Genomic DNA, 70,795 nt, shown 5'->3' with positions numbered 1-70,795 from the left:
ATTTTATTATCTTGTCAACCTAACTTTATGACAAATAAAATTAATAGTTGGTTCATTTTCGGTCACACAAATAATAGCAGTGACTCCAATGGGGAGGATACTATTAAATGCGTCTAAGTATATACTATTACTTGATACTTAGTCCATTAATTATGATTGTACCCTTTCAGATGGAGAAGATCACACATACCTAAATAATTTCCTATAATTATTCATAGAGGAAGTTTAATCTAATGATTCGCAAACAAACTCATCCGATATGGAGGAAGATACTTAAAGCCAACGCGCAAGTTTGAATGCATCATTTACAAACCAGTAATGAAAATCGTGGAATTTATTTAAATAATCTCTCTCCTACTTAGTTATTTAAATTGAGGAGTTTTAACATACACACATCACAGCACATACACATCACAACACACACATCATAACACATAAAACAACATATAAAGGCAATAAATATGAAAATAAAATTTCCAACTATTATGATCTCATCCAACGCTGTCCTCCAATATGCCGCCAATGGATCGCTGTCCTCAAATATGCCGCCAATGGATCAAGTCGTCGCGTCTATCTCGCTTCCTTCTCCGACGCGCCTCTGGTCCTCAAAATAGCACCACGCATAGCAAGGATGCAAGCCGCAACAAAATAAAATAAAATTTTCATTTATCGATCCTATATTCCACAAAGAAATTTACATGTAATCATGCACACACAAACAACCTCGACATGCCCGAGGGTTCAAATCATACACAAACACACAAAGTCATAATAGTTGGATCTAGGATGTCTGCAACCACAGAGTTAATATATCTAGCACATCCTACTATTATCCGGCCTAAACTTATGTACGAACAATGCATAATTTAACCGAAAATCAATCACACAGAACCAAAAAACTTGCTCTGATATCACTTGAAGGCACTGGAATTTTGTTCTGTTTCAATTTCCCTATAAAAAAAATTGTACAAGAACAGAACTTTTCCTAGCAACCCGCATGTTCGATCAAACATGTGTTTGATCAATCAAGCAAGTTCTTGAATGATCAAAGCACACCTTGATTGAAGTACAAGATCGCTAGCCTCTTGTGTTGGTATTCCAAAAATGATACAAAGAAAGCTAACTAATTACGCAGCGAAATTAAAGAACTAGTTGTACCTTTCTTCGTAGCTAAAGATCTCTTGATCTTCTGTCATATTCCTCTCCTCTTCTTGGACGTCGTGTGGGGGCCGATCTACCAAGACAACACCACCCTCCTTCTTTTCTCGATTTCCAAACCACCGACTACAAAAAGAGGCTCTAGGATGGAGCACCTTCTAATCTTCTTCCTTCTCTTCCTCTTCTTCTTCCTCTTCTTCAAGTCGCCGCCCACCAAGGGAGTAGGGGGCATCTGCCCTAAGCAAAGGGAAAGGGGGTGTCGGCCCTAAGCAAAGAGGAGGGGGTCAGCCCTAAGAGGAGAAGGTGGCACCAGCCACCAAGGAGGGAGGAGATGAGGGGCACCGACCCTAGGCAAGGGGGAAGGGTCGCCGGCCATAAGGAGGAGAAGAGGTGAGGGAAAATTAGGTTTTATGAGCCACCACCTACTCCTTTTTATAGGCTTGTCGTTGGTTACACAGAAAGAAAAAATAACAGAATTCTGTTAAGAAAAAATCTCTCTTTCTATAACCAAGTTAAACCAAACGAAGTTAAACCAAATCAAGTTAAACCAAACCAAGTTAAACCAAACCAAATTAAGTTAAACCAAACCAAGTTATGGATGAGTGGATGCGAGGCTTTATATAGAGGCTACAACAGGGACCTAGAGGAGGAATTGGTTTAGGCCTCCTGATGGGCTTGAGCTTCCTGTGTTCGACCCGAACACCTAACCCAAGTCCATCAACAATAATTCATACCACTAAAGGGTTATTATTGAACTACCACACCAATCTCATATTATAATATGAGTTCCTTCTTATCATGAGTATGTTAATCTCCCCGTGTTTAAGATATCGTATGCACGTTAATTAAATGAGTTACTGACAACTTAATTAATTAACATCTGATTCTAAGAGTAGTACCACTCAACTTTATTATCATGTCAGACTAATTCCACCTGCAGGGTTTACATGATAATTCTTATGAGCTCCTCAAGGAGACATCATCAACCTAAATAATTAGGACACAAATTTCTTCTATAATCAACAACACACCATATAAATAGTACTATTTCCCAACTCATCGTGCCTATTGATTTAACGAATAAATCTCATTCATTGATAAGTTAAAGAAATAAATACTAAGTATACGTGCTTATTATTATATAGGGATTAAGAGGACGCACATCCATAATAATAGAGGTTCTGTTCTTTTATGTAGTCAATATAAATCGAACAAATTCAAATCGTCCTACTCAATACACACATAGTGTACTAGTGTAATTTTATAGTCAAGACAGACTAATACCAAATTACACTATAATCGTTCCAATGGTTTGTCCCAATCCATCTTGGTTGTGAGCTACTATTTATAATTTATAAGGAACCGATAACATGATCTTCTGTGTGGCATCACACATCATGTTATCTACAATATAAATTAAATAGATAACTACATTGACATATATATAAATATAAAATGTAAACATTTGACCAAAGTGATTCTCATTTCAAAATATTTCAAAACAGATGTTCATACAAAAGCTAGGCTTATAGTATACATCCCAACAAATTGAGTCTATGTTATCGTGTAACCATTTGTGTGGGGTGTATGACATATGTTACTTGATACCTTATGTGTTAATTAGTAGGCACTTGTTGGATCTATTCGAACCTATAGACTTAGGTAATTGGTAGATCATGGATTGAGTGTTCTTACGATAATTGGGTTGTTGCATTGATGATGATTATGTCAGTGTCATGATTATTTACATGTTCATCATTGTATTGCATGCTGACAATCATTTCTTCCTTATGGTGTGAGAAAGTCGTCAGTCATTTTTAGCTACTCATTCGACCACTGAGGGAGAGTGTGGTAGCTTGGAGTGGAGCTAGTCCTGTTGTACTCACTTGGCCGCTTAATTATATACACTATCTGCCTCGTCTACTCGAGTGTAGTAGTATATGGAGGATAGTTCAGTTGTCAGGGACTGAAGATGTGAGCAATCAATGACCCCATTACTATATAGTTAGATAACTACTTAGTAAACTGTCCTCCTTAGCCGTTCTATAGTGGTATCTGGACGGTAGTACAGTTATCATGAATCCAACCTCTTGATCACACGATGATTGTGGTGTCTTGAGAGGTGGTCAGGAGTGACTATGATGCATGCATAAATATGTATATGATGCGCGGTGCATCTTTTAGAGATATATCTATATTTGTTTGAGATATGATTGTTACATATGGTTGTCATACTTTATACATATTCATTTATCATACATGTATATGCTACCGGTTATATTGCTCAGGTGTTACGAGTAGATCTATTACTCATCCCTAGTGAGTTTACTGATCAATATATCGTATGTGTTGGTTCTAGATTGGATATGTATATTTATTATGTCAGTTATGATTATATGCATTTATTGTGTCATATATGATTATGTTCTTATTTCTCTATTGAGACAGTATACTTTGATTTTCATATTTTATATTGACCATGCACTATCTTATTTATTGCCTGCTGAGTCACCCGCACTCACCACCTCATTTGTGTATTATATTTTTTCTCAAGTAGTAGGTAGATGATTGTGGAATCGTTTGGAGTATCCTGTATATTGGTCCCACATCACATCTGAGGACGGTCTTTACTTCGCTTTTATTTTCTTGCATACTTTCCTTATAGTTTTGGCATTGTAATAATTAGATTTGGACTTGGTGTTTAGTCTTCTGGCTATTTTATCATTTTTGATATTTATTGTGTTTAAGTCAGCCAGCACACATTGTATCATTTTAGATTGTATGATTTTCTTATGTCTTTCGCTGTATTTTTGTTACAGTCATGTGAGCTGTTTATTATTTTGTTTTCTATTCTAGTCGTATGGACTATGTATACAATTGTGTGGTTGTTGATCCAGTCATGTGGGTTCTATATTAAACTACGTGGTTGTGTTTTATTTCCAGTCATGTGGACTGTAGGTTATTATATTTGTAGTGACTATGTATCCAGGTTTCATTTATTACTTGTTACAAGGGAGATTGATCCCGTCCGGAAGCTGAGTCAGACGGACCGCCGGGTGAGGTGGATGAGAATGTTGACTGAAGTCGCGACGTCCCGGAGGGGGTGTGTGCTGAGATGGCTCCCGTGTTGACCAAGTCTTCAAAAGTCCTCTGGCCAACGCTATCTGCAGTCGGTGACCGGGTTGGTCCGGCCCCCGGTATCTCGATGCTCGAGGCAGATCCAACGAATATATGAGTACCCGGCTAATAATATAATAATGAAATAAATAAACGGGTGAGTACGGAAAATGTACCCTGGCCCAGGGGGCCGCCCTCGGATGGGACGCGGCTCGAGTTGTCGCGACCCGGAAGAGCAGATGACTCCAATCAGGCTGGAGAGCTGGATCTGACGACGAAGAGCTGAACACGGCACGAGCCCGAAAGACGACCTGCAGATCGGGATTAGACACCGGCACGTAGGCCGGGACACAGACCAGGGCACTGGGTCGGTACGCAGGCCGGGACACAAGACCAGCACACAGATGAGTACACTGGGTCGGCACGCAGGCCGGGACACGAGGTCAGCACACAGACCAGGACACTGGGTCGGCACGCAGGCCGAGATACAAGACCAGCACACAGACGAGTACACTGGGTCGGCACGCAGGCCGAGACACGAGGTCAACACACAGACCAGGACACTGGGTCGGCACGCAGGCCGGGACACAAGACCAGCACACAGACGAGTACACTGGGTCGACACGCAGGCCGAGACACGAGGTCAGCACACAGACCAGGACACTAGGTCGGCACGCAGGCCGAAATAATACACTATCATCGTACAAGTCGAGACATGACACACCAATCAGATCTGTGCAAAGGTCGGGACACAATACACACAAATTGGCGTGAAGGCCAAGGCACAACCAAGAGGGAACACCACCAGATCAGCCACCACCCGGCCTACACCCCTCGTAGACGACCCTATGTTTAGAAACAGCAGCCGAAGAGGAGGTTCCAGCTGACCACGTAAAAAGAGGTGGTGCCTCCTGGGCTGGCTCCGGCGAGAGTAGAGGAGGAGTGAAGGGGCGGTGGCGAGCACTGGTGACGGCGTCGTGAAGATAAGGAGAAAGGAGGATGCGATGTTGTGGCCGGTGGCGTGAGGGGAGGTGGCGGTCAGAAGTGGTTGCTGCCAGCGAGAGAGGAAGGAGAGAGGAGCAATGGTCGGTCAGGCGGCGGCGTAGCGAGGAGGAGAAAGGCGTTAGACGGTCTCGGCGGTGGCGGCGTCACGCGGGAGGAGAGGAAGAGTCGTGGCCGGTGACGTCGCGATGAGGAAGAAGAAGAGTCCGTGCTGTGGCCGGCATCGTGAGGAGGAGATAGAGGGGAGTATGGGTTGCGGTCGGCGGCAGCTCCGGCTTCGGCGAGGTTCGTGAGAGGGAGGAAGGCGGAGGCGGTTCTGTCGTGGCGGCCCAATTCCAAGCAAGAGGGAGATAAGAGAAGAGGAGGGGATGGAGGAAGGAGGGGAAGAGAAGAGAGTGGCCGGTGACCATCCTCGGCGCTGGTCCAGGAACCTTGGAGGAAGAAGGAGGCTCCTCCCCTTTTTCTCCTTGGCAGTGGCGGCGTCCCACAAGCCCGAAGCCCCCCCCCCTTTCTCCTTCAAGTGCTACAGTGTTTTTAATTAAAACCCTACACAGGGTAATGATGCATTTGCCCCTCCTCTCCTCTCTAATTTCATCTCTACCCTTAGCCTATATCCGTATCACAAGCCTCCCCCTCAAGTCTAGTCGAAGGAGGCGCAAGTCCGACTGACTAGACCAAGCCTAAAACAAAATCGCTACCACACGGGGATTCAAATTACTAGGCTCGTCTTATCACGTCGAACGACTAGCTGTGGCAACGTAGAGTACCCGGCAGAGCGACGAAAAGAATAAGTGCTGACCGAGAGACACAAGACATATCGAGCGAGTGTCAAAAGAACGATCTAGCAAATGTTGAGCGATATCGAGCAGACGATCGAGAGATGCTGAGTAAAATGATCGAGCGACAATCAGGCGATCGAAAAGTGTCGACCGAGTGACCCTAAATCACGACCGGGCCATGAAGGGAATGATGGACGCACAAAACCGTGAGTGCGACCGAGCGAGTGTCGAATGTACAACCGGAAAAGCCTTTAAGCGATGGGCCGATCGGCGTAAAGCGAGTAGCCGAGTCGTACCAGCGAATGATCGAGCAAACGGCCAAGCAACAACGATGAGTGAAACATGAAGGGCAAAGCGACGAGCGGGACGATTATGTCGAGCAGAGCGACAAGTAGGCGATGAGCGCCGACCCAACAACAGCGGTAAGCGAAGCGCTAAGGATGAGTGCCGAGCAGAGCGGCGAAGCATGCACGATGAGTGCCGAGAAGAGTGGCGAGTGAAGCGATGAATGCCGACCGGGCAACAGCGAAACACGAATGATAAGTGCCGAGCAGAGCAGCGAGTGAAGCGGTGAGCGCCGACCGGGCAACAGCAATGAGCGAAAACGTGAGCTGAGAGTGCCGGACAAAGCGGTAAGTGAATCAAGTGGGATGCGTGCCGGGCAGAGCAGCGCATGAGCAGTGAGTGCCATCCGAGCAACAGTGGTGAGCGAAACGCGAAGGATGAGCGCCGAGCAGAGCGGCGAGTGAAGCAAGTGTGATGGGTGTCGGGCAGAGCTGCGAGCAGAGCGATAAGTGTCGACCGAAAGGTCGTTGGGCGTGAGAGCAGAACTCACTTATAACTCGCACTGGGGCGAGAGTCTGGAGGCGTGAGAGCATAGTTCATTTATAACTCGCATCGGGGTGAGAGTCTGGGACCCTGACCGGGAGGTGCTCTGGAGGTCTGACCAGTACTCGATCTGGAGACTTGACCCAGAAACAATCTGCAGGCCTGACAAAGAAGCAATTTGGAGGTCTGACCCAACCTTGATCTGAAGGTCTGACCTAAAAACAATATGAGGGCCTGACAAAGAAGCAATTTGGAGGTCTGATCCAACCTTGGTCTGAAGGTCTGACCTAGAAACAATCTGAGGGCCTGACAAAGAAGCAGTTTGGAGGCCTGACCAGGAATTGATCTGAATGTCTTGACCAGGACTTGGTCCATAAGCCCGACAGGGAATTTGTCTGAAAGCCCGACCAGGGATTGGTCTGGAAGACAATGGGAATTAGTCTGATCGCCTGACCGAGAGATCGTTAGTGATACTCTGATCCAAGACCGGGGGTAATACTCTGGTCCGAGACCGGTGGTAATAGCTCAACCCCGAACGGGGGAGGATAGGCCTGGAAGCCCATAACAGCGAAACCTGTAGCAATATAAAGGGCTAGAACCTTTATCATACCTGATCACAAAGTGCTGCCAACCGACTGAGGATCCGCCTTAATCCCTCAACTTCCGAATACCCGCGGAGCAAGGGGAGAAGAGAATAATCTGAGGCCTGACCGTCATAAGTTTGGGACTACCGACCTGAAAAGTCGTTGGGCGTGAGAACAGAGCTCACTTTTAATTCTCGCATGGGAGCCGACCTGAATGGGTCTAGGCGCAGGGTGAGCTCACTTATAACTCGGACAGCCGAGAGTTTGGGACTACCGACCCTAAAGGTCGTTGGGCGTGAGAGCGAGCTCACTTATAACTCGACCGAGGCGAGAGTTCTGGGGATCACCACCTAAAGGTCGTTGGGCGTGAGAGCGAGCTCACTTTTAATTCTCGCATGGGAGCCGACGTGAGATTGGGTGTGAGAGCAGAGCTCACTTATAACTCGTGATCGAGGCGAGAGTATGGGACTACCGACCTAAAGGTCGTTGGGCGTGAGAGCAGAGCTCACTTTTAATTCTCGCATGGGAGCCGACACAAAGATCGTAGGGCGTGAGGCGAGCCCACTTATAACTCGTGACCGAGACGAGAGTGGGACTCACCGACCTAAAGGTCGTTGGGCGTGAGAGTAGAGCTCACTTTAATTCTCGCATGGGAGCCGAAAGGTCGTTGGGCGTGAGAGCAGAGCTCACTTTTAATCTCGCATGGGAGCCGACTTGAAAGGTCGTTGGGCGTGAGCGAGCTCACTTATAACTCGTGACCGAGGCGAGTGCTGGGACCACCGACCTAAAGGTGGGCGTGAGCAGAGCTCACTTTTAATTTTCGCATGGGAGCCGACTGAAGGTCGTTGGGCGTGAGCAGAGCTCACTTATAACTCACCGAGGCGAGAGTTCGGGACACCTACCAAAAGGGCGTGAGCGCGAGGCTCACTTTTAATTTCGCATGGGAGCCGACCTGAAGTTGGGCGTGAGCAGAGCTCACTTATAACTCGTGGAGACCAGTAATAATACTCCGGTCCGAGACCGGTGGCGATGGCGCTGGTCCGAGACCAGTAATAATACTCCGGTCCGAGACCGGTGGCGATGGCGCTGGTCCGAGACCAGTAATGATACTCCGGTCCGAGACCGGTGGCGATGTCTCGACCCTGAATGGGGGAGGTAAATGATGATGTACTATGGTCCGAGACCGGTGGCGAAAACTCGACCCCGAACGGGGGAGATAAGAAATCCAATAAGCTGGTATGAGACTAGTGAAAACCGCTCAACCCGAACGGGGGAGATATGAAATCCGATAAGCTGGTCTAAGACTAGTGAAAACCGCTCACCCCCGAACGGGGGAGGATAAGCTTTGAAGCTAGTAAAAGCGAAGCATGTAGCAGCATGAGGAAATAAAGCTTATGTCATACCTGATAGCGGTGTGGTGCCAACTGACTGCAGATTTGTCTCGATCCCTCAACTCCCGAATACCCGTGTAGCGAGGGGAGAAGATGATAATATGAGGCCTGACCGCCAAAGAGAATGAAACCCATGGCAATATAGGGGAGCAAAGTTCATAAAAGTAAAGGCAAGCATAGCACCGTGGGTGAAGGAAGCCGAGCCTGATCAGGAAGCCATGTCAACCGGCTAAGGGTTTGTCTCGGTCCCTTAACTCCCGAATACCCGTGGAGTCAGGGAATAAACATAACGGAAAAACTAACCTGCCAGCCAGCTAAAACTCCACTCGATCCCTCAACTCCCGAATACCGGTGGAGTGAGGATAGAAAATAATATATGCATCGAGATCCTCCGGGATTAGGATAATAGCAGAGAACCTCCCGACGTCATCCATCTTCACGTTCCAGAACAGGCTGTTGTGTTCCCACAGACGGCGCTAAATTTGATCCCGTCCGGAAGCTGAGTCAGACGGACCGCCGGGTGAGGTGGATGAGAATGTTGACTGGAGTCGCGACGTCCCGGAGGGGGGTGTGCTGAGATGGCTCCCGTGTTGACCAAGTCTTCAAAAGTCCTCTGGCCAACGCTATCTGCAGTCGGTGACCGGGTTGGCCCGGCCCCCGGTACCTCGATGCTCGAGACAGATCCAACGAATATATGAGTACCCGGCTAATAATATAATAATGAAATAAATAAACGGGTGAGTACGGAAAATGTACCCTGGCCCAGGAGGGCACCCTCGGATGGGACGCGGCTCGAGTTGTCGCGACCCGGAAGAGCAGATGACTCCAATCAGGCTGGAGAGCTGGATCTGACGACGAAGAGCTGAACACGGCACGAGCCCGAAAGACGACCTGCAGATCGGGATTAGACACTGGCACGCAGGCCGGTACACAGACCAGGGCACTGGGTCGGTACGCAGGCCGGGACACAAGACTAGCACACAGATGAGTACACTGGGTCGGCACGCAGGCCGGGACACGAGGTCAGCACACATACCAGGACACTGGGTCGGCACGCAGGCCGAGACACAAGACCAGCACACAGACGAGTACACTGGGTCGGCACGCAGGCCGAGACACGAGGTCAACACACAGACCAGGACACTGGGTCGGCACGCAGGCCGGGACACAAGACCAGCACACAGACGAGTACACTGGGTCGACACGCAGGCCGAGACACGAGGTCAGCACACAGACCAGGACACTAGGTCGGCACGCAGGCCGAAATAATACACTATCATCGTACAAGTCGAGACATGACACACCAATCAGATCCGTGCAAAGGTCGGGACACAATACACACAAATTGGCGTGAAGGCCAAGGCACAACCAAGAGGGAACACCACCAGATCAGCCACCACCCGGCCTACACCCCTCGTAGATGACCCTATGTTTAGGAACAGCAGCCGGAGAGGAGGTTCCAGCTGACCACGTAAAAAGAGGTGGTGCCTCCTGGGCTGGCTTCGGCGAGAGTAGAGGAGGAGTGAAGGGGCGGTGGCGAGCACTGGTGACGGCGTCGTGAAGATAAGGAGAAAGGAGGATGCGATGTTGTGGCCGGTGGCGTGAGCGGAGGTGGCGGTCAGAAGTGGTTGCTGCCAGCGAGAGAGGAAGGAGAGAGGAGCAATGGCCGGTCAGGCGGCGGCGTAGCGAGGAGGAGAAAGGCGTTAGACGGTCTCAGCGGTGGCGGCGTCACGCGGGAGAAGGAGAGGAAGAGTCGTGGCCGGTGACGTCGCGATGAGGAAGAAGAAGAGTCCGTGCTGTGGCCGGCATCGTGAGGAGGAGATAGAGGGGAGTATGGGTTGTGGTCGGCAGCGGCTCCGGCTTCGGCGAGGTTCGTGAGAGGGAGGAAGGCAGAGGCGGTTCTGTCGTGGCGGCCCAATTCCAAGCAAGAGGGAGATAAGAGAAGAGGAGGGGATGGAGGAAGGAGGGGAAGAGAAGAGAGTGGCCGGCGACCATCCTCGGCGCTGGTCCAGGAACCTCGGAGGAAGAAGGAGGCTCCTCCCCTTTTCCTCATTGGCGGTGGCGGCGTCCCACAAGCCCGAAGCCCCCCCCCTTCTCCCTCAAGTGCTTCAGTGTTTTTAATTAAAACCCTACACAGGGTAATGACGCATTTGCCCCTCCTCTCCTCTCTAATTTCATCTCTACCCTTAGCCTATATCCGTATCAGAGATGTTGTCTGTTTATCGGACAGGAACTCCTCTGGGACATGACAAATTTGTCCAATGATGATGTATGCAGTTGGTGATTATGTTATGCTGACATGCCTGATCCAAATATTCAACCCCACTAAGCTCACTGCGATTAAGGTAACTATTTCTTAATAGTCTTTTTAAATCTCCACAAATATTATTATCTTGTTAGTTATATCATACTATTTTATTAGAAAAATGCTCATACTAAATAATAATGTTCATAAGACCTCACAATATTGCCCTATTATTATTTCTTTTTTTCTTAACGAGTTGTTTTTATTCTCATAGTGCAATAATAAAAAGTAATGCTTCATTGTTGAAGAATACCAATTCAGCCAGCAGTTGGCAATTTTAACTGGTAAGCATCCTTAAAATAACATGCAATAATTAATGAGACTAAACTAATAATTAGTTGATTATTGATTAGAGTTTTTTTGGCTGGACAAAACTCTGTTGTCCAGCCATGAATTAACTGGAGTAGAGCACCAGTTGTTAATTGTTTCAAATAAGTACCTAAACCTGAAGCATTCATTAACTAACAAGTAGAGCATCCCTCACCAGTTTAGTGCATGGTTTTACAATAATATCCCACTTGCTTCCACCTAACCATTCACTAACTAAAAAACAGCAACTTGTCATCTCCCCTGACCCAAAACCTTTTGTTAATTATTCATAATTTAATCAAATTATAATTCTCGCAGACTTGCATTAGAAAAACATGCACTATCAACAATGATGAACCTTCTACTGTTAAATTAGTTGCAATATTTCTTTCTTGTTTTAGTTTTTAAGATGTAGTCTCCAGTAGAGCTGTTCAATTTTAACTCTTCAGATCATCAAAAGTTAGAAGGGAAACATGTTTACACATCCACTGTTGCTTTATAGACTGCTGTTCCAAAAGCATCATAGTTTTATCCAATTTAGAACACCCTATCCAGGAGGACAAGATCAAATGGAGAAACAAATTTTGATCGTTTCTTGCAATAATAATAAGACACTGATATTGCATTTACTGAAAATGTCACAAGGGATTGCAATTCTTGATGAACAACTTTTAGAGCCATGAGGTTCCCCAGAAACAGACTCAAGGAAAGAATAATATGTGATACTGAAACTTATTGAAAACAACAGCAAACGAATTTGATCCCTAGATATAGTCATAAATTCACAACCTCCCAGCTCTGCCTTGGAACAACCTCTTGATGCAAGGGAGTGTATAGCTGCAACTCGAAACAATGGACAAGTTCAAGTTTCTCAATCAAAATTTTAGCAAATAAATGAACTTTTTCTTAGTAAGAGAAAGCATCTAAGCTTGTCATTATAGAGTTTCAATGAATAGTTTAAATTTCAACTAAGCATGTATCCAATAGATAATGGTTTTTGTTCGATGCCAGATGGAAAATGTGACGATAGTCACATCCACAAAATAAGGTTGAGATTATAGAGACAACTAACCTCCATTTTCGCAAGCAATTCAGTTGCATTCGGAGAAGAAATAACGATGTGCCTAGAAGCCGGCTTAATAAAACCTTCTCTCACTCCATTGTCAAATAGTTCAAGCAAGGAATTGTAGTAGCCATCAACATTTAACAAACCAACCTGTGTCAAAAAAGGAAGAAATGTTTACATGAAGAAAATTTTTCCAGAATTTTGTGAAAAAGATGCAAACTCACTGGTTTATTATGAATTCCAAGTTGTGACCATGTTATCATCTCCATCACCTCTTCCATTGTTCCATATCCTCCTACAATAACATTGTGAATTATTTTCGGGAACTAGGAAGATCATAGAAAAGCAAACATGACAAGAGAAATTATTTAACACTTACCAGGAAGTGCAATGAATGCATCAGCTTGTCCAGCCATCACAGCTTTTCTCTCATGCATATTAGAAACCACCTTTACCTCACCTACTGTTTCCCCTGAAATCTGAAACAAAAACAGGATAGAAAATACCACAAATTATCATTCCTTTGATAATATGAAACCTGTAAATTAACTTAGCATAATTTTCCACACAATGAAATCCTACTCAAGTTTTTTTTTATTTGTTCCTACCATTATATATATATATACATATAGATAGATGCAAAAGTACATCTAAAGAGGCTTATATACTCATGAACTGATCACAAAATTCATTTTCTGTTGAAAGGCCTTCTGGAAAAACTTACTCTAAAATACAAAAGAAACAACAAAGTTCAACAAGTTAAGTCATTTGAAAGCATATATTCATGAAGGCATAGCACATTAAACATAGTCTATGGACAAAAGATGGGAGAAAGAAGGCTAAAAACCATACCTCAATTGGAACAAGAGCTTTAGGAATGACCCTGCGCACACCAAATTAGAATATTCTTCTACCATGAACAACAGCGCAAGAGAAGAAAAGAAGACGAAAAACAAAAACAAAAAAAAAGTAAGGAGTACCCAAGAACATGGCATCCACCATCAAAAACTGTCTGGGAAATCAGCCCCATTAATCCCACGCTTCCACCTCCATAAACTAAATCGATTCTCTTCTTTACCTACAACACAGGAAATAATCATCATATTTGTTTCATGATGTCTTGATTGAAGGTGAAGTTGTAGAAGTTAATTCGTCTTCGAAGGAGGGACTACCAGTTGACGGCCCAGCTCCACAGCCGCATCGCTGAAGACGGTTCGGTTGCCGGAGTTGCTTCCGCAGAAGACGCAAATCCGCTTGAACTCGCTTCCAGTCTCGTCGCCCATCTCTCTCATCTACAATCCTCAGAGAAGCAAATCCAAACGATCCTCCTCCTTTTGTAGTCCAGAGCTACGAGAAAACCCAACAACTCTCTCTCGTCTGCCATTGACCCGCTCCTTGTTACTCCAGAGCAGGAAACACCGCCGAAAAGTTTTTTTAAAAAAAAAACCCCTAAAAAGCTTCCTAGCTGGATCGTCACCCGCCACCTGTTGGATACAAGTAAAAAGGAAAACAACTGCTGACACATATAGTATTCTCAAGAACCCTAACGCCGATTATCTTAACACAGATGAGGCTCACCTTTTCCCCAAAAACAAATCGCCGAGCGTAGGGAGGTCAACTGGGGCGAGAAGATCATCACAATAATGACATCCAGACTTGTGTACCTAATCCAACAGCGCCATAAACAAACAAAGACATGATTTTTCAGGAGTAAAAAAATCGATCGGAGACAATTGAATACTCAACGACAGTGACGACGGAGGATTTCACGTGGTAAAAAAGTCGATTCACTACTAGCGCCTCTGTGAATCCGTCCGGCCAACGGGAGGTAAATTACGGATAGAAACTGGTCTCAACCACCGTCCCGAGGAAATTTCAGCAGAGGAGAGAGAGAGAGAGAGAGAGAGAGAGAGAGGAGGCATTTTGGTGGAGATGATTAGAAGGCGTGTTAATTAAAAAGGAGCAGATGAAGCACGCTTAATTATTGTTGCTGGATGCCATCAACTTGCAAGCTCATCGTCATAACATGGCCACAAGCTCCGGGTTATAAATGAATCAATAGTCCATGAGCAAGTATTCGACTTTATAAAAATTTACATATTTAATACACATAAAATTAAATAAATTTGTTAGATTAAATAAATAAGTTTAAATATACGTGTCTTCCGTTCGTTTATATTCATAAATAATGATTGTAATGGACTACTATTTATAAATAATATTTATGTATTAATAAAATTTATAAATTATATTTATTAATAAATTTTTTATCCACATAAATAAATAAAAATAAATAAACGAACAAGTAAATTAATTAAACTGTAAAATTTTTAAATAAATTAGAATTAAGAGTTTGATAATATTTAAACAAATTAAATTAAACTCGTAAAAATAAATCAAATTTTAATTATCTTATTAAATAATTTTTAACATCGCAAAGCCACCTCCTCATAAGTTCATTACTTTTCTTTTTCTGTTTTTCATGATTAATTTTTCCCTCTGATTACCCATTCAAAATATACATTATAAATTTAATTTAATATCTCTGTAACCACATTCGTGCATACAACTATAACTAATATTGTCCTCGGAAGATGTCTAGTTAATATTGTCCTCGGAAGATATCTAGTTAGATAAAGAATGATAGACTTATTATTATAGGATAATAGATCAATGTTAGATAGACTACTAGTAGAAAAATCATTTTTTACTTCAGCACAGATTACTTCGGCACTTAGTAATTTTGAAGTAGTATATAATAACAACTTTGATAATAACACTACAGAAGTAAAAAAAAACATGTTTTACTTCGTATTTTAAAAAATACGAGCTTCACTCTTTTTTTTTTTATAGTATATTACTTTGACATAATATATTTGATAAGTAAAAAGATAATTTTAAATTTATAATTTCGAGATGCTGAAGTAAAAAAGATGAACCAGATAATTTCACCTCAGAGCCAAATAAAATACTTAGCGCCCAAAATACTTAGCGCTTCTTTTCTCTTACCCTAGCGGCCCGGTTCTTTTTGCCCCTTCCTCTTCCCCCAGACATTGATCTCTTGTTCCCTTCTCTTTTGAATCCCTCTGCATTTCCTCCACGATTTCTTTATCTCTTTTATAGTCTTTTCTTTGTTTTATTCTGGTGCTTTTCTTGTATGCTCGTTGATGGGGCTTCTTCTTCTTTACCTCTATCTATGTGCAGTTCTCTTACTTCCCTCGGCATCACATCTGACCCTCTAATAATCGAGCAACCGACGCTTCGCTAGCGGCTTTCGCTCCCCTCTCGAAGCTTTTCCGCAAGCGTCGCTGCCTTTGCTGTGCCGTCCTCAAAGAAGACGCCCCTCCAGAGGAAATGCCGAGTAAAGTCCAAGTGAGGGAGTCGACATAGCTATTGAAGAAAGGCTTGGTGTGTTCTCTGCTTCTCCTTCATCTTCCGGATAGGTAAAGCCCTCTTTGCTGCAACAGGGTAGGGTCCATTTGAGAACATAACAGTGGTGCATTAGGGGACTTGTCACACAACAGCCATTTTCAATAGCGTGTGTCGTGTCGATGTAGCTCTCCCCTTTCTCAAACAAGATAATGCATATTTGTTTGTTTTTAGTAGATTTCTTGCAGGGCATCTGTGATTCTTTGAATCGAAGATCGAACTATTTCATATCCAAAACAATTCGCTTCTTTTATGAAGTTGCTCTTTATGTTGAATCTAATTTATGCTAGCTGATTCTGTGACCCCTAGCAGTAGACAAACTATGTGACCACAACATGGTAGGAGGCTAGATCTTTAGGCTCATGATTTTTAAAAGTACAAATGTTTGCTTGGACAAACCTCACTAAAACCTAAACATGTGGGGTGTGCTATGAGTATTTTTGGTATCACCAAATTAAACACTTGTGTTCATGTTTGCTCTTCCTTTGCTACCTATCTCAATAGAATGTGATCACAATGCACCATGTGGAATTGGATAAACAAAGGAGTTATATCTTATCTTTTGCTTTAACAAATATAGTTTGCCTTGCTTGTGTGACTGATGCTGTGACAGTCGCGGTATATGGTTTTTCACTACATGACAAATTTCATCTAGAGCACACATTTAATCTCCTTTCTTCATCTCTTCATGTGTAAAGCTATATAATATATTTTTATGAATCTTGATAGGTGATCCGGTGATAAGAACAGGGGACCCCCATTCCGGGGAGTCAACGTAGAAGTCAAAAGGTTAGATGGCCGACCGGACAAGGGTGGACCGATCGACCGACCGGGGTCTAAACGGAAGCAAGGGCACCCGGTGGGGAGTCAGGGTTCCGACGCTCATGTTGAACAGGATCGTATGGCCGAGCGGATAGCCCGCTCGGTCGAAGGCATAAAGTAGCAACACTGCGAACAGTCCACAGAGCACACGGCCAGGAATCTCCCGAGCGGATCAGCACATACAACCGACCGGACGCTAGGGAACTACCGACCGATCGGACGCTCGGCATGGAGCAAGGAAAGACAAAAGGACAAAAAAACATCTTCTGACAGCGGGGTGTGTTCGACGAGCAGGCCATACGCAAGATCTTATGACAGAAGGTTCCGCTGTCCCATCAGAGACGTGCTCGGACTGTAACAGTATGGTGTCAGGTAAGCTTTTCTGACAAGCCCATACTGGGGTATGGGCTGAGGACACGTATTCACCTCGGTATGTGTGCGTGAGCCCCTTCCCAGCTCTATATAAAGAGTCTCACACTTCGCCGGAGGTACGCATTTTCTGATATTCGGAGCCACTTCTTCGCTGTCCACTTGCCTGACTTGAGCGTCGGAGGGTCGTCGCCAGGAACCCTTTCCCGGCTCGACTTCTTTGCAGGTTCACCGGAGCTTCATACGGTCAGTCAGAGAGCCACGTCATCGGTTGGGAGAGCGCTACTTGCCCAGCGTCCATCGATTCAGCGTTCGGACAGGATCAATTTAGCGCCGTCTGTGGGAACGCACCTGCATCCAAGCGGAAGAGATGGATGAAGCTGGACGACAGAACACCGTAATGCTCTCCCATGAGGAGCTCGACGCTCTAATCGAGGCAAGAGCAGCTAAGCTTGTGGAGCAACAAAGACAGAAGGCGCACGCCGAGCGGATGGAGCAACAAGCGATGTCAGCGTCAGGTGGCCAAGCGGAAGCACCGCCTGCCACGGTTCCATTTTCATCGGGCCCCTTCAAAGTCATCGAAAAGCTCCGCTCGGGTGCCTATTATCTGGAAGATGAAGACGAACAGCAACTGGATCGACCATGGAGTGCGGACCACCTCCAGCCTTACCGAGCGGGGTGAAAGGTGCGTCAATGTACTGTATGTTGCATATTTTCCGTTCGGTTGTATACTTAAAATGCAGGAATAAAAGATCGGAAAATTAGCGCTAAGTATAGGACATCGCCAGCCAAATCGGAAGACCGTCGAGCTCCGACGTTAAAAATCGAGAATCATGCCGGCGACTATAAACCCTCCGAGCGGAAGACCATTGAGCTCTGACATTAAAAATCGAGAGTCGTGCCGGCGACTATAAACCCTTCGAGCGGAAGACCGTCGAGCTCCGACGTTAAAAATCGAGAGTCGTGTCGACGACTATAAACCCTCCGAGCGGAAGACCGTCGAGCTCCGACGTTAAAAATCGAGAGTCGTGCCGGCGACTATAAACCCTCCGGCCGGAAGACCGTCGAGCTCCGACGTTAAATATCGAGAGTTGCGCCGGCGACTATAAACCCTCCGGCCGGAAGACCGAAAAATCGAGAGTCGCGTCGGTGACTATAAACCCTCCGGTCGAGCTCCGACGTTAAAATCGAGAGTCACGCCGGCGACTATAAACCCTCCGACCGTCGAGCTCGACGTTAAAATCGAGAGTCGAGCCGACTATAAACCCTCCGGCGGAAGACCGTCGAGCCGTTAAAATCGAGAGTCGAGCCGACTATAAACCCTCCAAGCGAAAGACCGTCGAGCTCGACGTTAAATATCGAGTCGAGCCGACTATAAACCCTAGGGTCGAGCGGCGAGCTCGACGTTAAAAATCAGAGTCGAGCCGACTATAAACCCTCCGAGCGGAAGACCGCCGTCCGACGTTAAATATCGAGAGTCGAGCCGGCTATAACCCTCCGGCGGAAGACCGTCGAGCTCCGACGTTAAAAATCGAGAGTCGAGCCATGACTATAAACCCTCCGAGCGGAAGACCATCGAGCTCGGACGTTAAATCGAGCCGGCGATTATAAACCCTCCGAGCGGAAGACCGCCGAGCTCCGACGAGTCGAGCCGGCGACTATAAACCCTCCGGCGGAAGATCGCCGAGCTCCGACGTTAAAAATCGAGGAGACTATAAACCCCCGGCCGGAAGACCGTCGAGCTCCGACGTTAAAAATCGAGAGTCGAGCCGGCGACTATAAACCCTCCGAGCGGAAGACCGTCGAGCTCCAAAGTTAAAAATCGAGAGTCGAGCCGGTGACTATAAATCCTCCGAGCGGAAGACCGTCGAGCTCCGACGTTAAAAATTGAGAGACGAACCGGCGTCTATAAACCCTCCGGACGGATATCTTTTCGCATGGTACGACCCGGTTGTGATCGCCGACCAGTAATAGGTCCTGCTATTAAGATGCAAATGCGGCGAAGAGGGGAGAAAGCGAAGGTTTTATAGGGCGGAGCCCAAGCGGCCTCCCCCGTTGGATCCAGGTCGCGAGAATCGGAATACTCATCGCGCCGTTCATTTCGAACCGCCTCAATCTCATCACCCGCAGCGCCGTCGCCGTACGCTGACGACAGCAAGGCCACGTGGCATTCCGCCACGGGAGAGCATTTAATATGCGCCTTATCGAGGCGCAGAGCGCGTGCTTGGCCTTAATGAGGGAGATTGGTGCAGCTTCCGAGCAGATCCGGGGGATAGTGGCGTTGACTGAGGCCTTAGTTACCGCCATACCTGCCGAGCGGAGGATGGTTTCTTGGAAGAGCCGCTCGGCGAAACAATCGTCCAGTCAGTCAGACTAATCGCCTCCTTCGACTAGACTTGAAGGGGAGGCAAGTGATCCGGTGGTAAGAACAGGGGACCCCCATTCCGGGGAGTCAACGTGGAAGTCAAAAGGTTAGATGGCCGACCGGACAAGGGTGGATCGATCGGCCGACCGGGGTCTAAACGGAAGCAAGGGCACCCGGTGGGGAGTCAGGGTTCCGACACTCATGTTGAACAGGATCGTATGGCCGAGCGGATAGCCCGCTCGGCCGAAGGCATAAAGTAGCAACACTGCGAACAGTCCACAGAGCACACGGCCAGGAATCTCCCGAGCGGATCAGCACATACAACCGGCCGGACGCTAGGGAACTGCCGACCGGTCGGACGCTCGGCATGGAGCAAGGAAAGACAAAAGGACAAAAAAACATCTTCTGACAGCGGGTGTGTTCGACGAGCAGGCCATACGCAAGATCTTATGACAGAAGGTTCCGCTGTCCCATCAGAGACGTGCTCGGACTGTAGCAGTATGGTGTCAGGTAAGCTTTTCTGACAAGCCCATATTGGGATATGGGCTGAGGACACGTATTCGCCTCGGTATGTGTGCGTGAGCCCCCTTTCCAACTCTATATAAGGAGCTTCACACTTCGCCGGAGGTACGCATTCTCTGATATTGGGAGCCACTTCTTCGCTGTCCACTTGCCTGACTTGAGCGTCGGAGGGTCGTCGCCGGGAACCTCTTCCCGGCTCGACTTCTTTGCAGGTTCGCCGGAGCTTCATACGGTCAGTCAGAGAGCCACGTCATCGGTTGGGAGAGCGCTACTTGCCCAGCGTCCATCGATTCAGCATTCGGACAGGATCAATAGGTAATGATCCTGTCCGAACCAGGAATCAACGGACACTGGGCACGTGGCGCTCCTTGCTGGATCCTCGAGTGCTCCGGCGAACCTGCAGCAAAACCGAGCCGGGAGGGGTGTCCCGGCGACGGCCCTCCGACGCTCAAGTCAGGCGAGGAATAACAAAAAGGTGGCCTCAAGATGAAGACTTGCATACCTCCGGTGAAGAAATGGAGACCTCTCAAGAAGTCTGGGTGCGCCAATCAAAGCAACCACCGCTGACCATGCCTGTATGGGTCTATCAAGGACCATGCCGAGATATGGGTCTGCCGAAGACGCCCATGAGGCCATCCATCAGATCAACCTTTCCACGATGTGACGGTAAGATCCTCCATCGTGCACTCTTGTGTGGCGAATCATCGACATGCCGTTATTGACATCCTATATCCCGAGCCAAACGAATAGGCCGCCGGCTAACCTTCGCTCGCCCTTATCCCGGCCGACGGACCACCCGCCGGTCCCGGCAGACGCCCGCCGGCCATTCGGTTCTCCCGCCTTGGCGAAACCCCCCATGGGTTATCTTTGGTTCGCCGGACTACTACTGCCATTAACCGGTTAGTCACCCTCCATCCGTCCTCAAACCGAGACCCTTGAAGTGGATCCCCATTCTTACCGATCACTTGCCTTCCTTCAAGTCTAGTCAAGGAGGCGGTGAGTCCGACCGATCGACTATGTGTCCGAGCGCGGCCGCCACCTTCCGTAGCTTATAATATCCCGTTCGGCCCTTCTGCCAAATTCAGCCGCTCGGCTCTTCATTTTGGTTGTCTTGTCGTTCAACGTGGATGTTTGCTTGTCTAAATCTTCTCGAAAATCACGCAAATCCTCTCCATTAAGCCGAAGCATGCGCGGTATGGGCGCCTTAATTGCACCTGGTGATAGAGCGCCACGTGGCTCCTCTTGCGTGGCGGTGATGATCCGTACGATGGGGCGCCGATTGCTTTGAAATGGACGGTTAGATGATGACCTCGTCTCCCGTGACCTGCATCCGACGGCGGAGGCCGACCGACCTCAGCCGTATAAAGCCTCCGTCTCCTTCCTTCGCCGCATATTCGCTTGCGCGTTGTCCTTCTGCCGTGACCGACGATCCAGTTCCTTCTACCATCTCACCGGTGATCCTTTCCGTCCGTTTCCTTCTCAGTGAGTCTTCTCCCTTCGTTTACAAGGTCTTCCCGACTTGTTTTGCCTCTTTTGTTCCCATTCCTTCGATTTCTTGCTATCTTTTTGCTTCTTGGAGATGGCAAGCTCCTTCGAACCCGCTGTTGGTGTTTATGGCCCTTGGTACCTGACCATGGAGAGTCGATTTGATGAGGAGGGTGCTCGGCGCCTTGTTCGGACGTATGGGATTCCTGATAACCATGAAATAGTTATAGCCGACCCGACTGACCGGCCTCATGACCCCCCGATCGACACCATTTGTTTTTTTCTAGACCAATTCCAGGGCGGCCTTAGATTTCCTACCCATCCCTTTATTTTAGAGGTTTGTAATTATTTTCGCATCCCGCTCGGCCAACTTGTGCCGAATTCCTTTAGGCTGCTGAGCGAGGTGGTCGTCCTCTTTAAGCTGCACAGTATCCCACTCGACCCCAAGATATTCCACTATTTCTTCTATCCCAAACAATCCGAGTTGGACACTTTTATTTTCCAAAGCAGAATAGGCTTCAAATTTTTTGATAATATGCCGACCTCCAACAAACACTGGAAGGAGTTCTTCTTTTACATACGACTTCCCGAGCGGCCAGCGTTTAGAACCAAATGGCAGACCGCTGTGCCGACCCAGCCAGAGCTCGGCAAATTCAGAAGCAATCTGGCCTACCTTCAACGGTACAAAATCGACCAGTTGCTTCTCAAGGGAGTGTTGTATATTTTTGGATTATCTCCCGTTCGGGCCAACCTCCCCTACCGCATGGGTAAGGACTCTTTACTTCTTTCACCTTTTTTGTCTAACTGATTTTAATTTCTTCTGCTGCAGCTGAAGTCATGTGACGCTCCACGGCTACCGACCATCGGAAATTGAAGGTCGTGGAAATTGAGGCGGCCACCAAAAAAGAGCCCCATCCGCTTCAACGGAGGTTGAGGCGGATCTTGTTTCCTCGGCCCCCGCCGAGCTGGGAGTCCCTCAGGTCGGGGATCCACCACTGGAAGTTCGGCGAAAACGTCGAAGAGACTTCAGCCTTCCGCCGACCCAGGAGGGCGAGCCACAGGCACCGATCGGGGTCGCTTCGCCAGATCACACGCCGTCGCGGATCGGGACCCCAGTGACCTCACCTACCGCACAGCCCTCTGGCTCTCCTCCAAGGACTCGTCGTCGCTTACGACGGTTGGGCGAAACTTCCACCATAGGGGAGTCCTCGTGTCAGGCGACCGCGGCTGAAGAAGCGCCGGCCGGGCACCCGACCATCAAGACCACCCTCCGATTCCCATCGGAGGAATATCTATTGTCCGCCGATCGGCCATCGAGCCCCGTTCACGAAGTAACCATGACGGGTCCGCTTGCCAAGCTCTTCGAGGACGCCCAGATTCAGGTGGCCCTCATGACGCCCAAGCAGCTGGGCGATAACAACATGCAGCAGGCCACTCAGGTACGCTCATTTTTCTCCCCGTGCCATGCTACTGTTTGGTTCCTGATTTCATTATTTCCTTAAAAGCGTTGGGCTGAGCAAATCGCCACTAGCCATCGGCTAGCTGAGCTGGAGGAGCTCCTGGAAAAACTCCAAGTGTCGGGGGGTTCGTCGGCTGAGCGAGAGAAACAAGCCTTCGAGGCCGAACAAAAGAAGGCCGGCTCTGAATGGCTCGGCTGAGGGCCAAGTCAAGAAGCAGCGGATGCTAAGCGCTCTTGCCGGAAGAAGCGGCGGTAGCTGATTTGGACAAGATGAAAGTAGATGTCCGTGCGCTAGATCAGCGATCCAAGGATCTGGAGGCCCAGCTGAACGCCGAGCGGGAGGTCCGTTCGGCTGAACGCACAAAGGCTGAGGTGGACTTGAAGGCCCTCCAAGATTCCTTAACCGCCTCCCGGGCGGTGCTTAAAAAATATAAAGAGGGAGAGCCGAGTCGCTTGGCAGCAGCGCGCCAAGAATACCTCCGCTCGGAGAGGTTCGGCGTAAAATTCGGTGGCAACGTCTCTTCTACTTTCGCCGAAGCGGTCAAGGTCACCATGACGTACTTGAAGAAGGGTGGCCACCTTCCTGAGGGAATGCATATTCCCACCTTCGACCTGGCGGCCATGATTGATGATATCTCGGACGCCTTCTTTAATTTTGAAGACCCGGAGTGAGGCGAGTTCTTTCAAATGCTTTCTGTATTTCATCCGCTAGGCGGATGCAAAATTTTTTGTACGTGCCGTTCGGCCTCCTTATGTTCCTTTGCTTGTATTTATTTGCCCTTCATTGTCTCCTTTTAGTGTGTTGCTGCTTATTCGTAGAATCAGTTGGGCTCCCCATGTTTCCTACTAAACGACTGATCAGGTTAATCGGTAGACTCGTTTTCCTCGAAATCGTTTAACGCTCGGCTATACTGTTTGCATCCAGTGAATGCGAAGTATTGACGAGCTGATGGTCGTTTGGCCGTTCGGCCTTAATCAATTTAGTACTTGCGGCGAACGCTCGTGTTTTGGCGTCCTTAGTTCCGTCCAGTAAGTTCACAGTCGCGGATGTTTATAGCCGATCGGCGCGGCTCTCGATCTTTAAGGACGGGGCTCGTCGACGTTCAGCCCGGACATTTATATGACGTCGGCTCGTCTCTCGATCTTTAACGTCGGAGCTCGACGGCGCGGATATTTATAGCCGATCGGCGCGGCTCTCGATCTTTAACGACGGGGCTCGTCAGCGCGGATATTTATAGCCGATCGGCGCGGCTTTCGATCTTTAACGACGGGGCTCGTCGGCGCGGATGTTTATAGCCGATCGGCGCGGCTCTCGATCTTTAACGACGGGGCTCGTCGGCGCGGATGTTTATAGCCGATCGGCGCGGCTCTCGATCTTTAACGACGGGGCTCGTCGGCGCGGATGTTTATAGCCGATCGGCGCGGCTCTCGATCTTTAACGACGGGGCTCGTCGGCGCGGATGTTTATAGCCGATCGGCGCGGCTCTCGATCTTTAACGACGGTCGTCTGCGCGGATGTTTATAGCCGATCGCGGCTCTCGATCTTTAACGACGGGGCTCGATGGCCTTCCGCGACGCTCTTCCGATCTTTAACGTCGGAGCTCGACGGCGCGGATATTTATAGCTGATCGGCGCGGCTCTCGATCTTTAACGACGGGGCTCGTCGGCACGGATATTTATAGCCGATCGGCGCGGCTCTCGATCTTTAACGACGGGGCTCGTCGGACTTCCGCTCGGACGTTTACAAACGCCGGCTCGTCTCTCAATCTTTAACGTCGGAGCTCGACGGCGCGGATATTTATAGCCGATCGGCGCGGCTCTCGATCTTTAACGACGGGGCTCGTCGGCGCGGATATTTATAGCCGATCGGCGTGGCTCTCGATTTTTAACGACGGTGCTCGTCGGCCTTCCGCCCGGACCTTTATAGACGCCGGCTCGTCTCTCGATCTTTAACGTCGGAGCTCGACGGCGCGGATATTTATAGCCGATCGGCGCGGCTCTCGATCTTTAACGACGGTGCTCGTCGGCGCGGATATTTATAGCCGATCGGCGCGGCTCTCGATTTTTAACGACTGGGCTCGTCGACCTTCCGCCCGGACCTTTATAGACGCCGGCTCGTCTCTCGATCTTTAACGTCGGAGCTCGACGGTGCGGATATTTATAGCCGATCGGCGCGGTTCTCGATCTTTAACGACGGTGCTCGTCGGTGCGGATATTTATAGCCGATCGGTGCGGCTCTCGATTTTTAACGACGGGGCTCGTCGACCTTCCGCCCGGGCCTTTATAGACGACGGCTCGTCTCTCGATCTTTAACGTCGGAGCTTGACGGCGAGGATATTTATAGCCGATCGGCGCGGCTCTCGATCTTTAACGACGGTGCTCGTCGGCGCGGATATTTATATCCGATCGGCGCGGCTCTCGATTTTTAACGACGGGGCTCGTCGACCTTCCGCCCGGACCTTTATAGACGCCGGCTCGTCTCTCGATCTTTAACGTCGGAGCTCGACGGCGCGGATATTTATAGCCGATCGGCGCGGCTCTCGATCTTTAACGACGGGGCTCGTCGGTGCGGATATTTATAGCCGATCGGCGCGGCTCTCGATCTTTAACGACGGGGCTCGTCGGCGCGGATATTTATAGCCGATCGGCGCGGCTCTCGATTTTTAACGACGGTGCTCTTCGGCGCGGATATTTATAGTCGATCGGCGCGGCTCTCGATTTTTAACGACGGTGCTCGTCGGCGCGGATATTTATAGCCGATCGGCGCGGCTCTCGATCTTTAACGACGGTGCTCGTCGGCGTTCCGCCCGGACGTTTACAGACGTCGTCTCGTCTCTCGATCTTTAACGTCGGAGCTCGACGGCGCGGATATTTATAGCCGATCGGCGCGGCTCTACGGTTTAACGTCTGGGCTAGACGGCTCTGGCTAATTTTGATGCTTCCGTTCGGCGAATCTTTTTGCCCTCCTTTTTATCACTTTTGGTTCCTTTCACCCAGCTTGGATAACGTACTCTTGGCCGAATGGCTCAGGGTCTGCTTCGTCGAGCATTTTGGCTAGGATAATATACCTCCGTCCGAATGGTACGGGGCCTTCAATTTTAGAGCGCTTGGCCCGACCCCTTCGTTCTTTTGTTGGCGATGCTTTATTTGTTCTCTTGATTTTTCTTTTCTGCATTTCAAGTATTCAGTCGAAAAAAGTACACAAGATGATTTACATAGGCACACCTTTCACCCCGCCCGGTAAGGCTGGAGGTGGTTCGCGCTCCACGGCCTATCTAGCTGCCGACCTTCCTCATCCTCCAAATAATACGCTCCCGAGCGGAGCTTCTCGATGATTTTGAAGGGACCTGCCCACGGAGCTTCAAGCTTGCCGACTTCGCCGACCGGCTTGACTTTCTTCCAGACAAGATCGCCAACTTGGAATGACCTGGGAATGACGCGCCGGTTGTAGTTTTGCTTCATCCGCTGACGGTATGCCATCAGCCGAACGGACGCCTTTGCCCTCTCCTCTTCTACCAAATCCAGCTCCATGTTTCTCCGTTCGGCGTTGTCATCATCGTAGCTCTGGATCCGGGCGGACTCAACGCCGACTTCAACCGGAATGACTGCCTCGCCGCCATATACCAAATGGAACGGTGTGACTCCTGTCCCTTCTTTTGGCGTCGTTCGGATGGCCCACAAGACGCTCGGCACTTCATCCGGCCAACTTCCCGGTTGGCCACTTCAGCTTGACCGTTGCTCTGAGGATAGGCCACGGACGTGAAATGTTGCTCAATGCCGTAGCTTTTGCACCAATCCTCTAACATCTTCCCTGTGAACTGCCGCCCGTTGTCGGACACTAGTCGGCGAGGGATGCCGAACCGACAAATGATGTGTTGCCAGATGAATTTTTTAACCATTTGTTCAGTGATCTTTGCTAGCGGCTCGGCCTCCACCCACTTGGAGAAATAGTCTACCGCCACTAGTAAAATTTCCTCGCCACCGGAAATGGACCGACAATATCCATTCCCCATTGGTCGACCGGGCATGAAAGCCTTCATTTCTTCTGCCGGTCGGTGGAAGAAGTTGTGATACTTTGGCATGAAAGATTGTCCAAGCGGCATCTGCTTGTAAAGTTGGCCAAAAGTATCCGCCAGCCAACGAGCGTCCGCCCGGATGACCCCGCATGATCCTTGATGTACTTCCGGGAGGATGTAAGCTCACGCATTTCAACAGCGGACGTGAGAAAGCCTTCTTGTAGAGCTGATCACCGATGAGCGTGAACTGACCGACCCTTCTTCTGAGGAGCCGGGCTGCATATTCATCGGAGGGTGTGGTGCCCGAACGGAGAAATTCTATAATAGGTGTCCTCCAGTTGCTTGGAAACGTGAGGCCTCGCATCCGATCGACGTGCGCCACCAGCAGTACTTTTTCAATTGGTTGCTGAATGGCAACTGGTGTTATTGAACTCGCGAGTTTGGCTAACTCGTCTGCTGCCTGGTTCTCCGTTCGGGGGATCTTCTGTATAAGAACCTCTCGGAAAGTAGCTTTGAGTTTTTCAAAGGCCTCAACGTAGAGTTTAAGCCGAACACTGTTGATTTCAAAGGTGCCAGAAAGTTGTTGAGCGGCCAACTGTGAATCCGAATAGAGAGTCACCCGACCGGCACCCACATGCCGGGCCGCCTGCAATCCGGCTATGAGGGCCTCATACTCTGCTTCGTTGTTGGTAGCTTTGTAATCCAGCCGGACGGATAGGTGCATCTTCTCTTCTTGAGGTGAGAGCAGCAATATTCCAATCCCACTTCCGAGCCGAGTGGAGGACTCATCCACATATATTCTCCACATAGCTTCCGGTTCTGGCCTTTGCACTTCAGTCACAAAATCAGCCAAGGATTGGGCTTTGATCGCCGAGCGGGGTTGATATTGGATGTCAAATTCACTTAATTCTGTCGTCCACTTGATGAGCCGTCCGGCCGCTTCTGGATTCAACAGTACTATTCCTAGTGGACTGTTCGTCCGGACAATGATGGTGTGAGCCAAGAAATATGGGCGTAGAACCAAAGCAAAGGCCAACTTCTCAAGCCCGGTGTAACGAGATTCAGCATCTTTTAAAATGTGGCTTAGAAAATACACTGGCTGCTCTTCGCCGCTTGCCCTCACAAGTGCGTCGATGACAAATAAATATAAAGTGACTCACCCCGATCGGCTTGGCTAGCAGAGAAAAATATGTCTTCAATTCTCCGAACGCCTGGTCACATTCTTCATCCCACTGGAACTTAGTAGCCTTGCGCAAGATCTTGAAGAATGGAAGGCTCCGGTTGGCGGTTTTGGAGATGAATCTGGACAAAGCGGTTATTCGACCGGTCAACCCTTCTCTTGTATTTCTTGGGGGCGACATGTCTTGCAGAGCTTTCACCTTGCTGGGATTTGTGATTCCCCGCTCGGTTACTATGTACCCCAAGAAACGCCCTCTCTGAACAGACACTGGGATTTAGCTTGACTCCATATTTTGCGTTCGGAAGGTTTCTTCCATGTCCTTGAAAAGATCGCCCGCGGACGGTTTGATAAGAATGTCGTCCACATAGACTTCCATCGCCCGATCCGCTCCTTGAACACTTTGTTCATCAAGCGTTGATAAGTGGCCCGGCATTCTTCAATCCGAACGGCATCACATTATAGCAATATGTGTCGTTGGCCGTTACGATCTTCCCAGGCGGCGGCACTTGATGATATCCTTGATAGGCGTCAAGCATGCAAATTAATTCACAGCCGACCCTATCTATGGCGGAGGATAGAAGTCCTTGGGGCATGCTTTGTTTAAGTCCCGAAGGTCGATGCAGACTCTCCACTTGCCGCCCGGCTTGAGGTACTGCACCTCGCGTATGTGGCGGCCTCCAGAAGTTTCTACTTCCGCCGGATGATGGCATTCTGCTCGGCGTTTTGGCCGAGCGTCCGGTCGGACATGCAATTCATGCTGCGCTAGGCTCGGCGAAATTCGGGTAACTCATGTGTCGACCAAGACGTCATGATTTCGTTGGAGGCATTGGATCAGTTCCTCCTTCGCTCCTCCTCCATATCGAGGCGATAAAGTTGTAGCCTCCGATCGGGTCGGGTGAATCTGCTTCCTCTTTTTCTTCATAAATTAAAGAAGGCGGCTTTTCGGTGATGGCATTTACCTCGATTCGAGGTGCCTTCGAGCAGAGGATTCCGCTCGGACCATCTCGATATATCATCGCCGAGCTGTACTTCTCCCACTTTGTCATCGACGGGAACTTCATCTTCTGGTGGAAGATCCCAAAATGACGTTTAGGACGAGGAGAGTCGACCACCACGAAATTTATTGTCCTGGTCCTCCTGAACTTCGTTGCCGTAAACCCGTAGAGGGGGTCGTCATGGGCTGCAGAATTTGCAACTGATCGAACGCCTTCTCGAATATGATGTTGACCGAGCTCCTGTGTCAAATACGCGGTGAATAGTGTAATTTGCTATTACCGCTTTAATGAGCAGCGTGGGGGCACTTCAACTCCTTGTAAGTCCCCGGGCCCAAGTGATTTCGGTCCACTTGCCCGCTCTTGGCTACAACCGACTGGATCCGGAGCTGCCGGACGCCCGCCTTTCGGCTCGGTTGGAGTCTCCTCCGGTCGGCACGCCTGATCTCGCCGGGAAGTATTGCTCCTGTTTTCCTCTTCCCGGTGGACCGTTCTCTGGACGCCCGCGATTCTCTGCCTCGAGATCGGTGCCGACGGGTGTCTGTGATGTCGCCTCTCGGTGCAGTCGGTCGACTTCATGGGTCCTTTGTCTCCGTCGATGGGAGGTGACCGTTCGACATTCCCGAAGGATTGGCCACGAAGGAAGACTTGACAATCCTTCGTGTTGTGCGATCCGTCCGGTGGAAGGAGCGAACATAGGGGTCCATCTCTTCTTTGGCTTGCGGCCACTTCTTGTACGTGCGATCCGGCGTGGGGGGATCGGATTGCTCGGCCCTCGGTCCTCTAGGTGGCTGCGCTGTTTTCGCTCGGCATGAATAGGTGCCCGCTCGGTGGGAGTTTCCTCTGGCGCTTCTTCCACGCTTATGTATTCGTTGGCGATGTAGCATATGATCATAATCTCGGGCGGCTTTCGGATGAGCGGAAGAAGTCCCCATCCACAAGGCCTGCGTGAAGGCATTCATTATCATCTCCGATGTGGCCGTTGGGATATCCATCGCCACTTGGTTGAATCACTGGATGTAACAGCGATTCTCTCGGCTCTTGCTTGATGGCGAACAAGTCGACACTTGTCTTCTACAACCGGCGAAGTGGTGGAGGAAGGTCGTTCGGAAGTCCTTGAAGCTAGTGACGGATCCGTCCGGCAGCCTCCGAAACCACCGTTGAGCCGATCCCGAGAGAGTTGTAAGGAAGACGCGGCACTTTACTCCATCTGTATATTGATGGAGTGTAGCTGTGTTATCAAACTTACCCAGATGATCATCCGGGTCCGTTGTTCCGTTGTACTCGCCGATCGTCGGAGGCACGTAGTGCTTTGGTAGAGGGTCTTGTAGAATAGCCTCCGAGAATTGGCGATTGATCCGCTCGGGGGATGAGTCCGCACGGGGGGCTTTCCCTTTTCTGTCATCTCGCCTTGGCATTTCGTCTGAAGAAGATCCTCTATCTCTTCGAGCTGGTACGGCCTGAGGGGTGCGAAATAAGGCCCGATGGAATGCGACGGTGACTTGAGGTGCTCCGGACGCTCGGCGGCTGCTTTCTGTTTTTGCTCCACAAGTTTGGCGGCCCTTATCTCGACCAGAGCTTCGAGTTCTTCCGTCGAAAGCGCCACCGTGTGTTGTCGTCCAGCCTCATCCATTGTTTCCAGTCGGATGCAGGAGCGTTCCCACAGACGGCGCCAATTCCTGAAGGGTCTCAGCTTGAGGACAGATGGAGGGCTGACTAAGCGGTTAATGGCCGCGCCGAGCAGCTGAGTAGGTCCGAGCGGAACCAAAGATAACCCAGCGGCGTCTGCCCGGCTGGGACCGAAGGGTCGAGCGGGTGGTCCATTCGGCCAGGATAAGGGCGAGGGTACGAAGGTTAGCCGAGTGGCCTATTCGTTTGGCTCAGGATATGGGATGTCAATAACGGCATGTCTGATGATTACGCCATACACAAGAGTGCACGATGGAGGATCTTGCCGTCACATCGTGGAAAGGTTGATACAGTAGCAGTATGGCCTCATGGACGTCTTTCTGACAGACCCATATCTGGGCATGGTCCTTCTGACAGACTCATACCTGGGCATGGTCAAAAGCAGGTGGTTGCTTTGATTGGCGCGCCCAGGCTTCTTCGAGAGGTCTATATAAGGTCTCCATTTCTTTACCGGAGGTATGCAAGTCTTCATCTTGAGACCACCTTTTTGTTATTCCTCGCCTGACTTGAGCGTCGGAGGGTCGTCGCCGGGACACCCTTCCCGGCTCGGTTTTGCTGCAGGTTCGCCGGAGCACTCGAGGATCCAGCAGGGAGCGCCACGTGCCCAGTGTCCGTTGACTCATAGTTCGGACAGGATCAGGTAACAATAGTGGTTATTGCATTGGACGAAGGGCTTCCATTGGATGTTACCTTAATGTGTGTATATAGTTTTTTTTACAAACTAAACTAAATCATTTGTATTTTCTTATGTCTAAATTTGTTATTCTCTATACATCAGCTTGTCTTATTCTATACAGAAGATGATGACAGACAAAGCCTTGGTAAATATACATCTTACATTTGATTGAGAAGTGATTCATGAACATGTGCTTTAAGTAGTTCTTATGTGTTATTTAACAGGTAAGAAGGCTTTCAGCGTGTGAAACTATGGGTTCGACAACAACGATTTGTAGCGACAAGACTAGAACTTTGACCTTGAATCAGGCTTGCTTATTTTTTTCAAGAGTAACTTTTCCTGTCATTTCAGCCATGGATGTGTACATTAATTGACATAATCCATGTTCAATATTCCATGATAGTTTTCCTTTCATTGGATTATTGACACATCAAGCTTTGTTGTTCTTAGATGACCATTGTGGGGACATATGTTGGAGGAAGAAAAATAGTTCCCTAGACAGTGCTGAATCAATATCTTCTACCGCGTGCTCTTTTTTGATAGAGGGAATTGTTTAAAACACAACAACAGTATTTCTTTAATGTATTTTTATTTATTCTTCATTGTATTTTAGATCTTGTGTCTGAATCTTAATTTAGTTTACATATATGTTTTTAAAGTTATTTCAATACTTAAGACATTTCAATCGTTACTTCTATTAGTATTTGGTAGTGCTATTACTTTTTCATGTTACTCATCGATTCATTTTTATTGTCCTAATGTTTTAACACAATTTATCTGTAGATAAATCTATAAATTCATATAAGTTCTTATTATTACTAGTAAATTATGGTATGTATTGTGCGAAGATATGAATGGCTAGTTCTTATTATTCTGATTGTGCCTTTTGCATTACCTTTTCATTTTTATTATAGAGTAATTTTTTTAAAAAAAATGGGTTTGTAGAATGTGAATATTGTGTGATGAGGTATGTGAAAGAGATAGTTAAATCAGAAAATCCTGAGTTAGAGAAGATGGTGATTTTTAACATTGAATTATATGATCATAATAATTCATAAAATTCTCCAATAGTGTTGATGTTTCTATGAACTTTTGATCTTGTGCTAAAAATCTAAGTAGAAAAGTAGAAGTTTCATGATAAAGATGAGATATGATTCTAGACAGTTAATCTCATAGATTGCTATGAAGCATTTCTGAAAGTTTTCTTCTTGAATTAAAGGAATATGATGTCATTGGCTTAAATGCCTAAGTCTCCAATCTTATTGATGTTTGTAAGATAGATAGGTTTGTTTTGCTGCAAAATTGTGATATGTAGAAATGCTTTCTGAATAACATTTTGGTCTTTTCAAATACCTAATCACTGCAAAATTGTTATATTTTTATTTTTACAGGTACCATTGGATCTTGACTATCGTCAATGATGATAAAAATATAATATATTTATTGGACTCTAATAAAAACTGAGACGATACATGGAAAACTATAAATGACCAAGTAGGTTGTAGTTTATGGTGATTTTGAATGCATTCACTTATAAATATGAAAAAAATAACTTTTTTACTTTTTGAAATGTAGTGGAGTTAAGATATACAATGTCTCGAAGGGTATTGCTAAAGTACTAAGTTTTAAGCAATTGACGATATGTATTATACATATGTATTAAGACATGAATGGATAGTTCTTATTATTTAGATAGTTCTTTATAACATATGCTCAGTTTTGTTATTTCATTTTGGATATTCGTCATTTTTTGGATGAATGATTTTATGAATCTAATGTATTTTTGTATTTTTCACATAAAAGTTTGCAGGAACAATCAAGAATCAATATTACAACCAATCTCAATATGATGAAGTCATAAGTGAATGGAGTGGATTTAACTACTCGTATGTAGGGGCCTAAATGGATTGTGTACGTTAGGATAAATATTTTATTTTACATTATGAATTTTTGGATATACATACTTGTGGATAAACTTTTGGTTTATGGATGTATTTTTTTAGTTATGCTTGTGGATTTGTGGATATATACTTGTGGATTGGTGGATAAATTTGTGAATTGTTAAGGTATTTGTCATTTTGTTGATCTAATTAATGCATTTTAAGTTATACAGTTTAATAATTGTGAAGTTGTTTCTTATCAATTATTTCAGTATAATATAAAATAATTAAGTCTTGATAATCAATTACTTTGTCAATAAATCTAAACTATGAAGTAACATAGTATCAAATACTTCGATAAATAAAAATTATGACGAAGTTATAGAATATATTTACTTTGTCAATAAATATAAATCATGAAGTTATATATTATTACTTCAGCATATTATAGAACTAATAAAGTAAAAGATATTTTTCTACTTCAGCAATTAATATAAATTGTAAAATATCATTTATTACTTCGACACTTTACAAAATAAATCAAGTAAAAGACATTTTTTTATTTCAGCATGAGTCCAACTTTAAACCGATTTTACCTCCCTGAAATGGTCAAAGACTTTGTTTTTTTCTTGGATACGACTTCGATTATATGACGAAGTAAAATAGTACCCTATTACTTCACGTGTGTCTACTTCAGTAATTATTTATTTATGACTTCGATGAATATATGAAGTAAATCAAGGAAATTCTACTAGTGGACTTAGACTTTCACATGAAAAAAAACTTCTTTCCTTGGTTAATTTAGCGGTTGATTATAAATTGATTTTATAATTTATTTCACTTCATATAATCTAGGGAGGGACAGACGGTGAAGGACACCTGCAAAGATGAACACAATCACATTTGCTATCATAATTAATATATGTTATAAAAAAATATTTATCATTTTGATAAAAAAAATAAAGCATGATGTCTTAAAAAAAATTTATGTATAAAATAGGATACTTCTTCGTCCGACTCAAAATACAAATAAAAATCTCAAAATACAAATAAAAATCTCGAGAGTTGCAAGAAGAAATAAAGTATAAATAAATTTTAATTACTTTTTCTTTAATCTCTATCGTGATGAAATTTCGTCCATCATAAGCTTTCTCCTATGATGAACTAAATGAGATACTCTTTCTTTCAAAATGCATGTGCCTTTTCTTGTCTTTCAATAAAGCTTACATGTTTGTATCATTGAGTTATCAATTACCTTTGTTATTTTAATATTGCCATTTATTTATTTTATGTGTGATCATATGACTTATTTTTAACAAATATACTAAAAATAAAGAACCAAATGTATCATAAATAAAATCATTATTCTAAGTAAATAAATGCTGTTGTTTTTATTATATATATGGATTTGTATGTATAGAAAAAAAATAATGTTGTTTTTATGAAAAAAAAAACTATTTTAAACTAGTTTGTTAGTTTATAGATGAATTCAAAATTTATTTACAAATTAACCGCTCGAATTTGCAAAGAAATAGTTTTTTTATCCTCAACTCTCTCATTGGAAAACTCATTAAGTTTGCGATCATGAGTCACTCCTCCCTAAAGCCGTCAGTTTAGATTGTCGATTTAGATTTCCTCCCTAATGCCGTCAATTTAGATTAGTCATCAAGTTGATCCATCTTACAAAATAATTTAAACAGATTAAAATAAAATTTTATTAATCCAAATCAATTGTAAACCGATTCGTCTAGGCCTGTGACCCGTACGAGTCGACCCATGATAGATTTGGATTGACCCAAATTGAAAAATACATATAAACTAAATTTTATATTAATTTATTATATTTTATTATTATTATTTTTTTATTTAAATAGTATTTTTTATATTTTTTATTTAAATAGTAATTTTCATCAAATATAAGTACTATTTTGTATCTATTTATATTTAAAATATTTATTTCTGGATAAATTTGATTGATGGAATCTTTTCAAAGTAAAACATTGAAGAGATATATTTTTTTTAATAATTTTTTAATAATTTTTTTAGCCCATGAGTTAACCCACTCAAGTCCGTTTTAGATTGGATTGAGTTGAAGATTTTCTAATTAGTTAAGATGAAGAGTCAATCCATCATGTCCCGTCCTATCCCACCAAATGATTAATCTGTCATAGATCCATCCGTTCTATCACCAGAGTCGGCCCTGGCCTAAGGTTACCAGGGCTCTTGCCCAGGGCCCAAATTACTCAGGGACCTATTTTTAATATATATATATATATATATATATATATATATATATAATTGACTTTTTCTTCTTCTCTTGTTGAAACCTTCGCCGAAGTCTTGCTCTCTCCCTCTCGCGACTCTTTGCCAAAGCCCTCCCCTCCCCTCCCCCCTTGCTGAAGAGGCAAAGCCCCAGCTCTCTCGCCCTCAGGATTCTCGTAGCCGAAGCCCTCCCTCGCCGCGACAACTACAAGCCCTCTCTCAAAGGCACCCTACATCGGTGAGACGAGGCTCTCTTCCGTTGTTAATTTTCCTCGTTGTGCCCGACCTTCCCTCATCGCGACAAACCTCCCTTGTCGTTGTCGGTAACACTCATGCTTTCTATTTTCTTGTTAATCATGTTTGTTTCTGCCCAAATTGTCAGTTTCTGGTCCATTTGTTTTTAGGTCTTAATCGGCTCTTTTATTTCGATTGATCACTCTGAGCGATTGATTTTTTCCATAATAATCCAATTATGGCATCAATTTTTTCTTTTCTTTTTTCATCTTTTCTCTTATTGTTGTTCCAGATTAGGGATTTTGTTGCAGTGTTCGAGTAAATAATATGACGTAGGAATGCCTTTCCAATTGTTTATTTTGATCTAGGATCTGACATCTGAGTATTTTCAAATTTTAAAAATTTTCATTCCAGTAGATTGTTCGAGGCCTTTGCTGGCGTGCTATAAACTTAAGATCCTGTGATTCCTAGTATTATTGCTACTTAGTTAATGTCTGTAATTTGAGGGAAATTGGTAATTTCACTCTATGTTCAATATTTTTTAGAATCATATTGTTCAGAAGAGTGTGTAGTAGTTCATTTAGATGAATATATACAAAGAGAGAAAGAGATTGAATGTGGAACGTAATTCAAAAGCTTTGTCTGTAGATTCATCTCATAATTTTCAACCAAATCTAACTACTCTCGCATGAAAGTTATTAAATATTTGATAAAGGTCACAATGTGGAGTTGTCACATATGTATCATGCAAGTCTCTTGACCTTGTTTGCATTTGATCTTTATTGTTTCAGGTGGTGAAATGTCTGATTTTGCTAATTTTCATAATAAAACTCCATGTCAACAAAATACTGTCTTGCTCACTTCTGACGAGGAATTAATTTACTATAGTAACAATTTTATTTACCTAGTACCGGGTTGTTGCCTCATCTAAACATCATTAATTTTGGATCAATACTGCAATTTTTTACTCTTATATTTGTTAGACCTTTGTGATGTCGTTAACATCATTTTGTGTGGTGGTTTTGTTAATTCTAAAACCAAATATTCTGTTTAATCATGTTAGATCACAAGTCTTTAATCTATATAAGCAAAAGATTTATGATTAGTTTACTCACTTGTTTCAACACCATATTGAGATCATATCATTCAAATTTGATTTTATGGTAAATGAGTGTCATTTGGTGGCACTTATCCTTTTGTAGGATATCATATGTGGCAAGTATATACATTAATTGGGCCGAAAAAATAAAATGATTTTGAGTTAAAAGAAAGTTTTAAGTAGCTTTTATTCCTTCGTGTTTCATTTACATCACGTCCTTATTTGTTTACATTTAAATCCATGATTTGTTTCAATTGATTAGTTCACGTTGGAACTTGAAAGCGTTATGAAGGAATTGGTGACAGAATCTTTCCTACCTTTTTGTTTTCTTCTCTCATTGAAGAAAATAAGGTAAATGATTTAAAATGAGATTCATAAAAATTGATTATAAATTTAATTGATGAAATCTTTCTAAAGTAAAATATTGAAGATATATATTTTTAATAATTTTTAATATTTTTGATGAGCCATGAGTTAACTACTCAAGTAGTAACCCGTTTTAAATTAGATTGAGTTTAAGATTTCCTAATTAGCTAAGATGAAGAGTCGATCCATTTTGTCTCGTCCTATCCTATCAAATGATTAACCTGTCAGAGATGTATCAATCCTATCACGAATTAATCCATCTGACAACTCTACTCCTCCGGCTTGACCGTAAATTAGCCGGTGTATTTTGTGGAAGTCAACGAGGACAAAGTTCTCTAAGAAATGGGAGATGCAAACCTATCCACTTGAGAAAAGATGGCAACAACCTTTACTAAAGTGGTTGGTATGAAGTAGCCTTTTTACTCAAATGAATGCATCATGCAGGATATTAAAAGATAATAATAGTAGTGTATGCCAATTAAAAAAAGAAATAATAATAATAATAAAATTTATAAAGTAGTGTTTTCTATTTTAAAGGGCTTTCTATTAAAAAAATATCGTATTCTAAATTTTCTTTCTTAATTTCTCTTTTTTACTTAACTATTCTCACATTATTGTAATTATTATAATTTTTTTAAAAACTACTATAAGCATACTATAGTTTTAGTTTAAATAACTGTTTTTTTTATCATAATCATTAATTTCAATAAAAACTACTTCATATTTTATCAGTTATACATAGAGCACTTTTAATAACCCAAGAGTAATTATGATTTAAATTATTTAAAGTAATTTTAATTAAAATTATAAAGATAAAAATTTCAAGAACATCCCCTGTTTTAATTAGGTTGGTCGAAAGAATCTTACTTTTAAATTTATTATCAAAAAGAGTTATAAATCCATACCTACTACAATTATATAATTATAAAAATAAATTATCTATATTATAGTAGCTGTAATGCACAATCGTATAATATGATCGATGCTATCTATATGATTCATTCTTTTGATTGTAAATTGTGGTCCAGAAAATTTTGAATTACGATGTTATTAGTATTGTTGAGAGTCGAAATATTATAACAATACAATATTAATCAGTATTGAATAAAGATTATATACTCGTATTATAGTAGTTATACATTACAACTGCTAAATATAATTTATTTATATTGATCAAATTTGAAGTATTTATATTGTAGCATCGTATATTACAGTAGCTACTAGTTTAGATTTTGTAACTGTTACAATATAATAATAATAATAATAATAATATACACGGAATGATACGTCCTTTGATAATAGATGACAAAGTAACGCCTTCTGATTTTTATCCAAATTATAATTTTTATTGAATTTAAATAATCTTAATAAATTTGAAGCAATTTTCAGTCACATTAAAAATTATTTTTTAATCATAGTAATTTAACTAAATTCATTATAACAAAATATTAGGTGACGTTTGATCAAATGATGAAATTAATTATGAGTATAAGTTTGATAATAAAATAAAATAAAAATAAACATGAAAATAAAATCTACCTATTTATATAAAAATCTACCTATTTATATAAGTTTAGTTCACTCTCATAAATCTAAAAATTATTTTTAAATTATCATTCTCAAATTCATAATTTAAACATTATTTTTTGGTAATATTATTTCATTTCTTTATTTCTAAATCTATCAATCAACCCTTCCTGATGAAATAATTTTTTATCAACATATAATGCATGAATAATAAAAATAAAGGCATATTTATATTTTTTTCCCCATATATTTTTAAAAATAAAATTGTTGTAACAGTTTGCTTAATAAATCCAGTGGTAACTTTGACCGTTTCCCCCTTCCTTGTTTTTTTTTCTTCTAAAATCCGTTCGCTATCGTCACGTCCTACTTTTTCTGTTTCTTCGCCACCAAAGCTTGACTCGGTTCTACGGCCCAAACCAATCCCTATCCGCGCTCTCCTCTCCCCCTTCCCTTCAGAATCTCTCTTCTTCTTCTTCGTCGTCGTCGTCGTCGACCTTGCTATCGCACGGTTGATCGCTTTGGGGGGAGCTCCAATGACGGATCCGGATTCCGCAAAGAGTAACCATTTGCCCCCAAACCTCGTAGCCAACCTCCAGAGCGTCCTCATCGGAAGAAGGGCTGCTGGAGGAGGCGACGCTGATTCCAAGCCTGCGGCGGAGGAGGATCCCCAAATCGCCTCCTCTGCCGACGCGTCCCAAGCCGAGGAGGCGGCCGTTGACGATGGGTTGAAGAAGCCCATCGTTCTCGTGACCAATGCTGACGGGATCGGCTCCCCTGGCATCACATTTCTCGTGGAAGCCCTAGTGAGCGAGGGGCAGTGCGCGGTCCACGTCTGTGCTCCCGATTCGTGAGTTTTCCTCTCTCTCTCTCTCTCTCTTTTTTCCCCTGCTAAATTGCAGATTTGGCAATCCATTTATTGGATACAGCTTTGTTGTCGATTGGAGCTTGTATTGAGTTTTTCTCTAAAGATTGATAATTTGTTTTGATTGACGACGTGCCTGTTTCTTTTGTGTCTCGCCTGTGTGATTTCCGACTTTAGCTTTGCACTGTGGGTTCTTTTCCTGATTCCCAATTGTTTCAGTAGTTTCATGGAAAAGTGTATATCCGCGTAATCTGTTCTTTGATCCTCCATAGAGATTTTTTGTTCGTTATTGATTTGGTCCTGACGCTTTGTTTGTTTTCTCTTTTCGGTTGGGCAGGCAGTACCTTGCCATTTTGGTAGCGAAATTATTCTTTCTGAATTGTCTTGTTCCTTTTTTGAGTTTGGTTTATTCGACTACCTGTTCATTTTAGAAATATATATCTATATATAGATTTGTTGATTAACCAAAATAATAATATTAAGACGCCGAAGATGCAATAGCTGCATTGCTCATTCGCATTTTAATAGTTCTGTTTTATTGTAGGGACAAGTCTTTATCCGGTCATGCAATTACCCTTTATCAAACAGTTGCAGCAGCATCTGCCGAGATTAAAGGTGCCTCAGCCTTTGAGATTACAGGTATCTAATATTCAATCATGGTTTTTTTGAACAAAAAATTTCTTCCATTACTACAGTTTGTATAATTTATTGTTGCAAAGCATGAATAAACTTAATTAGACTGATAGTTTTGTTGTTGTTGTTGGTGGTCCGTTAGATGAGCAGTTGTGTGGGAAAATATCATTTAATAATTTGTATCTTTCTAATGTCGGAAATTTGCCTTAAAGAAAACCAACAAGAAAATGTTTATTGAACAATAATAAAAGAAGTTAACTTACATGGACAGGTACTCCTGCTGATTGCGTCTCTTTAGCTTTATCTGGTGCACTATACTCATGGTCGAAGCCTGCACTGGTAAATTAGAGGCTCAAGCTTTGTGCAGTAGAGATACATTCTTTCATTTTTATTGTTGTTATATTTTGAAATTGTATTATCACATAGTTCATTTATTAGGTTATTAGTGGAATTAACAAGGGATCAAATTGTGGTTATCATTGGTGAGTAATTTCTCATTCATAGATGTTTCTTGTGTTTTAAACTCAAATTCTTTTTTTTTTCTAGTCTCTAGCATAAAATCATTTGAATTTACTTTCAAATACATAGTTAACTTGTAGATTTTATGCAGCTTTTATTCAGGCGCTGTTGCCAGCGCTAGAGAGGCTCTGTTAAGTGGAGTGCCTTCTCTTGTATTTTCCTTAAATTGGTAAAATTTTCACTTTTCATTTAAATGCCCTTGCTTCAATTGTTGTTGAAATTTACCTGTTGGAGTTTATGTTTCTTATTAGGAAGAAGGATGAGAGTAAAGAAACTGATTTCAAGGATGCTGCTGATGCTTGTTTGCCACTGATCAATGCAGCCCTGAGGGACATTAATAAAGGCATTTTCCCAAAAAGTTGTCTGCTTAACATAGAAATACCCACTAGTCCATCTGCCAACAAGGTTTCTTCCAGATAGATTAAGCCTCTCATTACTATTGTTCTGTTCTGTCTTGTTTTGTAGGCATATAACTCAAACTTGATGCTAAATACATGTAAGCATATCTTCTTCTTTAGTATATTTGACCATCATGTGTTTTAAGTACTTACCTTTTCTGAAAAAGGAGAAAATTGAATGATCGAATGAAGAAAACACTTGCATGTAGTACATCTCAGTCTGTACCACTTTTCTTTTCAATAAAATTCATTGATTTTAGTTTGCATTAATAGTCTTGGTATCCATCTGCTTTCACAGTTTCCATTGTAATTAAGTGCACTAACTCCAAATGCTTTTTTATAGTTGACCAATACTTCGTGGACATTTCAAAATCTTTGCTGGACAGTTTTTATTGTAATTAAGCACAGTAACTTCAATTATTTTTTTTTAATTGTTAGTCAATACTTTGTGAACAATTTAAGATCTTTGCTGGACATCTATAAGAGAAGTGGCTTTGTAGTTCGTCTTTAAAAGTTAAATTTTTTCAAATGCAAAGTGCTATTGATTCATAATCTTTAATATTGTACAGCAACATGGATCTCTCATAGTCAACACACATGGATAGTGTTGAAAGCAATTGCAAATGCATGACCCTTATTTGGATTTGTGCTGATCTTTAAATTTAGCAAGCATTGAGTTGTCAGCAAAGAGCTGAATTTTCTTGTTGCAGCCATGCTAATCATGGATCGACCGTAGTGTTATAACATAAGATTTACATCTGATAAGCATTGACTTGGCTGTTCTATTGAATTGCAAAATTTATCTTTATCTAAATACACAATTTGTCACAAGATTGATTATAGTTTGTCACGGTGCACACTTAGGGTTCTTTATCAATATTAATTGACAACCTTGAATTTTCTTTTTGTTAGGACCTCTTAATTTGGTTGGAAGATGTTTGAGAAGTAAAGTGATGCTTAAAGGAATGGCTATCTGGATGAATGTTCAAATGATAGTTCTTGTTGTCAGCAATGATACTTACATGTTGTTGAGTAGGATTGATATGAAGGAAATTGGACGCTTGAAGATTTTATAAGGCCATTCAACCTACGAAGATTTGTTAACTCTTGATATCCACTAACTTGCTTTCACCATGCTAAGTGACTGTTCCTTGTGTGCTAGCATGTGCATCCTGTACATGCTAATGGATTATAGTTTATTTATCAAAAATGGAAGATTGCTCATCATAAATAATCACTATCTGAGCATACCAGGCAAGGAACTAGGAATTCGCCTTTGTTTTTAGTTAATGGAGTATATTTTCAGTTATCCAAAATGGTACTTCAATCTAAGGTTTGAAGTCTTGTTCTGTGTTGGGATTTTGATTCTCAGTTGGAGTTAGATGCGCTGATGGTGCTGCTCACCATATCAAGGTGGTGCTTGTCAGCACTAATCAGGAGAAAAAGTTGAGGGAAGAAGAAAAAAAGGGGTAGGGAGAGAGAGGAGAAACCTGGTCATTGCAAACTGACAAAGCTGTTTGCAGTGGAACCCTAGCTTGTAGGAGGAGAGGAGGAAGAAAAACCTACCTAGAAGTTTGCTGGAGCTGTCGCTGCTGAAATCATTGCCGAGAGCCTCTCCTGGAGATTCCCAGGCATGCTACATCTTTACTGATGGTGGCTCTTGAGATGCGTAAGCAGAATATGATGTCTGATCTGTATCAGACGAGATTAGAAGATGATTTAATGCTGTGGTTCATTCATCACGATCACAGTCAATTTAAACCATACAAGGAACTAGGAACTCTTTTATGTTCCATGTCTATGTGCTGCAAGAGCACCTTTTCTCAAAATGCACATTCTCTGAGTGATAGTTGTGGTCTTGGTCTCTTTGATTTTCATTTTATTACCTTTTGCTACTTGATACTTGTTTCCTTCCTAGTATTTCAGTCTATAAATCTCCCTGACTAAGGAGTGAAAAGCTTTTCATTTGTGTGCTATTTCAGTAGTGAGTTGATTGTGTACTAATTTTGATTGAAATAGCCTAAATTAAAGAGGCAAGTGGAAAGTGCACCATCCAATAGTACTTAGTGTGTGCTTGAATTGTTACTCAATGAGGACATATACGCATTTATCTTGTTCTTTGCAATTTTTAGCTTCCTTGTACTTCCTCAAGGTTCTATTTTTTTCATGTACGACAGGGCTTTAAACTAACCAGGCAGAGCCTCTGGAAATACACTCCAAGCTGGCAAGGCGTCTCAGCAAATAGGCAACCTGGGCAGTTCATGTCTATGCATCAAAGTCTTGGTATCCAGCTTGCGCAGCTCGGCCGAGATGCCTCTGCTGCTGTCAGTATATCTCCTTCAGCTTTTTGCACTATTGGACGGGGATTTTCATGATTTATGATGGATTGGTACTTTCCAGGGAGCGGCACGTCGCATTGGTACTCAAAGGAAACTTGTAGAAGTAGAATCAGTTGCAACTACTGGAAAAACTGAGCAGAAAGAAGTGGTGAAGAAGTACTTCCGGCTAGAGGTAATGTTGTTTCGTTAAGTTATAATGTAAGTACATCATAATAGCCGATCATAAAAATTTTGTGCTGAACTTGTTCCTTTGAGTATGCCCTGCAGAAAGAAGTGGTGAAGCTTTATTTTTGGGTTCTAAGATTATGATCATGTTGCTTTCATAGAGCACAGAGTCAATTTTCTTTTGTTTGCAGTTTGTTGATAAGGAGCAAGAAGCCAAGGACGAAGATTACGATTTTAGAGCCCTGGAGAATGGATATGTGAGTCTTGCTGCCTTCCACATCACTCCATACAATTTCATGCTTCTAGTAGCTAACATTTCACTTTCCCCGCATGGTTCAGATCGCAGTTACTCCCATATCTTTAGAATTGCAAATGGAATCTGAGATCCAAGCATCTGCTTCTAACTGGTTGGCAACAGCTCTAGAAAGAGGTGAAGAGGCTACTGAGGCCGATGCTTAGCTTCTGACTCGTCTACTGTTTTTTTGATGGAAAGTTTTGTGTTAGTTCCAGTTTGTGCTGGCTCTTGAACATTCAATTGTGCTCGTCCATTGCTTGTTGTTGTTGTGTTTGGAAAAACCTGTGCCTGACCCACCCATTCTATTATTAGCAATAGTGGTGTCCACGACATGTGGTGCAGTATTCGCCACTTTCTTGATTCCGGTTTCCTTGTTGAGATAGTGGCGGCTGATTTGTAGTTGAATCGTGTCTGAGTTGATTTGTCTAGATTGGAGAATGACATATTTATTGGATTTGCTCTCACTATTGATTTGAATTAATGGTCATTTTATTTGTTTTATTATACTCTTGTAACAGAAGGTGAAATTTTCATAGTGAATTTTTATTGTAGGTATCAAATAGTCCACAATGAGTTTTTTTTTTTTTGATAATTCAGGACTTCGTCTGATTAATCTATATAGATGGTATTCTTTTTTTTTTTGGTTAGCCCTATTTCTCAGTGGGAATGTTAAGTAAATTAAATTGATGAATTTTTCTGTTTAAAAAATCTTGTGATTTCTCTGAAAGTTCATATTTCGTCTAAGTCGTTATTAAGGATGCATAGTTCTTTTTCTAGTGTTTAGTTTCTTCCAATGAACATTATCTGTAAATGAACTAACAGTTGAATTGTAGCCTCGGTGTTTTTTAGGTTTTTGGCTGATAACCTATTTTACTTAGCACAGGTCGTAGTTCTGAATATTATTTTTCCTTGTACAGTTATCATTCACAACATCGGTACTTGGATAAAAGACCGAGGAAGATCCAAAAGGCTAGATTCAAGAAGAAAATAGAGCCTAACTGTGACCAAGAAAAAGTTTTACGCTGCCATAAAAAAATTGTACATCCAAATTTCTAAGAAAAAGTACACACATGAAAGGATAGTATAGAAGGAAATTTATAAGAAAATTACATAAGAAGACGGAAGAAGTTATACTTAGAATGCTTATAAAAAAAACCTTGCACACTAGCACCTTGCACACACTACTCGCTTTATAGAGGAAACGGTTAGGATCTAGAGCGCAAAAATAATACATGCACAGTAGAATAAATAATAAGATTCTTTCTAGCATATCCATGCGAAAGAAATTATATACTAGTTGATTTGAGAATTCTATTTTGTTACGTAAATACAAACTTCCAACAGTAATTTTATCCTTGGTGGATTTTATCACGATCAAATGTTCGCGCCTCTTTCGGTATCCATACAAACACGTTCCGTCCGTCTCACGAATTCATAAACTTGGAGAAGAAGAACCACTTAAGGTTATGCTAGCAACCAACAAAGTAAGTCTCAGCCAAGGAGGAAGAAGAAGGCGAAGACAAACAAGAAGCCCAAGTATCATTCACGAAAATGAATCAAAAAAATTCTTCTATACTCGTCCAAAAATATCAAAGGTTTTTGACTTTTGGTCTTCCTTTGATTAATGATCCATTACCCCTATTAATGGGCATTAACCTTCTTAAGTGATTGAGTCTAATCCAATGAATCTGAGTCGAATCTAATAAGCTAACGATTGGATTTATTTGAGTCTAACTCAATGAGTCTAATTCATATTAAATTTAATCTTTTAGCCTTAGGGTCTATCATATTTTAGTCAAATTAAAATAAACTCATCTTCAAATCAACATGTTCTTTGTGTATGACTCAATAAGCTCTCGTAATGTTAATAATGTATCTAAAATTTATTGGTCCAAGGTAGGCCGGAGGGAGGGGAGGTGAATTGGTTGTTAAGAAAAACTTGGTTACAACCGGGGAGGTTGTTAATCCAAGGTAAGTAAACGCACTAAAGATCTCCTTCTTTGAAGACGGAGAAGCCTCTTACACTCGTTGGAAGCTTAGAAAGTAGTTAGGAAATGAATACAGTAGTTATTTCCTATTTCCTAGGTTCAGGGATTTTTTTATAGCCCCTAGAAAATCTTATCCGTGACTAGAAGGCACCTTCCACAGAGTTGGAAGGTGCCTCCAGCGAGGCGCAGTGGATAAAAATTTATCCACTACCAATGGCAAAATCTACCCGTTAGAAGGCACCTTCCAGGCTGGTTGAAGGCGCCTTCAGCCCAACTGAAGGCACCTTCTTCCTGAAGGTCACGGAGGCGGCTTCAACTCTTGTTAAAGACGCCTCCAGCAACTCCATAGCTCCATTTTAGCTCTTCCGCTGCTCCGATCGCCTGGGTGATTTCGACCAACCGAAATAGGGCTCACCTAAACCTAACTTTCAGCCTTCTCCTCGAGCAGGCTTCTGCTCCGGCTTCTCGTCCCTTGAACGTTGCACACGTCCTTCTCGTCCACCGAGGTACTCTTCCGCAGCACCTCGTCCCTCGGATGCACCGAGCCCGTCAGCTCCCTTCCCGTAACACCCTTCTTCCTAGCTGCGTCTTCCGCTCGACTTCTTGTGTTCCTAAGCTTCTGTACACTTAGACACAAAGGTTAAACACTAACAGGACCTAACATGACTTGGTTGATCACATCAAAACTATCACAGGGTACCAACAAAATCATTTTAGATACATAAGCAATGAATGACATCTAGCAATGCATTATTGCTACCCAAGTGACGAGCATGTCGAGAGCCGATCTAACCTTTCTATGTCTATTATCTTGCATAACTCAGCCCTTCTATCCTTAATATCTAGATTGATCAATGAGGCATAAACCATGTAATCCTCTTATCAATCTTTGTATTTCTTGATCCCTAAGTAGACACACTCAATCAAATAAGCTCAATATCTTATATTGACTAATTTAAACATGACCATGCTTTCTTGCATCCTACTTAATCAAGAGGCTCATATATATTACTTCTGTTATATGGAAGAGATAGATCTCATCTATATCACTTATATCTCTCCGCATAACTTATTACATATCCAGTGATCGACTTTATAGTTCACCTTGTTACATGTGACGTTTACCGATACCGAAGTACATAACTCCTTATATAGGGAACCATAGTGATTTCAGGTCTAAGGACTATTCATACCAATAGTAATTATGAGAATGCTTATGATACTCATATAATGGATCTATGAAAGATCTCATTATGGGCCAATTCGATACATATTCTCTAAAATATACATATATGTCAACGTGATATCTCATATCCATGACTTGTAGGGTTAAGTTATCAATTGACATACATACTAGTCTCTTGCAAATTAATACTTGATCAGGAATAGCTAAGAGTATTATATATATATCTACAGGCTCCTAATATCAATTTAACCAATTGATATGTTGTAGACTAGAATCTACCATCCTAGAATATTATTATACATATTTATCTGGCATAGATCTGAAGTAAATATAATAATCATAACTTTTATCTTTTATTAATGAAATATGATACAATATGACCTAAGTCAATCAACTTTTTGATTGGCTCTTAAGGCTTACACTAACAAAAACTTACTAGCTTTGGCTATGAAGTTTCTTCGAAATGAAGTAAGTTGAGTGGAGAATGAAGTTATTGGATTGTGACGCACGTGAGGGGAGGGTGAATCACGTGGTTTTTTAAAAATTTGTTTTCTTTTAAAAATTTAAAGCAGAATATGCAGCGGAAAACAAAAAACCAAGACACAAGAAAACACAAGCGTTTTTAACTTGGTTCGGAACCTTCGGTGACTCCTACTCCAAGGCTCAAGTCCCGCTGACCTATCGATGGGTAATCTACTAAAACCTCTTCTGGTACCCCCAGAAGAGAGAATCGAGTACAAAAAGATTAAGTCAAGTGCAACACACTACACTTACCCTTTTATAGTAATTAAGTACAAAAAGTTACCAACACTGTTATAGATCAAAATTAGAGCTCTTCTTGTGTTGATGTCTGTCTGCCGGGCACGATCGAAACTCCTCGGATCAGTCATCAAGCTCAGTAGCTTCGTAGTAGAGTCGTAGCAGTAATTGGGAGCAGTCGGAGGCTTGAATGAACACACAGCAACTCCAATGTAGTTGTTGTATAAGTGCCTACTCAAAACTGCCTTATAAAGGGATTGGAGGGCGCCTCCCATAAGCATGGAAGGCGCCTCCAATAAGGCAAAACTTATCTCGAGCAAACCGGCACTTATCTGCGACTGTGTCAAAATCTATCCTGCGGAAGGCGCCTTCCATAGCCATGGAAGGCGCTTTTTATGAACAGTAATGAGGCGTCTTCCATAGCCATGGAAGGCGCCTTCGGGTACTGTTCACCCGAAGGTAGACTTGCTTTCTTGCTTGCTCTGCAGCAAATGTGTTAGTCCAAATACCTTGCAAGACTAGTGTTAGCACAAATATGATAAATAGAGTAATTAGTTCTCGTCCTCCCAAGTCCAGGAACTAGTCAAGGTCTCAACTTAGAGATCCAAAATGGACCTAAACTGGATCGACGCCTACTGTCTCTCAACTGGGATGCATCCTCACAGTCACTCCCCTCTAGTGACTTACCTTTACTTACCTTTTGTCAGACATCTGGACAGTCCGTCGACTAGTCTGGACTTCGTGCTAGCTATCCGGTCAGCCCGTCGACCTAGCTGAACTTCTCTGCAATACTGAGCTAACATAATAGATAAAATGGTAAAGTAAAACAGTGTTAACATAATTCAAGTATAACCTAGGGTTATCTCCCCCTAGAGTTACCTAGCTTCACTCACTAGGACTTCCATTGCCTGGCTTCACTCACCAGGACCTCCTCCACGTAACTTCACTCGCTAGGACCCGACTTCACTCGCCAGGACTTCCTCCACCTAGCTTCATTTGCTAGGACCCAGTTTCACTCACCAGGACTTCCACCACTTAGCTTCACTCACTAGGGTCTGACTTCACTCATCAGGACTTCCACCACCTAGTTTCACTTACTAAGGCCTGACTTCACTCACCAGGACTTCCACTTTGCCTAACCTCCAGTTAGGACTTCTCCTTGCAAGTCATCTAGTCCTAACTAAACTACTCTCTTTCAAACATCAAGTCCTATTTGGATTAACCCTTGGTCAAACTGACCAGACTTGGGTGCATTGTCAAACATCGAAATCCTAGAGGTCAATTGCACCAACAGAAGTGTCCACTTAGTAAAGTAGGTTGAGTGGAGAATAAAGTGTCCACTTAGTAAAGTAGTTTGAGTGGAGAATATAGTATCCATTGAGCATGAGAATCTTTCAGCTAAGTAGTGTTTTTCTTCGTTATGACTTTTGTCTTGTGTTTGTGGTGACATTAGTGCTTATGTCTCCATCATATTGTCAAGATTTTGTTCACCAACCGAGTCTAGTGACGAGGCTTGGGAGTTAGTGACTCTATGTGCATAAGCAATCCTGTCTAAGTAGGCAAGCCAGTAGGCATTGGCTTGTCTTGTTGAGCTAGCTAATTTCTTAGACATCCATCGTTCATTCTTCTTTTTGTAATGGAGGCATCAAATATTATGCTATGTAGTAAAGTGAAATGGGAAGAATATAGTTTCTATATCTCGAGGCCCGTGGATCTTTTTTGTATAAGTTTTTCCAACAAGAAGATAAGAGTTTATTCGGAGTGATTTAGACATCTTTAAATCTATCAGCCACTTTTGAGACTAAACTGATCGATGATTGTTGGTTGCAAAAGATTGTGTCACTGGTCTTCAGAAGATCAGCTCCTTATTATGCTCATGTCATCAAATACCATCGTGATATACTATATTGAACCTAATTTTTTTTTTTAACTTGTTCCCACCTTGAGAAATGATGTCAAAGCCTCATTGTAAACGATAAAACGATGATACTCACTATTCAACGCCACAAATGAGTTCATGGGACTCCTCTATGTCGGACAAAATTAAATTTATGATTTTTAAAATACCCTAGGTCCATCAACCAGTTTCATCCCAAAAGTGACTGATAGATCTAGAGATGTCAAAATCACTCTAAACAAACTTGTATGTGTTCTACTCAATCTCCTTATTACACTCATACCATCAAACACCATCGCGATATACTATATTAAAATTAGCAAATTTTTTCAACTCGATTTAAGTTTTATAAATGATGGCAAAAACACATTGTAATGGTTACGACAATTATACTCACTGACTAATACCACAAATGAGTTCTTTGGACTTCCATTATTCTGAAGATATTAAATTTTTAATTTTTTGAATAACGAAGGCCCATCAATTAGTTTCATGCAAAGGTAGCTGATGGATCTAGAGAACTTAGAATAATTTCAAACAAAGATCTATGTACTCTTCTAATGCTCCTGAATATATCTATGTCCTCAAACAACAATGTGATATACTATATTGAGAGTAGTAATTTTTTCAATTTGATTAAAGCATGAGAAATGATATCAAAAGCTCATTATTAGAGCCACGACAATCATACTCACTATCGACACCATAAATGAGTTCATTAATATGTCAAAACCAAGACCATTTTACAAAAGGACTCATCTAATAGTTTCTCAAATATCAATTTACAATAAGAATTCAAAATCAGCATAGATTAAGATAAAATATTTCTCAAATAAAAGAACAAGATTATTGTATAACATACCAAATATCAATTTACAATAGACAAATAACAATATATCTCAAGTTGATAGTTTCATTTTCTTTCACACAACAATAGTACATCTTATATATAACATGCATGTTATTCTCAATGAAATGCATGCTTGAACAACGTTTAACATTTTGTCTTGCAATTTTCCTTTTTATATTTTAGTTTCTTGTCTGAATAGGAACAATAAGGTAATTTAAAATCCACTTTCAATCTTTCCTTTCTCTTCAATGTCTATGAATTTGGACAAAACAACTAGTTTAATGAAGTGTACGACTGATTAACTTCTTGTTATCTTGATTCCAAACCTCTTATTTCATATCCTTTCATTATCCTTAGTCTTTTATAAGAAGAGATAAATATTCTGCAAATAATAATTAAAGAACTTCCTATTGATTCAGAAGAAAAAGGAATAGAGCAAATTTAATGCTATTATAATTATAAGAAAAAAATAATCTCGTGCAAGGTTATGATGTTTCATAACATAATTTATTCCACGATCATGGTATTCTCCATATTATTTTCAAAAGGTAGAACATTAGAATAACAACAAAAAAATATAAGGATAACAAAAAACTAGAGCCTAACAATCGACATATTGTTAATGAAGCTTTTACGTAAAATTAGTTCAGTTCAAGTAACTAGTTAGAAAACTAAAGTTTTGACATCAAAATATCTGATCAAAGTGACAATAAAGGTCTAACAAACCAATTATTATATTAAAAAGGTTTGGCCAATTTAAAATATACTCTTAGAGCAAATCAATTAGAAGGTCATCTATAATTTTCAATCAATCTTAGGAAAATCATAACATAAATAATGAAAGTTATCTGCCATAAAAAATCTTTGTAAATTTTAAATTGATTCTATCAAAACTATAAGTCATAGTACATATATGATCTTAGTTAAAATGAAAAAGAAGCACAACACATATCTGACTACTAAGTAGTATCTGTTTCAACACAAGATGCATAGTAATATTGAAAATTATTAAAAGATCACCAACCAGTAGGGATGTAAATGAGCCGAACCGAATCGAACAGTATTAGGCTCGAGCTCGGCTCATTTAAGTTATATTTGGGCTTGAGCTCGGCTCGAGCTCGAATCGAGCTTTTATCACAAAGCTCGAGCTCGACTCGTTTTAGGATTATCAAGCTCGTGAACAGTTCGAGCTCGGCTCGTTATTAGCTCGATTATCAAAGTTAACGAGTCTAACTCGTTAAACTTGCTCGAGCTCATTTTCGGGCTCGTTTAGAGTTCATTTTGGCTCGTTTTAGAACTCGTTTTTTGGCTCATTTTAAAGCTCATTTTAAGGCTCATTTTAGAGCTCATTTTTTTTTCTTGTTTTAGAGCTCGTTTTTTTGGTTCGTTTTAAGGCTCGTTTTATTAGCTCGCGAGCCTATAAACAAACATGTTCGCGAGCTCACGAGCCGAATATCCTTAAGCTCGAGCTCGGCTCGATAAAACTGTCGAGCTCGACTCAATAAGATAAACGAACGAACTTGAACGAGCTTTTTACCTAATCGCGCTCCGAATAGCTCGCGAACCGTTTGGTTCATTTACATCCCTACCAACCAGGGTTGAGCATTTATAGAAGTTCATCTGTCTTGATTCTTGAACATATTTCCTACCCTAATAAAAAGGAATGACCGAAAATATTAAAATAGGATAACTCTCGACAATCCTCATGAAATCCAAAATTCAATTAGATAAGAGCACATTAAACAAGAATTACTATAACCACCTATCCAATCATGAGATTAGACTATAACCATCTCATTCCTTTTCTTGGATGGCACGACAGTAGTGTAGAGGGGTGGTGGGAGTGCTAAGGAGGGTCAATTGATGCATCTCCAACTCGTTTAGCTATTGCTTATAACCCATCTCGATGATAAGGGAAACTACGAGGATCAAAAAGATAGTTCCGGCTATCCACATGGTCTTTCCAGTGCTATGAAAAAATTTTTTGGTCACAGTGACAGCCTCAGCGCGACGGCAACCCTACTTCGCGCGACCATCACAGATTCGGAGATGGAGCTCGACATACAGGAGAGCATGCCATCAGCCCGCTTGGGAAGCGAACTCTTTCAATGGAGACATAAAAGGAGATTAGGTTTTTTTTTTTAGGGGGGGGGGGGGGGGGAATAGAGTGGTTTAGAGTTTTTTTTTCCCCCTCGGATGAACACCGTAAGAAACAGAGGAGTATTATGAGAAAAAGAACGAGAAGAGATACACGATTTGATCCATAAAAAATGAGCATGTGTTTTGGATAATATGCAAAACCAAGTATACGGTTTGAGAAATCGCTGTAGATTTATCATTTTTTAAAAATATATGTTTATATTTAGTAAAAGAATCAGTTTTTACCAAATATAGCAATTGATTAAACGAAACGAAGAAGGCAATCATGGCTGGGGTGGTTGGATTAGCACTTATCAGTCGTGGTGCTCTCCCGTTACTTGAAGCCCAACGCCCAGAAAAACCTTTTTAATTTCGATTCGATTCGCATATTCTCCGTCGGTTCACTCGAGTGCCGTGCGTCCACGAGTGTCGCTGGAGGAGCAGCAACGGCGTTCCCATGGCGGCGACGCTCTCGTTTGTTCGCTCCGCCGCCTGTTACCTCGTCTCCCTTTCCACACCCCGATGGGGCTCGGCGGCCGCAGAAAGCCCTCGGTACTTTCTGCATCTTCCGTCTCGGCCGCGCTTGCTCCCGCGCCGGATCTATTCCAGTAAGGGCGGGTTCATTCATTTATTTACATTCTATTTTCTGTTCTATGTTGGTTATTGCATCACCTCTTTGAAGTTCTATTTAGTTTTTTTTTTATGTCGAATTGTATACGAGAGTATTTCTTTCTTTCTTTCGTTTATGGTCTATGTTGTCTTCAAAAAGTTCATGATGATTAATGTAAAATCGATCTCCCTTTTCTTTTCTGTATTATGCAGTCGGATGCAAAATCCAGATTGAGAATTTCTGCAAATAGCTTATATTATTGGGTCTAATGAACGATTCTGGATCTATCATGCTCTATATGTATGTGTTCATATCCAAAACCTGGCAACAACGTTCGATTGCCCTAGGTTTTATATCCAAGCATCTCAGAACACCGTGAACTGACACTCAATTTCTATCAGATTGCTTATCCTGGTCATGAACCGGATGTCTCAAATTAGCTTCATAACTAGAACTGATATAACATATTGTTAGAATATGTTCCCCTACACGCTGTTAGAGTTAATGATGATTAAAAATGATAATTTTAAGTTTGGAGATAATATATTCTCTTTTTCAATGATCCTGTAATATCATTATAATGTTCATTGTTCAAGATTAAAGGCAGTATACATCAGCTGGTTACTAGTAACTTGCCTACAGCACCATTCACCAAGTTGGCTTGAGAGTGTATACTGAAAATGATAAAGTCAGTCTCTTAGGATGAGGACAATTGTAGCCTTGGATGGGGAGTAGTGAATTGAGAAGGGGAGGGAAGAGACAGAGGAAGAGGATATAGAGGGAGTTAGTGCAGTTGGTATGAAATGATGTCGGTTAGAATATTTCAGGTTTAACTTAGCTGAGAACCTAATATTGCCTAGCCCTTCCCTTGAGAATAGAATCCAAGTTTTTGGTAGAGTTGGTTAAATGATGGATTTTTTTTAGATAGCTGTAGTGTTGGCGTTTTCTTTTCCATGAAGGTTAGATGATGATATGGCATTCGTTTGTCACAAAAGAGCCACTTGTATATATATGAAGTCTTCTATCTTGTTTACGCGGACACTTTTTATGGTATAGAATCTTCAAAGTATTAGAAAAGATATTAGAATCAATTAAACCTTTTTTTGTATCTAACCTCAAATTTTGATGTTTTTAAGTTTGAACATAGCATTGCTTCTTTTTTGGTTAGAAATTGCTGATGCTGAAACCAAGGTCCAAGCACACAAGGGTCAATCAGAAATCATTTTTTTAGGCACAGGAACTAGTGAAGGGATACCTCGAGTGAGCTGCCTCACAGCTGAATCAAAAATATGTGAGGTATCACATCCTTCTATTACGTTTCTGCAAAGAATTTGCCAAATCACCAGAGATATTCTCTCACCTCAACTCTTATTGTGGTCTGAGATTTTGCACCCATTTGTCTTTTTAGGTTTGCTCAAAAGCATCTGTGCCTGGAGACAAGAACAATAGACTTAATACAAGCATCCTTATATGCTATGTCAATTCTTTGGGAAGATATAACATTCTTGTAGATGCTGGCAAGTATGAATCAAATACAACTAGTTTCATTTCAAACACAAAAATGCACATATTTACTTTTTCCAAACATATTTCACTTTGCTTTGAACTGAATTGTGATGGAAACTGTCGTGTGTATCTTCTTCCTTGTCTTTTGTTTTTTTAGTCCATTTGATGCTGCTTCACTTTATTTCTCTCCTTGAGTTATGACACTCGACTCTGCATCTGAGTAGATATTTTTAAATTTTACTATAGACCATCTTGAATGCCTATGTTGTTTGTGCATTCACATACGGAATTTTGCTCTTTAAGCATATAAAGTATACAACACCAACAGGGAAAGATGCATGCCTTTTGGTTGTAGCATTGCTCCTAAATATGGACAGTTTTACATATACATTTATTTAAGAAAAATATATATTTTACAACCTTTTCATTTATTTAAGAAGAACATCTGTATAAATTGAATCTTACATTGTAATTTTATTATGCAGGTTTTTCTATCATAGCGCTCTTCAATGGTTTCCTACCTATGGGTAACAGTTAGTGATCTGTTCAAAATTTTGGCATAATTTTTAAGTAGGAATCAATTTGATTATTTGAACATGAAAATATCTTTAAAAATGTTTTATTAACCCATTGTAGGATGCCTTATTGATAGCTTGGCATGCATAACAATAAGTGGTTTTCATCAGTTCCAGCAGGAGAGATTGTTTGTAGTCTGGTTCATGTCATAGGAAAACATCAATTTCCCCTAATTTTTTCTGGTTCATGGTATAGGAAAGCATCAATATCCCTTAATTGTTTCTGGTTCATGGCATAGGATGATAGGAAAGCATCAATATCCCTTATCTTTTCTATCTCATGTACTCCAATATTACAAGAATATCTGGTTACCAGGATTTTTTTGTTGTTGAAAGTGCATCCTTAAACAATTGAAGATTGGGAAATTGATAACAGCTCCCTATGATATTAAGTCAATTTTCATTCACAATGGATACAGTTTGCGTATAATCTGGCGCCTAAATTTTGGATCTGTACTGTTTATAGTTAGTTCTGGCGACTAAAAGAGATAAACATTGTATAATCAAGTTTGTGTTGTGTTTCTTTGTGCTGCCATTATAGATTCACTTCCACTGTTACGTGAGGAGTCAAGAAGCATGGAATAGTATATTCCAGATGACATTAGAAGTAGTGACATTTTGACACGGCAAGATTGATTACTACTTCCAGACTTTCCCATTTTCCTAACATTAATTTGTTAGTTCACATGATAGACATGCCACTCAGATCAATGGACACTTTTTTTTACGGCCATCTCATTTAAGGATTGTATATTTATTCTCCTAATCACTAGAAAAAATGATGTTAATAAATCTTTTAATGTTAGCATTTCACGTACATAGGTTATAATGATATCGCCTTTTTCGGAAATGCTAACCAACAATTGAGCTGCAAATACATATTACTGATGCTGCACTGTGTTATTCTTGTTTTCTGTATTCTATCTTTAGAATTCTTCAGTGTTCGTGGTATAAGCTAGTGCTATCCACCCCCTTACACGCTTCTGGTTTTAATTATTTGTTTGCTTTATCTTCTCAGGCTGAGAAAGATTGATGCAGTCATCATAACCCATTCACATGCCGATGCAATTGGAGGTTTATGCTTCATTCCAAACTCCTTATAGTGATAGCCATTCAAATTTTATTACCAAATCATTGCTAGTCTTGCATGACAAGATTTTTTTTTCTTCAAAACTTGGATTTTAAACTACTAGCAGTGCCTATATGTATAATTTTACCTTTAACTGCAGAAGGGCTAACCTAGTGGTTGTATATACTTGTTTTCTTGTTTTAGGTAGATTACATACAGGAGCTAAGCATTTCTCCATTGCAACAAGAAAAAAAATGGTTATTCTTGTTACTCTTATCAGTTCATTTATCTGAAATTTGGGTGATTGTTGATGTAGGTCTTGATGATCTCCGAGATTGGACAAATAATGTCCAACCATCCGTCCCTATTTATGTGGCACAACGTGATTTTGAGGTATGGGTCTCTATAATGATCCATTGATCCTATTGATAGTTCAGGACTAGTCTCTACATTGTGATTATAGATATTTTGGTATGTCGATATAATAATCCTTCACTTGTTTGACAACATTGCAATAATTTTGGATTTGGTCATTTAATAGTCATTAGAAAGTTCTACCTCACTAGCAGTATCCCATCTTTTTCTAAAAAAAACAACTTAAATTTGCGTATCTCGAAGGTAATGTTAATGAAAAGCAAGTATCATTGGTATGGCTGTAAGCTAGTTTTTCATCCATTTGAAGATATTGGTAGTGTTATCATGCTGATGTATCACATCTGTTCTTCTGCAAATCTGGAAATCGTTCTTTGGAACAAAAAATGTTTGGACCCAGCCAAGCCCTGATAAGAATTATTGTAACTGAGTAGGCCTATATTATATCTGTTCCTAATTTAAAACTTGTTTAGATATAGTTTTGAGTTGGTTGTTTTCACCATTACTTTTACTAGTACGATTTTGTTCCCTTTCAGGTGCTCATATAGGTGGCCCTGTACACCTCTGCATGCCCAGCCCTTTCGGTTTCTATTGTAAACCTTGATGCTTAGCTCGATAAAGTGTTTATAAACTTCCTTAATGATTTTCCTTCAACTTGTTTTAGGTGATGAAGAAGACTCATTATTACATAGTGGATACCAGTGGGCTGATTCCTGGTGCCGCTGTATCAAAATTGCATTTCAATGTGATTAAGGAGGAACCATTTGTGATTCACGATCTTAAGGTTTGTAAACTTCAATACTCCAGGGTCGAACAACCTTTTTTCTGTGTGAGTTTCAATTTTAAGGTCATTAAATCTTTGGTTGATTGTCTTGAGATGGATAATTGTTCGTTGCCATTGCTATTGGACCGGCAATGGTCATCTCATTTTGCTGACTACCCTTTAAACCAAAAGAAGATTTATACACTTTCAATTATTTTCTTTTGTGGAAAAATACAATACTTTTATAGAGAACTATGAAGTTACACTTTGTACAAAACCATCTACAATGAATTAGTATAATCCAAAATGTATATTTTGACTTTTAAAGTGTGCTTCGATATCATTTACTCATGTCTTCCTAATTCCCTTCAGGTTACTCCTCTACCTGTCTGGCATGGAAAAGGTTACCGTTCTTTAGGTTTTCGTTTCGGAAATATTTGCTACATAAGGTAAACAATTCTAGCTTCCTATATTTTGGTTCGGTATAGGATTTGCTAATTTCTTTCTCATGTGCTCTGCATACTAACATCAGTAATACAGTGATGTTAGTGACATACCAGAAGAGACTTACATGCTCCTCAAAGACTGCGATCTTCTTATCCTGGTGAACTACCTTTCTTGCATTTGCAATTTTTCTTTATACATTTCTTATCTGTTTTGCTGAATACTCCAAAAGCGATAATTTAGGATGCACTGAGGCCAGATCGTTCTTCTTCAACACACTTCGGATTACCAAGGGTAATTATCACTCACGTCTCTTCTAATGTTATCATCACTGTTATCGGATTATGAGCTTCACTCTGCAATACCGTTTGAACAGGCTCTAGATGAAGTACGCAAGATTCAACCGAGGCGGACTCTTTTTACGGGTACTCCACATTTTTAAACACCAGCAAAGATTAAACTAAGCCAAGTTTCTAATACCTTGATCTATTCACAAGGCATGATGCACTTGATGGACCACGAAAAGATAAATGAACAGCTCGCCAAGTTGCAGGATTCTGAAGGTCTGAATGTCCAATTAAGCTACGACGGACTCCGCATCCCAGTAAACCTATAGCCGATGCCACTACTCATCGCTGCATCTTGGCACCTAATCCTACCATACGAATCTGAGTCCCTTTAGGCTCTTCAGTAATGGTAGCGACCGCGGCTAGTCAATAATGAAGTGACGACGAGTTCTTCCAATTTAAATGCTCCAATGTCTTACCAATTGTATTCTTCAGAGGTCAGCACTAAATAATTAGAACAGGTACAGAGTTTTTGCACCGGTTTCACGCACATTAAATCAATGTGTATTTCTGATTAGAAATTTGCATCATGGAGTTGATTTGCTTTGTATACTCACAGAGATCTTCCATATGTGACCCGACATTGGGTGCTCAATAATTGCTCGAGAATTGATGTGTTTTTGGTTTATCAAAGAGTTGATTTGTTTTGTTAAGTTTGTTTAGGTGATGATGCTGGTGAGCATCTTTTTTTATTAAAGAAAACAAAAAAAAAAAAAAAAAATCCTCCAAGGCCTAATCGTGATTATACATTTTTGGTGATTGTAAATTAAAATAGAAAATATATCATTTCCCTTGGAATTCTAATGGCTCCATGGCCTTTATATTTTTTAGCCATTTATTTCACAATTCTTGAGAAACATATTCCTTGACACTTTTAATTTTTTTTAATTGGTAACAAATATCAGTAGTTTATTCACATGACCTTTTTTTTAGATTCATTATTTATTGGAGGAAAAATCTCTTACAATTTGTCGCAGTTAAGTCTCGAATATTCATGAGATCCACATTTGGAGGTCTAACCATTACATGGTACCCCAAGAGTATTTGAACATTCTAAGAATACTAAACCAAACAAAATAGGTTGAATTAGAGTAATTTGTATTGAAGAAAAAAGAACAATATGTAGCATGAAACTCCCTTCAATGTGAGATCATGAAGAAGGATCCCCTTTTGACTGCTATTTAAAAGAGAAGGAAAACTCTAACATTTATGCAAAGCCAATCAGAAGCACCTCAAATGTTGTTTACATTTGATAACAGTTTCATGGCCCAGAAAGCTATATTACAAATAGGATTTCACAAGCTAGGATTGTAATCCACATCGTCCAGAAAATAGTACTGTTAATTTAACCAAAAGCATGAAAGCAATATACTATTTTGGTGTTACATAAGCAACTGTAAATTTGATGTACATCTTGAAACTCATCTTGCAACTAGCAACATGAAAGCGTATTGTCAAATTCTAGCTACAAGTATGCATGTCGATAATTCAATGTTAAGTATATAATTACCACAACAATTTTTAATTTCTAACAAAACCTGAATCTTGTACTTTCCAAGCATGATCCAATATAAGAAGCATAAAATGTCGCCACTCTTCAAAAAGCCAAGAAATCCACAGAGCTCAAGATAAATCTAACTTTTTGTCCAAGGTTGTACATTCAAATTGTATAGCGACATTATTGAAAAAGTATAACGATATTTCAGTGTCAAAATAATAATAATAATCAAATATTTTCTCACTAGATGGGTCGGCGGTATAAATTCTTTTACGCCATTTAACTCTATCTCCTATTATATCATCATCTATATTTAAATAAATTTTATCTTATTTTATTATTGCTAACCAAGTCTTTTTTGGTCTTCCTCTTCCTCATTTGATATGTATGTTTATCATAGTTTCACATCGCCTAATTGGAGCATTTATTGGTCATCTAAGTACATGTCTGTACCATCTTAAACGTGTCTCTCGGAATTTTTCCTCAATAGATGCAACTCCGACTCTCTCTAATGCTCTCATTTCTTATTTTGTCCATCCTCGTGTGTCCACACATCTACCTTAAAATCCTCATCTCTGCAACTCTCATCTTTTGCTCATGTGCTCGAGTCATAGCCGAACATTCAGCTCCATATAACATAGTAGGTCTAACTATAATTTTATAGAACTTACCTTTAAGTTTAAGAGGTACTTTACGATCATATAAAACACTGGACGCTTCCCTCCATTTCACTCATCCTGCTTGTATTCTATGTAAGACATCTCTCTCAATCCCTCTATCGTTTTGCAAAAATGATCCTAAATATTTAAATCTCTTGGTTCCGGATAACTCGTCCTCTCCTATCTTAACAATTATTTCATTACTTCTACTATTACTAAACTTAAATTCCATATATTCTGTCTTTATTCTACTAAGCTTAAAATCTTTCTCATCTAATGTTTTCTTCCAAGATTATAGTTTAACATTTACTCCTTCACGTGTTTCATTTACCAAAATAATATCATCTACAAACAATATGCACCACGGTACTGTGCCTTGAATGTGCGTAGTGAGTTCGTCCATAATTAGTGTAAAAAGATAGGAACTTAGAGTTGATCCTTGATGTAACCCTATCTTTATTGGAAATGCTTCAATTACTCCGCCTGAAGTCTTTACTCTGATCGTTACATCCTCATACATATCCTTAATTAGTTCAATATATGTTACGCTAATACCTCTGTTTTCTAAAATTCTCCATATAATTTTTCTTGAAACTCTATCATAAGCTTTTTCTAAGTCAATGAATATCATGTGTAGATCTCGTTTTTTGCTCCCAATATTTTTCAATTGTCTAAGAAGATGCATAGCTTATATTGCCGATCTTCCAGGCATGAACCCATATTGATTTTCTATCACTGTGATATCCTTCCTTAATCTTTTTTCTATTAATTTTTTTTTCAAAATTTCAGGTTATGACTCATTAGTTTAATACCTCTATAGTTTGCACAATTTTGTACGTCTCCCTTATTCTTATATAAGGGAACTAGTTGATCAGTCATTTTTTTCGTTTTCAATATCATGCTAAATAATTTTATAAGGTATTCAATACTTTGTTTCTCTAAGCACTTCTATACCTCTATTAGAATATCATCTGGTTCAACGATTTTTTCATTATGCATCTCATTTAAAATTTGTTTTACTTCTGAAGTTTGAATTCTACGATAAAAATTAAAATTTCTATGCTCATTTGACCTACTTAAATTATCTAAGTTAAGTTGGTCATCTAAACCTTCATTAAAAAGTTGATGAAAATATCTCTTCCACCATTTTTTTATTTCTCCATCGTTTACTAATACCCTATTACATTCATCTTTAATACATTTTATTTGGCTAAGATCTCTTGTTTTCCTTTCTCTCACTTTAGCTATTCTATAAATGTCTCTTTCCCCTTCTTTTGTATCCAATTTTTAATATAATCGTTCAAAAGTTTCATTTTTTGCTTCACTCACTACTTTCTTAGCTTCTTTCTTGGCTATTGTATATTTTTTAAAAGTTTTTCTCGTTCTTACAAATATATAATTCCTTATAAACTATTCGTTTTTTCCTTCACTTTCTCTTGTACTTTCTCATTCCACCACCAAGATTCTTTACTTAGTGATGCATGCCCCTTTGACTCACCGAGTACACTCTTAGCTACTATTTTTAATTTTGATACCATCTTATCCCATGTTATATTAGAGTCATCGTATATTTCACCTAATGCTTGTACTTCTACCTTCTCCTTAAATATATTTTGTTTCTCATCCTTTAACTTCCACCACTTAATTTTAGAAATCGTATATATTTTCTTTCTATTGATACTATATTTGAGGCGTATATCCAACACTACTAACCTATGTTGGGTAGTTAAGCTTTCTCCAGGGATGACTTTACAATTTTCACAATCTTTTTATCCTTCTTTCTAACCATAAGAAAGTCAATTTGTGATTTATTATTTCCACTTTTGAATGCAACTAAATGTTCTTCTCTTTTCTTAAAAAATGTATTAACTAATATAAGGTCATATGCTATCACAAAATCTAATATAGTTTTCCCTTCATCATTCTTCGTTCCAAACCCATAACTCTCATGTACTTTCTCATATTCCTCATTTTTCACTCTAACATGCCCATTTAGATCACCTCCTATTAAAATCATTTCATTTGGTGGAATATTTTATAATATTTCATCTAAGTCCTCCAAAATCTTGATTTGATAACTTCATCTAATCCTACCTGTGGTGCATATACGTTAATTATGTTCATAGTTTCTTTCGACATTATTATCTTAAGGGCTATAATTCTATCCCCTTTTTTAACTACTCCTACAACTTCATCCTTTAACAAACTATCTACAATAATACCGACTCCATTTCTTGCTTTACTCTTTCCAATGTACCATAACTTAAAACCCGAGTTCTCTATCATCTTTGTCTTCTCGCTTGTCCATTTTGTTTCTTGTACCCACAAAATACTAATTCTTCTCTTAATCATCATATCTACTACCTCCATTAATTTATCAGTAAGAGTTTCTATATTCTATGTTTCAAATTTTAGATTATTAGTTTTTCTATCATATTTGTTCTTATTCAACCTATGGTGTAAGAACTCTTGCCTATTAACCCTACACCCAAGTTCTCATGGAGATGTAACGGTCCTTACTGAAACGTTACAATCGGACCCTATAATGTGAACTCTTGCATATTTAACACTACACTCGAGTTCTGGAGATGTAGCGATCAACGTTACAGTCAAACCATGCAACATGTTCCTTTCGGAGAACAACCTAACATTAGTACAATAATTTAATGGACTCATTCATTGAATATTTGTCATAGTTTTGACGCTGATTGACAACCTAATGCAACCCTTCTCCTTTATCTGAACTTAGAACCGACCATGACCGATCGACATGGACGGAGTTTATTTATGTCAAAGATCAAAAATAATAAAATTGAAGCAACGAGAGAGACGACCAAAAGAACATCACGAACGCCAGTCCCCATCCCACGAGCCACATAGCTGTAAGAAAGTCCACCCAGCGTTCAGAATTATGGCCCAAAGGAATAAAAAATTAACCAAAATCAGCTACTAACTAGGGATTAAGATCACTACTGAATGGCAATCCAGTGGAAACATCACACGCATAGATTTCATCCTCTCTAAATGCGGTCGGCAAGAGAGTCATCGTTGTCAGGTACTAAGCCCCATTTTTCATGGGCAATCTCCAGGAGCTCCAAATCCAGAGTACACCGATTAGTCCGAGGAATTGAAAATAAGTTTACGAGAAGCATTTTTACCTTCTCATCATGCCGATGATATTCTTCCCGAGGATTGCAGCGGTTGAGAAAAGTCTTTGAACTCAGTGTGTTAACTGACATGTCTCTTCAATTACCTTTGCTCAGTATGTGCTGCATGAGATGAGTCCATCTGCTAAAGTTCATATTGTAGTGTTGACACGTGTATAACGGCGCTCATCCAGAATCAATGTTTAGAAGGTCAACATCAAATAAAATTAAAGGTGTTAATGGCAACAATGATATAAAATAATGGATCGAATGGAATACGTTAGCCACCAAAAATTTCATAGAGAAATAATAACAAATTGGATTTGATTTTAGTGACACAATTATCCATGGTGAATAATGATGTTTATAACAAATTGATAACCAGCAACAGATGACTAAAAAAAGCCATGCTAGATCGATCAACAAGGAGATGCTTTAGCCCTTCTTGAAACAGAACATGCATGAATTGGGTTTCGACTAATTGCTACTCTCACTGGAAGTTTTTCACTTCCACACTGGAAAATCAGGACTCCTCAGCCTTAATAACCAACTTGATTTTCTTGTTGTCAACCACAAAGCGAGAGCTTGAATTTATCTGGGAAAAAAGGAATACAAATGTGTTAATGCATCAACATATGGTATGAAAGGGCCAGGATAATAGAATCTTTTGAAGGTTTTACCTTGTCCATTAACTTCGCCTGAAGTTGTTCCTCTTCTTCAGAGGCACCAGATTCTTGGGCCATCTTAATCACAATCCTTTGCAATTTTTTAATCTTCATCGTTTGATCTGGAATCTACAACGACCAAAACAACATTTCAGCTTTCCAAGAATTAAGGACTTTTTCTGTTATCCAACTGTTTAGTGGCAAGATAAGTGTAGCAATCTAATAAGTGCATACAGCACCAAGACACTAATTTCTTAAAAAGATAGAAGATGACAGAACTACTGAGTCAATACTCCACATAATAAAGACAAGATAGATAATGAATATGACCATATAATTCCTACAAAAAGAAGAATGTGCATACCGGCTTAAGGGTAGAAATTACAAATTTCTTCCACTTGATTTTATGAGTGGAATCTTGTTTACTCTTAGATTGCTTTTCTTGATCTCCAGGATGCTTCCTTTTCTTTGGTTGTTTATCTGCTTTTTCTGTTTCTCCTGCTTGTATTACTTCACCATTAGTAAATTCACTTGCATCATCTTTTATCTTTCTTTGCTCCAAACTTCCGTTTTTCACTTCTGCAACCAGTTTGCAACTGACTGATTCATCCTCCGGTTTATCTTCATTTTTCATATTATTTGATCCATCAGAACTGGCAAATGGTTTGTCGCCAGACACCTCCTTGTTTGAAGCTGATACTACAGTTTGAGAAGATTGATTACGAGAAGCATGGTAAGCTTTTGCTTTTGCCCTGTGCTTCTTGCCATCAGCATGGAGCAGTAAAGTCTGCTTGCTGGTAGTAGTTGTATTGCAAAGGCTGTAGGGAGAGAAAATAATCTAATTTCACGTCTCAAAAATCATAAATATGGAGACAAATGTTTCAAATTGGTTGTGCATATATGGCAAATAAATGGAATGGGCCAACAATAGTTTCATATACAGAACCAAAGTTGAAAGGTGCCATCTTCATCCTCAAGGCTCAAACAACAAAAAACAATTAGAAACTTCAATGTTCCCATGTAATCTACTCTCGTCATTTAATTGGATCTCCATCAACTTAAATTCAGGACCAATAAAGGATGAAGTTCTATTATAGTTGGACATGGGAGATATTCTAATGAGAAAGAATTGCTCATGTTCTTAGCTGCCAAACAAAGTGAAATGGGAATAATCAGGCGACCTTTAAATCCAAGCTTATTTTATATGTCTAACACCTATCAACAAATAGGTGTGTCATATACCAACTAGGGATAATTCTGAATTTTGGTTTGTTTTTTCAGTTTTGACAAGAATGTCAAGCGATGTATAAACTGAGAGTCAATAACAACTTAAATTTAACATGGAAAATCGAAAGTTGACTATGATGAATATATCAAAAATCTTGATGTGTGAAATACTAGTAACATGGAATGTGGAAATTTAGACCATCTGGTTCAGGCAATCAGGCCTTATACAAACTTGGTCAGCATAATCAAACTTGGCTAAGCAGAAGCCATAGGGCAAAACTTGTGATGTAAGAAATCATTCCATTTTCTCAAAGCCCAGTTGACTAGCTAAGGCCTTTCTTCATAAGCTTTTTAAAAACTTGTAAAAACCTCAAAACAAGGGGAAAACCAGGCATCTTAATGTTCAGCTGATAAATCGTATAATGCACCAATTAAATAGCTAATTACTTCACTATACATGTCACATTATCTTATAATCAATGAAGAAAATATTATCTATTTCTAATTTCTGCAGCTAGATTCTGTAATATGTATAATAAACACCAAAGAAGCACGTACAAAAGGTGTAGTCAAGAATCTGTTACTAGAGGAAATGATGAGCAGATCATCAATGGCTAATGCCTTAATAGTCAAGTTTTTCCCAAGGTGTTCCAGGGAAGAGATGAACGAGCAAACTAACTTTGGCCAAATAAAGCAGTGTTTATGATGATAATAACATACCTACAGAACCAAGGAGGACGGATTGACAAACCGACATTAACATCGACCTCTGCATTTCGCTTGGGCTTCTCAGGCTTAGCTGGTGTATTTTGTGAAGCTTTTCCCTGGTCTTTAGGACCGTATTTCTCCTGAAAGTTTCAGTATGAAAAAATCACAAAATTCTTAAAATTCCAAATGAATCTTTTGATACCTGTTGCATGAAAGATTAGGATATGAGCATGAAAGTGTAAAATTACGAATTTGAGCTTTAATACCCATGTTTGAAACCAATCTAAAATGTAATTTATGAGCATGTTCTACTATAAATCGAGAATAAACGATGTCATGGGCATACTGCTTCCGATATGCACTGCGTATGGCTCTGCACGCTGTTTTGGTCGAACGTCTTTCCGCAATCAATGCACGACAGCTGACAGAAAATATTTGGCAGGAAAAAACAAAGTTAGATCGAGAAAACTGACAATGCATTCGTCAACAGAGAGAATGAGCGGATAACATCTATATGGGCGATCAACAACCTTGTAGGCGGAGCAGACTCGGAAGTGATTGGGCAGCTTAGGCTTCTTCAGATTTTCCCCGCAGTCCTCGCACTGAAACCAAACCATCTTTGCCGCACTCTCGATCTCTTCCTTCTCTGCTCTAAGCGGCGCCTTCTTCGTCCTCTGTTAGGGTTTAATGGAACCGGCGATGGAAGTTTCCAGAAAAGCACTCGTACAAGTTAATTTACTCAAAACCCCTCCATTTTGAACTCTTAAACACACAACCTCATAGTCTCATACGGCATCCGCCTTATAGGGTTAAATCGGTCATTTCAAGAATTAGTCGATTCAAAAATTATATATAAACAAAAAACAAAACACTAAAATAAAGATATTATAAATATAAAGAATTAATTTCAAAAAACAAAATCTCTTAATATTTTTCAAAAATTTGACAATGTCTTCCTGCAGTTTAATAAATAATAAATAATAAATAATAAATGGACAAAATCAAAGCGCGCTTTTTATCGTTATTAATAAAAAGACATCTCATATTAAAAATTTTAAAAATATTTTTAAATTAATTGTTCTTTCTAAATTCTACTTTTTATTCAATTAATTCAAATAGTATAACAAATTAATTAAAAGTAAGGTGTCAGAGAAAGTTTAATTGCAATTACTTTTTAATATTTTTAAGAATCTGATTTAGACGAAGGTCGATAAAAATAGTATCGATGTTGATGGAGAGACGACTTTGACATATCTTATATATGTACATCGAAAAAGTGAACCCTCACGTGGAACCAAAGGTATGTAATAACGAAACCGGTGGTACTTAGGCTCTGTACATACTCAGACAAACACCTAGAGCGTTAGAGATCAGAAATCAGGGAAAAGGTCCCTAGCACAGGTCTTTCGACGCTCAAGTTAGGTCCTTTTCTTCCGAAAAGTAGTGTATGAACGAAGGAAGGAAAAATATTGTTGAAGATGCGTGTGAAAGTGTGTGTACCTTGCTAATGAAGAGGACCTCCCTTTTTATACGATTTTGCATGTCTTTGAACCTGATCGTTGCTAGAAAATACCAGGTGTCAGGACCTATCGGATGAGTGAGGATGCTTGGCGACCTCCCCTTAGTAGGAGGAGGGTTCCATTAGTAGTGTGCTGCAAGACATTGGAATATTCCCTGACTTATAGTTGTTGCTCTTGTTGGGATCGATTTGTAGCTAGAGAGAGAGGGTGAATAGCTTGTCGTGCTCGTCGCTTGTTTCTTGGTGATGATGTGCAACGAAAAATACAAGAAACAACACTACCACACTAACACTAGGGACTTACTTGTTATCCACCTCAAGAAGAGGTGACTAATCCAAGGATCCACACACACGCACCCTCCACTATGAAAACACTCATCTACGGTAACTACATGTTGGAACCCCAAGGTTGTTTTGGTGTGATCAACAAGTTAAGTTAGGTTCTGTGTATTTTTAACCTTGTGTCTAAGTGTACAGGAACTTAGGAGCATAGATAGTCGAGCAGAAGACGCAGCTAGCGAGAAGGACGACACGCGGTGCGTCCGAGGGACGAGGCGCTGCGGAAGAGTACGCCGGCGGACGAGAAGGAAGCGTGCGGTGGTTCCGAGGGATGAGAAGCCGGAGCGGAAGACTGCTCGAGGAGCGGAAGACTGCTCGAGGAGCAAGAGACGCAGCTAGCGAGAAGGTCGGCACGGGGTGCGACCAAGGGACGAAACTGCAGATGAGTACGTTGGCGGACGAGAAGAAAGCGCACGACGATTCCAAGGGACGAGAAGTCGGAGTGGAAGCCTGCTCGAGAAGACCGGAAGTTGGGTTCGAGTGAGCCCTATTCCGGATGACAGAGATCACCCAAACGAGCGGAAGACTCGATCTGAGGCGAACGGAGCCAGAGCAGAAGACCTGGGCGAAAAAAGTCAACAGGGTTGACTTTTCCCTCCTGGGCAGACGGACCCCTCCGAGGTGCCCGGAACCCTTCCGGGCTCCCGGAGTTGACTTTTTCATAGGATCGAGTTTTGACTCGATCTGAACGTTGGGAGATAAAATTTATCCCCCCTAGGGCGCCCGGAACCCTCAGGGTGCCCCGACCAAAGTTATAAATATAGCCTTGGTCCAGAAGCTTTTTCAACAATCAGAACTCAAGCAATTCTTTCAACACTTATGTACTTCGTCTGTAGTTTAGCTTCTTTTTGTGTGCTTCATCGTTGTACGAGGCTTCTCCGCCCGAAGGAGTTTTTAGTGCGATCATCTTCCTTGGATTAATAACCTCCCCGGTTGTAACCAAGTCAATTCCGATGTGCCTTGTCTTTTCTAATTTATTTTCTTTTAGCTAATTTATGCAAGTGTTAGTTTAAGAGTTCGAGAAGGGTTTACGTTTTTATTTTCAAGCTATTCAACCCCCCTTCTAGCCGTCCGCCGCGGTCCAACAAGTGGTATCAGAGCCGAGGCGCTTCAGGAGGACTAACCGCCAATCGAAGCAAAGATAATGGTCGGACCAAGCATCTACCCACCAGCATTCAAGAGGGAGTTTGTTTTATAGAAGCAACGCATGAAGGTATATCTAAACACAGATTTTGGTATTTCATTAATTATGAAATTTGGTTATGAACCACCAAAGACAACGAATGGAGAAGAAATCAAGAAATATCTCTAGAACGAGAAGCAACGTAACGAATCGATGGTAAACGCTCTGGCTGAATTTCATCTTCTAAGCATAATATCAAATGAAGATATTGACAAAGTCGGAGAATACAAAAGCACAAAAGAACTTTGGGAAAAGTTCTTAAAGATCTAAGAAGTGTTAGAGTGTATACTAAAAGTCTAGCTTTTGTAAACATTTATTTTTGAAATAAAAGAATCACATTGGTCAATATCTATATTTATTTGTTAAATGTAATTGTTCAAATAATTTATATAGTAGACAACATGGAGTGTGGTGTCACACTCAGAAGATCATGTTGTCAGTTCTTTATAAATTATAAATAGTTGCTCACGACTAAAATGGAAAGGAACAAACCATCAGAATAGTCGTAGTGTAATTAAGTATTAGTTTATCTTGATTAATAAATTACACTGATACACTCTAAGTGTATTGAGTATGACCATTTAGGTGAGTTCTTTTTGTACTGACTTAATAAAAGAACTAGACTTTAGTTATTATGGAAGTGTGTGCTCTTAATCCTAATATAATAACAAGCACATATATTTAATATTTATTTCTTTGACTTATCAAAGGGTGAGATTTAGCTCGATAAATCAATATGTCCGATAAGTTGGGAAATGATATTACTTATAGTGTGTGTTGTTGATTATAGAAGGAATCTGTGTCCTAGTTATCTAGGTTGAGAATGCCCCCCAAGAGGAGCTCATAAGGATTGTCATGTTAAACCCTGCAGGTGGACTTGGTCTGACATGACAATAAAGTTGAGTGGTACTACTCTTGGAGCTAGATATTAATTAAGTGAGTTGTCAGTAACTTACTTAATTAGTGGGCATTCGTTATCTTAAACACAGGGAGACTAACACACTCATGATAAGAAGGAGTCCATAATGTAATTTGGGATTGGTGCGGTAGTGCGGTAATAACTCTCTAGTGGAATGAGTTATTATCGATGAACTTGAGTTGTGTGTTCAGAGCAAACACGGGATACTCAAGCTCATCGGAAGGTCAAAACCAATTTCTCCTCTAGGTCCCTGTCGTAGCCTCATTATAGCCTCAAGTCCATCCAAATGTAAGGCTCTCCTTGGT

General features: G+C 41.2%; 4 protein-coding genes across 8 annotated transcripts; 2 read left to right on the top strand and 2 right to left on the bottom strand.

Moving 5' to 3' along the window:
- Positions 1–12,074: 12,074 nt before the first annotated feature.
- LOC122046239 (cytokinin riboside 5'-monophosphate phosphoribohydrolase LOG8-like) lies at positions 12,075–14,514 on the bottom strand. 3 transcript variants are annotated; one of them, XM_042606847.1, is made up of 9 exons: positions 14,286–14,514; positions 14,118–14,203; positions 13,712–14,023; positions 13,520–13,617; positions 13,392–13,422; positions 12,919–13,018; positions 12,764–12,834; positions 12,546–12,689; positions 12,075–12,310 (listed from the first exon to the last, which is right to left on the bottom strand). In XM_042606847.1, the coding sequence occupies exons 3-9, from the start codon at positions 13,829–13,831 to the stop codon at positions 12,248–12,250; spliced, it is 627 nt and encodes a 208-aa protein (XP_042462781.1). In that variant the 5' UTR covers positions 13,832–14,023; positions 14,118–14,203; positions 14,286–14,514; the 3' UTR covers positions 12,075–12,247. The 3 variants fall into 3 exon arrangements, with proteins under 3 accessions (XP_042462781.1, XP_042462782.1, XP_042462780.1); XM_042606848.1 differs by having other exon boundaries at positions 14,310–14,514; XM_042606846.1 differs by having other exon boundaries at positions 14,118–14,514.
- A 24,763-nt stretch (positions 14,515–39,277) lies between these two features.
- On the top strand, positions 39,278–44,626 carry LOC122046237 (5'-nucleotidase SurE-like). The gene is made up of 10 exons (XM_042606845.1): positions 39,278–39,758; positions 40,318–40,412; positions 40,678–40,745; positions 40,845–40,888; positions 41,017–41,094; positions 41,177–41,330; positions 43,501–43,647; positions 43,724–43,834; positions 44,019–44,084; positions 44,167–44,626. The coding sequence occupies exons 1-10, from the start codon at positions 39,445–39,447 to the stop codon at positions 44,284–44,286; spliced, it is 1,197 nt and encodes a 398-aa protein (XP_042462779.1). The 5' UTR covers positions 39,278–39,444; the 3' UTR covers positions 44,287–44,626.
- Positions 44,627–52,596: 7,970 nt separating this feature from the next.
- Positions 52,597–59,222, top strand: LOC122046236 (putative hydrolase C777.06c). Of its 3 annotated transcripts, none has more exons than XM_042606844.1 (12): positions 52,597–53,549; positions 54,720–54,847; positions 54,960–55,072; positions 55,543–55,584; positions 56,651–56,706; positions 57,018–57,094; positions 57,738–57,857; positions 58,209–58,285; positions 58,369–58,440; positions 58,513–58,574; positions 58,657–58,705; positions 58,778–58,878. In XM_042606844.1, the coding sequence occupies exons 1-11, from the start codon at positions 53,399–53,401 to the stop codon at positions 58,665–58,667; spliced, it is 909 nt and encodes a 302-aa protein (XP_042462778.1). In that variant the 5' UTR covers positions 52,597–53,398; the 3' UTR covers positions 58,668–58,705; positions 58,778–58,878. The 3 variants fall into 3 exon arrangements, 2 of the variants coding, with proteins under 2 accessions (XP_042462778.1, XP_042462777.1); XR_006130205.1 differs by having other exon boundaries at positions 52,598–53,549; positions 58,524–58,574; positions 58,778–58,825; XM_042606843.1 differs by having other exon boundaries at positions 52,599–53,549; positions 58,377–58,440; positions 58,524–58,574; positions 58,778–59,222.
- Positions 59,223–64,224: 5,002 nt separating this feature from the next.
- Positions 64,225–67,222, bottom strand: LOC122046235 (UBP1-associated proteins 1C-like). Its single transcript, XM_042606842.1, has 6 exons — positions 67,061–67,222; positions 66,877–66,951; positions 66,543–66,670; positions 64,960–65,413; positions 64,611–64,724; positions 64,225–64,525 (listed from the first exon to the last, which is right to left on the bottom strand). Exons 1-6 carry the CDS (start codon positions 67,145–67,147, stop codon positions 64,454–64,456), a joined length of 930 nt encoding a protein of 309 aa, XP_042462776.1. The 5' UTR covers positions 67,148–67,222; the 3' UTR covers positions 64,225–64,453.
- Positions 67,223–70,795: the final 3,573 nt, after the last annotated feature.

Source organism: Zingiber officinale, chromosome 2B, assembly GCF_018446385.1.
Source record: "Zingiber officinale cultivar Zhangliang chromosome 2B, Zo_v1.1, whole genome shotgun sequence".
In the NCBI taxonomy this organism is placed as follows: domain Eukaryota; kingdom Viridiplantae; phylum Streptophyta; class Magnoliopsida; order Zingiberales; family Zingiberaceae; genus Zingiber; species Zingiber officinale.
Note: the sequence above shows the minus strand (reverse complement) of the source record. Positions and strands in the feature narration are given on the sequence as shown.

What these genes read in the sequence shown, in the direction of transcription:
- LOC122046239 (XM_042606846.1), bottom strand. Translation starts at nt 13,831, where the DNA reads ATGAGAGAGATGGGCGACGAGACTGGAAGCGAGTTCAAGCGGATTTGC. An exon ending in GGTGGATGCCATGTTCTTGG is followed by an intron (nt 13,423 to 13,519) that starts GTACTCCTTACT and finishes TGGTGTGCGCAG; the next exon opens with GGTCATTCCTAAAGCTCTTG. An exon ending in TTGGAATTCATAATAAACCA is followed by an intron (nt 12,690 to 12,763) that starts GTGAGTTTGCAT and finishes TTTTTGACACAG; the next exon opens with GTTGGTTTGTTAAATGTTGA.
- LOC122046237 (XM_042606845.1), top strand. Translation starts at nt 39,445, where the DNA reads ATGACGGATCCGGATTCCGCAAAGAGTAACCATTTGCCCCCAAACCTC. An exon ending in TCAAATTGTGGTTATCATTG is followed by an intron (nt 40,889 to 41,016) that starts GTGAGTAATTTC and finishes GATTTTATGCAG; the next exon opens with CTTTTATTCAGGCGCTGTTG. An exon ending in GCCGAGATGCCTCTGCTGCT is followed by an intron (nt 43,648 to 43,723) that starts GTCAGTATATCT and finishes GGTACTTTCCAG; the next exon opens with GGAGCGGCACGTCGCATTGG.
- LOC122046236 (XM_042606843.1), top strand. Translation starts at nt 53,399, where the DNA reads ATGGCGGCGACGCTCTCGTTTGTTCGCTCCGCCGCCTGTTACCTCGTC. An exon ending in ACTGCGATCTTCTTATCCTG is followed by an intron (nt 58,441 to 58,523) that starts GTGAACTACCTT and finishes GCGATAATTTAG; the next exon opens with GATGCACTGAGGCCAGATCG. An exon ending in GAGGCGGACTCTTTTTACGG is followed by an intron (nt 58,706 to 58,777) that starts GTACTCCACATT and finishes TCTATTCACAAG; the next exon opens with GCATGATGCACTTGATGGAC.
- LOC122046235 (XM_042606842.1), bottom strand. Translation starts at nt 67,147, where the DNA reads ATGGTTTGGTTTCAGTGCGAGGACTGCGGGGAAAATCTGAAGAAGCCT. An exon ending in TAATTTCTACCCTTAAGCCG is followed by an intron (nt 64,725 to 64,959) that starts GTATGCACATTC and finishes TGGTCGTTGTAG; the next exon opens with ATTCCAGATCAAACGATGAA. An exon ending in AGGCGAAGTTAATGGACAAG is followed by an intron (nt 64,526 to 64,610) that starts GTAAAACCTTCA and finishes CTTTTTTCCCAG; the next exon opens with ATAAATTCAAGCTCTCGCTT.